This window comes from Lissotriton helveticus, chromosome 6 (assembly GCF_964261635.1).
Source record: "Lissotriton helveticus chromosome 6, aLisHel1.1, whole genome shotgun sequence".
In the NCBI taxonomy this organism is placed as follows: Eukaryota; Metazoa; Chordata; class Amphibia; order Caudata; family Salamandridae; genus Lissotriton; species Lissotriton helveticus.
In genome coordinates this window covers 1926630111-1926702199 of record NC_136067.1, presented here as the reverse complement: position 1 = coordinate 1926702199, position 72089 = coordinate 1926630111, and positions in this window count along the sequence as shown.

Below are 72089 nucleotides of genomic sequence, written 5' to 3'. Positions count from 1 at the left end.
TTTCTCCTCATTTCGCCTGTTTAAGACCAGGTTTTCCCTGTATATAATAAGAGGATGTGGGGGGGGGCTTTTTCCACTCTTATAGGAGTGGGAGGTCCAGCATAAATGGGGGGCCCCAGTTGAAATTTTCTAAAGTAGAATTATGCTGTTCCTCTAGAGTCAGAGTTTGCAGAGTCAGGCAAGACTGAAACCCACCGTGCCCAAAAGGGGGTCAGTGTTGGGAATCCATATGTTGGATTGTAATGCCCTCACACACCCTTGCAGGTGTCATGCTTCATCATCTGGGCTACTCCTCGTTGGGTAGGCGGTGCAATACCCAACGGGCTCCCTATGGTAGGGACACTTTACCGGAGATCTTTTATCCAACAGCCGTATGGTGAAGTGCGGATGTGGGGCCAGAACAGTGTAGATGTAGTGAGGTGATTTAAAATAGGGTTGGGAGTACCTGGAAGGACAGACTTTTATTCAGCTTAGGGTCTACTTAGGGTCTCCTACCCTAAGTAAAAACAAAAAACAAGGCACTCGCCCGAGTATAATGTCTCGCGTAGTGGTGTCTTTGTTAGAAAGTGTGGGTCAACATGTTTCTCGCTTATGGTTAAATATCCTAGCGATTCTTCAGGATCTAAACGATTGAACTATCTACACTTAGAGTTAGTGGTCTATCTTGTTATGCATGGTAATAGTGTCTATTACTTAATGTACCTGTTATAACCTGGATCTACCTGTTGTGGGAGACAAAAAATGTATAGGCATCATTCAGGCTGAAGTTATACAATACAAACATAGACACGGTCTTACGTTGACTCTGACTTCTGTTTTTAACATGTGAGGTGAATGCAATTGCGTTTGAGGACATCTAAAAACAACAGATTTAAAAGCAAGTGGTGAGTCTTCACAGTGAACTATTGTGACTTAATGTCCCTGTGGAAAACAATGATGTAGCAGAAATACATTGGTCTTGACTCGCCCAATTCAGTATAGTCCCCAGGCTTCAACAGTACCCGGTGGATCACGCATAAGGCATTGCTCCTTTGTGTGTTGGACTAAACAGGAAGAAACACAAACAATATAGCATTAAATTCAGCAACTGCTGAATTTAATGCTGATGTAAACCGCGACCCGTGAGAACGTCTTAAAAACAACTTTATAACGCTGCTCTACTAAAGTGCTCACCGAGATTTGGCCAACTGATGTGGTCCGTTTCTCCTAAACTTAAGTTCTGATATCAACATTGTGCCCAACTGTTACTTCAAATGTATAATTAAGTTTGATATCCTGGGGATTCTTTTTGAGTGTGTTACCTTAGTACGACTCACAACTCAGTTTAATCTCTACATGAACAAAATCCCTTGTAGTATACTTTTAGAAAGTTGGCATTTTGTTGCCCTAGCCAATTGGTGCTTGCAGCCTGTCTCTGGGTAAAATGACTGGGTGTGACTGACCGTTGGGATTTGTGTATTCCTTCTAGACAGCCATACACTATGGGGAGCTTAGATGTGACTGAATGGGCCATTTCTGACAGGACGGCAGGGAGGAGCTGGAATGGGCCGGACTAGGCGTAGCGGGCATCAGGCATTTCTACAGGATGCTGGGAGAATGGGGGCTGGTTTTGCAGTGGTGAGGGCCAGTTTTGTTGGGGCTGGTTTTGCAGTGGTGCTGCAATATCGACTCCCCCCCAGTAGCAAAAGGAGCGGGCAATAATTTCCAGCCTCCCTGGGTCAGGCAGTGCTTCCCTAGGGGCTGGTCTGAGAAAATTGCCTGGGCTGGTTGGGTCCCCAGACCAGCCCTGGAGCAGGACCCAGCCCCACCTACACTTGAATAGGCTATGTCTTGTATAAATACAAGGGGCTGCATACCCCCTCTGGTAAGTCTGGAGTCAGGGCCAGGAAGGCAGAGAACCTGTGCACTTCAAAGGCATGCCTCCAGAAGCTTCTCTCCACTTCAGATGCACAACTAGGTATAAATACTGGACCTGAGACACCACCACTTCAGTACACTTCTGGACCCGTGGATATTATGCCAGGAAGGACTGCTGTGCTGCTGAAAGGACTGCCACTCTGCTGGACTGCTGCTCTGAAGGAACTGATATCCTGCTGTGCTGCCCTGCTGCCCTCTTGCCTGGATGAGAAAGATTGGACCTGCATCTCTTGAACCCAGAAACCAGAGTGACTCCCAAGGGCTAGTTGAATGCCCCTTCCTCTGGACTCTGCCATCTGTGAGTCTGTCCAATTAAGAGGTGCCAACCCAGTCCTGGGCCTTTAGAAGTGTGCTTAAGGTGCTCTGCCAGCTTCTTTGAATACAGCTGAACTGACGTATTTTCTATACTGCACGATGCAAACCCGAGCAGGACCAACGCATCACCGCTGCATCAGCGCAAAGACATGCATCGCTGCCACAGTCCATCGGAACCACAACTGCACAGTCCATCCTCAGCACATGCCTTGGCTTCCCTCTTCGATGCCAGGCTCGATGATGAAACCGGACTCTGCATCACAGATCTTCGGAAACGAAGCATCGCTTCGCATGCATGCCGCATCCTCAATGCTAGACTTCGCATTGCAAGCCCCATTGCTGGGTTCCTCGATGATGATGCAGACCCTCGCATCGTAGCCTTTATACATATCAGAACCAATGCATCGCTTCAGCTGCGTGACGCGTCTTCGACAGAGATCCTCACGACTCTCCGCAAGCCAGGATTTAAGGTACTTTGTTCATCGGGCCTATGGGAGTCCCTGTAGCTAGCCTTCGTTTCATCACAATGGCCTGAGCTTGTGACTTTATCCCGGTCCAGGGCATCCAGATATCTACAATTAGTGCTTTGTGATCCCATTTTCTCAAAAATCTTTAAAAAGTCATAACTCCAGTTGTACTGCTTGGATTTTTGTCGTTTAGTCTTTTTTTGGTGGAAAAAAGTTCTATTGTTCTAATCGGTGTGGGGTTCTGTTTGTGTGGTGGTTTCACTTTATTACTGTTGAAGTCTTGCACAAATAACTTATACATTGCTTTTAAGTTAAGCCTGACTGCTCTGTGCCAAGCTACCAGAGGGTTGAGCACAGGTTAATTTAGGGTTGGCTTGTGCCCCACCCTGACAAGGATTGAGGTTGCTGCATGTCCAGGGCTCACACCCTCAGTCAACCACCTGCCCAATTTCCACAGCGAGCTACTACGTCGAAGCACTGCACAACAGGGGACGAGACTCCTCTTGCCGCTCTCTTTCTCTTTGTCCCATTACTCTTGGGTGCCTTCTTCCTGGCTATGTGGAGATCACGGAGAAGGTCTTGGTACAAGGGAGAGGTGGAAGCCAGCTTCTCAGATTTCCGACACACACCTGCAAGACCACACAGATAAGTGCTTGACACATAGAGCAAGGAACGTGAACTTAGCCACAAGGGTTCCCCACAATCGAATTCCTGTGATCACCTTTGGAGAGTCAATGAGCATTACCACTTAAGGCATCTCCATAAGGAGCTGTGCAGGCTATCCCACAGATTATTTAAGGGCTGAATTACCAGTGGTAGATCAATTTCTGTGCCCTCTAAGGATTATGTACAGTATTTTTATTGTTCATGTTTTGACCACACCGCTCCATGTCACCGGGGCACCACTTTTCTATTCCTGGACTTTGCTTTTACGTGTCATTGTTATGAGCTGTGTTGATCCAATAGACTCAATTAAATTGATTCAAGACTACCGTTCCCATAATGCACTGATATGTTAAATCAAAATCCAGAATAGAAAAGTGTGTGTCCCAGTGACCATAAGTTATCTGGTCACCTTAATTGTCTGTTAGTATTAAAGCATTTTTCTTTTCCAAACTAATGTAAAGCTGGCTGGACAGTGATTTAGTAATTGTTATCAGATGGTTATTGAGTGCTGAGTCTCTAGCCCTGCACACCACCTCCCTGTGTAAGACTTGGACAGCCCAACTTCACTCCCCTTAGGGTCATGAGCTACTGAGATGTACTTGATGCTCAGTTTTGTTCCCAACAGTAAGGGCATGTGATAAGACAACAGTGGTAAACTTCTCTGATTCTACTGGTCTTAGCCCAGACATCCCTGTCTGCCCTGGGACTCATGAAGAAGTTCCCACATCTCATTACACAGATTTCACCACACATGTAGTGATTTTTGGCCACCGAAGGCTCTGCCTTTTCTTGACAAGACATCCAATTTCAGGAAAACATCTTGTGTGTGGGTTTAACCAGGCACAGCATGAAGACCTGCCAAATTTCCTAGGTCCATGTGTAACTAGCTGCTCTAGTCCAGATTTTATCTTTGCATTCTGGGACTTGTGGTCCTGATTTTATGATGGGATAAACATGACCGCAAGTTTCAGAACTTGGCGGGGCTGCTGATAGACCTGTGGTGGAGGGTCAAGTTTAAAATTCCCCTATGCAATGTTGTTAAACTTTGTCCTTCTCTGCAATAATCAAAATTACTTGATTTCTAAAAGCTTTGTGGAAAAACAGTACATTTTTGCCCATCTCTAGTCAGGACACTAGGGGCCTCATTTACCAGGTATTGGCGCAGGGCAGCGCCGTAAGGAATTTTGCTGCGCTGCCCTGTGTCAAAAGAAAAGGGCAGGAACGTGCCTTATCTACGAGTTACAGCGTATTCCTGTCCTTTCCCCCTGCCTTGGCGCACCATGGGCTGCCATGTTGCAACGCAGGTACCCTTGCGCCATGGTGCAAGGATGCCTGCATTGCGGGGCTGATCGATTTTGTGCAGGAAGGGAAAGTTTTCTGTACAAAATCAATCAATTGAAGTGATTTCCTCTTTCTATGTGTCCTGCAGAATGCAGCACACATAGAAATAGAAAAAAAAGAGTGGAAATTAAAACATTTCTCCTCGCTGCGCCTCCCTAACTCCACCCCTGAGGTGGCGTTAGACTCTGATGCATTTCCCGGTTTATGATTCCTCGTAAATCTGGAAATGCTTCAGATTCCATGTGTTGTGTGGGAACGCCCAACGCAACACCCATGGAACGCCCCTTTCACATAGTGTTCTGCATGAAAGGTGCACATATTTGCAAGGCCCAGAAAAGTGGCTTTGAAAAATGCTGCAGCACATTGCGCCACCGGGGCGTCAAAAGGTGATGGTTTGGTGGCGCAAAAAGGCCACGAGGGCCTCGGAAACGAGGCCCTAAGTTTACAATCATATGCTTTCATTTAACAATATAACACTGTGGTGTGTGCCGCATACAAACTTCCTGGACACCATAACAGGAAATATAAGAATCTTTATTCTGTTAACAGACTCCCGAGGGCAGTTTACCCGCTGCCAACTGCCATTGTTTCCCTTAAATCTCAACCGCTGCATTGTTTCCGTGTTCCACATTACGAGCGCGACATTGCAGCGCATACATCATCACAAACACATTCTAGGAGCTTTACTCATTGTTCCTATTGTTTCGATTTGAAACAGAAGAACCCAACGATGGAAACTAGGGGGCTTATTTACAACCCCCTTGCGCCGCTTGTTGCGTCACTTTTAACATGGGAAAAAGTGACGCACCAGGACACCATGGCTGGTATTAATGTGGTGCACCGACAGAATCAAACATCTCAATCAGCTGGGGCTGATTTCTTCACCACTTATATGTCGGAGGAGGGAGTTTAACCCTCTGCACTCCCAGCAGTCGTCACACCTTTATTTCTACATCCACTAACAAATGCAGCTGCGAAGCAGGAAGATGAATGTGTTTTAAAGGCAAACACCAGTGCTATAAATCACAAAAACCACAGACCACACATGGTGCAGGTGTAACAAAATACACAAGCAGCCAACCCACCTCTTCAACTCATGACAGGGTAACTGGATGGACGATGAAAGGGGCCCCTGGAATGACTGGCACAGGGAGGTGGAATGGCTGAGGTTAGCTTTCAGTCTCAAGAGTGACTTACTGTAAATAAATGAACCTGGAGTCAGGTCCATTGTTAAGCACAGTGTTTGGCTTGGCAGCCAGCGGTCTGCTCTGCTTTGCCAGGAGTAGGGATTGCACCATCCAGCTGGCACCAAATGTGTATTTAGAAAGGACCTGAAACCGCCCTGAGCAAACAATTATTAAGAATACATAAGAAAAAGTCAAAGAGATGCACATTACCAAACTCGAAGGACACAACAACACTGCCCCCACTCTCCACCTCTCAGGTATTACTGCCTTGCATCGATAGCATTGGGAATTACCAGGACTACAGGTAAGGTTGGGAGTGGACATTCCATTTGTATAGTTCTGGGTGCCGAGCGCAGGTTCAGATGGGCTGGGCCGGGCCCTTGCCAGGTTTTCACAGAAATCATTGACAATGTTAAAGGTATTCACAGAGATACAGTGATATCGTAAAAGTCTGGAAGGAACCCATCCCTCCTAGACCTGTGTTGGACACCACTGGTACAGATGCAGAGTTTTCTTCTCCACTACCAAGCCAAGTGTCTGGGAATTACAGAATTTTCAAGTTTCACAATTCCATGCCTGAGAGGTTTTTTTCCTTTGCCTTCTGGGATTTCTAGTCCTTTTCTTCAACCTAAAAAACTAGGACTACAATTTCCAGAGTGCAAAGAAAAATTATGGGCTGGATGAGCTACTCACACGTGGACCTGGGAAAATTCTCGAGACCCACTGCATGAACCTTACTCCTGCCATTTACCTTATGCAGATGCTGTGAAAACCTAGGCTGGATCTGACGTTCTGAGCCCCATATTGGACCGCGCTGGAGATGAAGATCTTTCTTCTTAAGCGGCCTCCATATCATCAATTCACAAAGGACACAATGCTTAACTCCTTTAGTTTTCGTTTACCAATAGGTATGTTCACTTATGTCAGTTCAATTGGATAAACTGAAGCGAACTAGGACAACTCCCAGAATGCATTAGGTTGTTACAAAAAAGCCCAGGGCTGAATCTCCATCTTATCGGTGGCATGACTACAGCTGGTAACTTTATATTTCTACATCTCCAACTCGAGTTTCTGATGCTTGTCAAAGCCCACAGAAGGACCATCGCACCCACTATATATTTCACCAAATTATAACCTCCTAAACACAGTTTCACCCCAGATTTAGGACGGAAACAGCCACCATTCAGATAATGAAGGCTGCACTAAAAACCTTAGCTGGTGGAGATGTTTACCCAAGGGTTCTGTTAGACCTCTCTGCAACGTTCACTACATTAGACCGCACATCAGGCCTTCAGATCCTAAGCTCTAGAACGGAAATAGAGTGAGCAGTACTGAGCGGCTTTAAATCAATCCTCTCTTCAAGATCTGAATTTGTGAAACTCAACTCCCTCACTCACCCTCACTTCCAGTGAGATATGGTGCACCACAAGGACCTTTGCTTCCAACTCACCTCTTCTACTTACATATAGAGCCTTTAGTACCAGTCCTTCAAGATAATACCATCTTAATTCATCAATATGTTGACATCACCCATCGATATCGTAGTGTCTGAGCTATCCCTTGTAGGAAGGTGGATACCTGACTATGGTTACCCCCAACCTTTTGCCTAGTGTTTAGCTGGTTTTTGACTTAGTTGGCCTGGGATCCTGCTATTTAGGACCCCAGGCTATCTGCTCTCTCTGTAAAATGGACTCCATGTACTGTAGGTACATACCAAATTGGATATTGGTTCACCTTTGTGAGTCCCTGTATAGTGTACCATAGGTACCCAGGGCAGAGGTGCACCCAAGGCCTACCAGGGGCTGCAGCATATATTATTCCACCCCTGGCTGGCCACCTAAATTGACACAACTGGCTGATCACTCAGCTGGGGCAAGGTCGTGTAAACACCCCTTGCTTTTGTATAGTATCCCTATACCTATCTTATATATAGACACCTAGTAACCTATAAGTCACTCCTATGTCAGGCCTTAACAATCCTGGAGGCAGAGTGCTTGGTTATGTGTGAGATGGTGCTCTAGCATGAGCTGAGCCTGTCTGCAGCTTTCGGAACCATGTCCATATAGCTGTTCTATGATATCGCCATACCATATACTCTTAAGTGCATTATAATCCTCGCGGTTAAATGCTAACTTTGGTTTGGCTTTATCCAAACATGTCGTGTAAGGTGTCATACGCTTTGGAATACTACCCCCTCGCCAATTCTGGCGACGGGGGTAGCATTCCACCCTTCTAGAGGGAGAAGACATGTTGAAACTACTGTACCCGTTTAAAGTTAACCAGAGCCCCCAGCATCACAAAATGGATGCTGCTGCCACAGACACAAGTCTGACCTCCTGCTGCTGGGAGTCCTTCCAGTCAGGGAGGTTTGGACAATAGGTTTCCTGCCTGGAGAGGTGCGAGCACCACCCCAGACAGGACTTTGTGTATTGGGAAAGGGAGGGCTAAATAGATTGAGACACTGCCTGAGGCACACTAGGTGCATCATGCATACCCCAGTTCAAACCGGTTGCTGGGGCACTCCAGCCCCAGCTCTGGCACGAAACTGGACAAAGGAGAGGGGGTGTAACCACCCCCCTTCCTGGTCCCACCCATAGGAGGGACCTAAAAAGTAATCCAGCCCCTTTTAGTTGTATAAAGCTAGGAGCTGAGTCCTGAAACTTTAGATTTGATCCTGAACTGAAACTTGACACGAAACTCTGGACCTTCGACGTTCTGCTGAAGCTGAAGACTGAAGAATCTCCCTTGTGGCCAAGGAGTGACCACCCTGGGCAGCCAGGCACCATCCAGCAAATCAATGGCTTGCTTTGTTGACGTTCCCGCCGGAACCCGAGCACAGAGCCTGACAAGACCCAGACTTCCAGACCTCTCTGACCCTCTCTTCACGACTGCAGCATAGCTGAGATCCGTGGAGGCGACGAGACACAGCTCCTGAGGTATCCTCGCAGCTGTGCACTGGGGATTGAGAAGCCCCGAATCCGAGCTCCACCTGCACTGAAGATCAGCCCTCCACACTCCACGAGTTCTGCGTGGGGCCCTTCTGCTTGTGTTCTGCTCGACGTGTTGTCCGGTTGCTGGCCCGTTGGCTAGTAGCCTCTGTGACGACAATCCTTTTGAATCACCTCACTGGTCTGGTTGCTCCAGACTGGCCCTTGCCTCCCTACAAAGGTGAGGCACCTCAGACCTTGCTGGTCTGCACCAGAAGTCTTCTTTGAATCCTACGTGGGCTGCCTTTGCCAAGGCTTGTTGACTCCAATCCGGCAGTCGACCCCTCCATCTGCGAGAACCTTTGTGGGACAGCTCGCCTCCAGCACCTGGTTGTCCTTGACGCCTCCTGGTCCGTGTGGCTGAAGAGACAAGCTTCACGACAGCACCTGATTGCTCCACGACGTCGTCTGGCTCCTTCCTGGTTCCACCGGGTCACTGGCTAGTGACCCAGACTCTGTCCCCTCTGCTTTCAGGTCCTCTTCATCCTTGATCCACCCTCGGATCCACCCAGACATCTTCCTCCTGGTCGCCTGCAGCATCTTTTCTCCAGGTCTCCATAGGCTTCAACGACGACACCCGACACATCTTCACACCTATGCACCCGCCGTCCGTGGGTGAGGTAACGCGAGTACTCCGGTGCTCCCAAGGGTATTGACTATCCAAGTGTCTAGGTTTTTAGTTGTTTCCTCCTAGCTAGACCGGAAGTGTCCTGAATCCTTCTTTTTCTAACTTCTAAGTTCCCATTGACTTAACATTGACTCTCGCGTGTGTGTAAAGACACTGCACACGCCGCCTGTGGGCCTCCTAACCTAAGGTTCAGATAGTGTAGCCCCAGCGATTCTCTAGGCCCTAGGCCTTTCCTTTTCTCGTGACGTGGTACTTATACCACTTACTTAGTATATGGTTTGCTTCGCCCCTAGGACCTAACCGTAACTTGTGCAACTTAATGTATTCTGACTAAGTATCTTGTTATGTGCTTTTGCCTCTGTTCTCATAAAGAGTTCAGAGGAGTGTCTTAGTAAATAAATACATATATATTTTATATATATCCTGTGTGATGTCCTTTCATTTGATATTCAAGGGGTTACATATGGTAAAACAGCTGGCTTCACACGCCCTCAAGAGTCTTTTAGCCTAAGACTGTTCTGTCCACGTTACCACTAGGATAGCTGGTCTATAAGGTTGACTTACAACCATCACCATAAGGGTTGTTTGGACTGGTGCAAGGTGTTCACTAGAATAGTGAACATCATATACCAGGCCAACTTCTCACATCCCTCATGAGAACGCTGAGGTCTTTCCCTTAGCAAGCCGAATGCAATCACTCTTGCTGGAACTGAGCCCTCTGAAGACTGAAGTCCTTCTCCCATTCTCTACTGACAACCCCTCCCCGTCCAGAAATGGCAGTCCACTCCATAAGCTTTAGACACCTGCAGCCTGTCCCATCCCTGATACTAGGTGCAAAGCCGCCCGGCTACATCTTAGACAAGAATGTCACTATAAATGAATACATTGCCCAGCTAATGCCATCAGCATCCTACAAACTCCACCTGCTTATAAATCTAAAACCTACCATTCAAGCGCCTGGATACCCTCTTGGGTGATTAGTGCGCTATACAAATCAACATAACATAACCAATCGTCTTATAAACTCATTTATTTATTATTTATTTCAGGTTGTTTATAGCACAAAGTGACCAAAGGTATGTATGTGGTTTATCGTTAACAGTGATGGAACACAGACATATACAACAGCAACACTTTGTAGTATAAACAGACTTAATAACGGCGCGGTCAGGTGCCCGGACTCACTTCGTACTACACTAACCGAGGCTGCTCTACAGGTTACAGGAGCAAAGAAAACTGGTCATATCTCCCCATCTTAAAGCATCTTCACTGACTGTCACTCCAAGCAAGGGGTGACTCCAATATGGCGTGCATTCCACATAAACCAATCCACGCCATTCTAGCTCCCTGTCTGCACAATATATTCAGACCCATGGTTGTTAACCAAAAGGTAGAAGTTGCCTAGATTTTGAAATCACTAAAACCAAAAACCTTTCCGATTTCAGGAAAGACCACCAGCCTGATTGAACTCATTGATAACTCCTCCAAGTTTCTTTTGTTAAGGTCATAGTTCACTTGCTACTTGTAAAGCGCTCCACTGCTCTGTGGCTAGTTTAACGCTATAATAAAATTAATACTTTATATAGATAAAAAAATAAACTAGACACATTACCTCTTCTTTTGAGTACTACGTTTGGTTTGACACGTATAAAGACCCACTATCCCACTAAAATAAGACTTACAAAATATATATATACACTTTTATTGTTTTTAATACAGATCAAGCCAAAGGCAAAAACTTTGGGTGATAATGACAGTAGTAAGTCATCAACCTTTATCAGCACCCCATACAATACTGCTAAATAGATATAGAAACAGAAACAGCGGAGTCATCATAAGGCATAAGTGTCTCATTTCTCCCAGGGGTGTAACAGAATACATGAGAAGTGGAGGCCCGGATAATGATACAATCATGGTTAATACGAAACATGGCTTTTATCTCGGTTCACTCTAAAATAGGAATTTAAACGTTCTTGAAGATGCTAGGAGCCTTTTCAGACCTGTGTTGGACTGCATCTGAGTTTCATCATATGAAGAAATGATTCTTTAAAAAACTATATATATATTGGTTTTTGATAGCAAGTACAGCATACCATATATGAACTCAGTACATCAACCCTGGCCTCCCATAGGCGCATCTGTATCCAGAACGTGTCACCCCTCCACCCAACATCCTGTAGTACAACACACTAGGCAAATCTACAATTTGTTGATCCAGACATCCTTCTCCCCTTACAGCGCCTACTAGGCGTACCTGTCACCAGTTCCTTCTTAGTCCACCAAATTTCTCTCTGCTTCCCATGAACCCCAGATTTTGTCAAATTTCCCCGGGCATCCCGGTGCTTGGTAAACTGTTCTCTCTATGTGCATACAACAGTCCATTTTGAGGGCCCACTGGTTCTTGCGGGGTAGCGTCCCATTGCTCCACAACTGTCTCACATCCCTCCTGGCCACAATCAACTCTATATAGCAAAATATAAGGGGATATCATGGGATTGTAACTACAAAAAGGAATATCCGGGTCACAAAATAAACAAGTGTGTCCTTGTGAGACGGTGCCCCGGGGCCCCCCTCACGGAAGCCGCCCTCCCGCACACGTACCTCCTTCCTTTCCGCCGGGTCTGACACCCTGCAAACTCTTCCCCTTGTCAGAAACGGGACTTGGAGCAGCAGCCATAACCCACGGACCCCCGCCCTTCTCTCTCCTACAGGAACCAACCAGAGCTCCGGGTCCGGAGGAAGCACATCCCTCTGACCCCGGAAGTCCCGCCCCCGTGGCAGCGTCAGAACAGGTAAAAGCCGAGACCCGAGAGCAGAACGCCGTCCGAGCATCGTGGCAGGACACTCGGACTGGAGCTGACGAAAGGGAGCAGGCGTACGAGGAAGACGTTTGGACTGAAGAGTGGTGGAGTCCTCAGGAGGTGGCTGAAGAGCGGCCGTGACGCACTGGAGAGTTGCGGCGGACCGCGTGAGTACCTGCCTCATTTCCTTATTCCTGCTCACTAGGAGCTCGCTGTAAAGATCCTGTAAATATCCCCCTTCTCGGTAGGCCCACGTACCCTGCACTGTACCATACCTGTATAGCACCTTCACTGAGAACCCAACCGCCCCCCTCACGTCCCGAATCGTCACTCTTTCTATCTACCGACCCTGTGTTCCTCCCTCCCGATACCTCCCTATCCTCACTATCTCTTTTCTTCCCCCCCCCTCACTGCCCGGGTAACGGTGATCGGTATATTGTATCTTGAGGTTCAGGATAGGACTAACGGTCCCTTGTTTCTTCCTTCTCTTACTGCCCTCCGTGGATCCTCCCCTATATCGGAGCCGTCGTGGGACTTCCTGAAGACCTGGACCCGTCCCGACGACCCGGAGTGGACTACCTCACCTGGAGCCTTTCCTTGTTTTGTTGGGACATTTCTTCCTGCCTGTATTGCACAATAAACGAACAGCATAGCCCACTACATACGGCCTCCTTGCCTGCTTTTCCGGCCTGCCGCACACCCACCCTCACAGTCCTGAAACAGGAATGTAGGCAAGACTAAGAGACTAACAGCTAACCAAAATGAGTAGCCAGAGGCTGAGAATTTCTCATCAGACCACCCAATTGGCGGAGTATCATCACATGAGATTAAATGATGGATCCAGACAACACCCAGCCCATCATGTGACGGTTCAGTTGTGGATACCAAATGTTGTCTCCAACCAGAGGTTTTCTCAATTTTGGCTGCTGATGAGGTGTAGTGCGTGAAAGTGAGTGAAATTAAGATTGATTATCAGAACAAAAATTATGTTTAATAGATATTGTTCTGGTATCAAAAGTTAAAACCACGCCTGGTAGTCTGACAATATGGCTACCCAGTGGCGCTGTGCAAGACGGTCGACATGTTTCAGCCAGGAGGAAGTATTATCCAGCTTTCTTCAGGACCAAGTCAGAGTGTATTGCTACTGCACAAATTAATTACTAGTAAGTATTACTTATAGTGCTTACAAAATGAGAGTGCAAGTGTTTTTTTCACAAAGATGAAATCATCCTACCAGGACCTTGGAGCCCCAATGTGCCCTGGGATGTTGAATAGCGATATCCTTACCTAAAAAACATAAGAAAAAGCCACACACACAAAAAATATATTTATATATATAAATCCCTGCATTTGCCAAAACACTGTACAGGACACACATAGAGAAAAACTTTATCTCCGTCACACCCCATAGTGAATAGACTACGGGTTTAATGCAGACCCATTGTTTACATATGGGAAAGAAGGCTCATTTTAAATGTAGTTTATACTCACCCAGCCTTGTATGGGTGGTAGACCTCACCTCACCCGGCACCCGCTCGGGAAAACTGAGGCACCGCTCTGTGTGTAAAGTTGGAATTAAAATTAACGCAATGAGGAAACCATCGTGCCTAGTTCTATTCACAACATACTGGTTTACACAACCTAATTAAAAACCTAGTAGTTACAAAGGAGACCCCCTACTAGCCAAACCAGGTGCTGAGTGTGGAATTAAACTGGCTATTAATAATGAGGGTTCCGTTCAACTCTTGGCTTACATCTTTTTAGAGGTCTCTCATTATACTCAAGACAGTCAGGTTCCAGATCTAGTGGCTGATAGGTCTGTACTGTATTTTTAAAAAAACTATGAGAAAGTTTCCAAAAAGTCCAAGAGTTTGGACTATATCTAGCCCTCTGTTAGGATAGTAAGTGGACAGAGCCCAAAAAACCCACCATGGCTAGAAAGTCAAGCATCTTCAGCATCTAGGTGTCCCTATGGACTAAGGACCCACCTCTCCGTCGGTACCCCTCTCTGACGTCCGAGAGGAAGTGAAGGTAATATCAGCAGGAAATCTCGCGCTATTTATACCTCTTCTGATTGGATAATTAGTTCATTAAGGATCTAGAGATGACTAATTAATGTAGCATGGTAAGCCGTTCTGCGCATGTGTGCTTAGACGATGCTTGCGCCTGGAGACTGCGCATCATGCATTATTGGTAAAGTTTCACTTAATAGGCATACGCACACCCGACCGCCTCTCGCAGCATACACATATGCCTGGAGTTGCGGCCAATGTAATGCGCATGCGCATACAGAGTAGTTCAACCTGCATGTGCTATAGCAAGCTTGTATTCATGCGGGCATGAAGTTCTTCCTTACGGAACCCTCATTATTAATAGCAAGTTAAAAACATATGAAGGTCGTCGGCCTTTTCCTGCTTACACTTTGGGCAACAGGTATTGGACCCTTGGAGAATTTGGCCGATCTGGCCGGAGACCAGTACACTCTATGGAGAGAAAAAAGATGGTTGAGCTTTAAATTGGTAGGTGAGACTGTAACATGTAGTAAATCAAAGGATACGTGCCATATATTCTGAAAGTCGACGTCTGGAACCAGGTCCCTCCAAAGTTGTACAGGGAGACAGAAGTCACCATCCTCTGCTTCTAGCATTGTCCAGTAGAGCAACGATGTTTTTATTCTCCTTGATTTTTTTAATAAAAGTTCCTCCAAAGCCGAATTAGCGCCGGTTTTGCCTACCATAGTCTGGGCCCAGCTTTTAATTTGTAGGTATTAAACTTGGACAAATTGTGATCCGTGAGAATAGACATCTCCTCCCAGCTCAAGAGAACACCGTCTGGCATTAGCTGACCCCAAACTTTCACCTCTGCTGCCCGGAGGGGTATAGACAGTAAGTCTTTTGTCCATCCAGGTGAACCTGGCGAATCCCAGATTGGAGCTCTCGCTGAATAGTATGGGATATTCAGCGACCTTCTTACTCTGGCCCAAACATATGCCATATCCCTAAGAATCTTTAAACGAACCTTCTTAAAAAAACACGAATCACCAAACTTAAACAAAAGACCATGAGCACCTCCCTGGAGCTCAGAAAGCATAACTTGGAAGATAAAGTCTGTTCCAGTGCTAGCTGGAGAATCAAATAGCCTTATTCCCGCCTTGATCAACAAAGTCCAGGCATACAGCTTCAGATCAGGAGCGCACAGTCCACCTTTACCTTTCTTTCTACGAAGCTTCTTCCATGATATTCTTATGCCCTTTGATGCCCAGATAAATGAATTCCATTTAGCTTGGATCTTATTAAGCCGGGCTTCCTTAAAAGCAAGTGGAATATTCTGGAGAATAAAATTTAATTTAGGTAGTAACATCATTTTGATAATGTTAACTCTTCCGATCAGAGTCAGAGGAAGGAGTGACCATCCTTTTAACGCCTCCCCACTTTCCCACTCTATTTTTATGAGATTTTTTTCGGGTATTTGGTGTGTATCCTGCGGAATTTGAACCCCTAGATATCTTATTTCATGTTTGAAAAAAATTGAAATAGGTGTTGAAGTTGTAACATTCCAAATCATGCACTCTGATTTGGCCTGCTTAATCTGATACCCGGACATTTGTCCAAATTGCTCAGCAAAGCTATAAATAAGAGGGATGGCATTAATGGGATCTGCTGTGTATAACATCATATCGTCAGCATATAAAGAAACTTTTTTTTCCCAATTATTATATTTAAATGGTAAAATGTGATCATCTTGTCTAATACTTTCCGCTAGTGATTCAATATATAGATCAAAAAGTAAAGGTGAAAGGGGACATCCCTGTCTTGTGCCTCTATTAATTTTTATTGTTAACGAAAGATTTCCATTTATTAATACTCTGGCACTAGGGGCCTGATAGAATGCAGCTATGGATCTACAGAAGTTCCTGCCCAAATTACACCTTTCTAAGACCTTGGCCAAAAATACCCAATTAACGCGGTCAAATGCCTTAGTGGCATCTAATGTTATGACAGCCAATGGAATTTTATGGACAGTGGCGTGATCAATTGCGCCCACAAGTGCTTGCGTCAGATCTTGTATAGAACGCCCTCTTACGAACCCCTTTTGATCTAAGTGTAGCAACCTACCGGCTACCCCATTCAGCCTCTCAATTTATAATCCGAATTAAGCAGAGAGATGGGTCTGTATGAGTCGCACTGCGATGAAGCCTTCTGTGGTTTAAGAATAAGAACAACCGTAGCGTCATTCCAGGAAGAAGGAATTTTTCCCCCTTCCTCAAAAATAAATGTGAAAAGCTTCTGAAGAACCGGGGTAATTACTGGAGCCAGCACTTTATAAATCTCAGCAGGCAAACCGTCCGGTCCTGAAGCTTTGCCTCTTTTAGCAGAATCTATTTCCGCAGTTATCTCAATCAAACGAATTCCTCTGTTAAGGTTCTCCGATGCCTGATCATCTATCCGTCGGACCGCATATTGATCGAGCCACGTCTGAATTATATCATGACGAGGAACTAAGTCCTCCTTGTATACTGCGCCAAAATGATTAAAAAAGGCCTGCTCGATGTCTGTGCTATTTTCCGAAATCTCAGACGTACTTCCCACCTGAACTCCCTTTATAGTGTTCCTCTTCTGCTCTTTCTTCACCTTCCAAGCCAGCAGCTTACCACTGGCTTCACCGTATTCAAAATGAGCCAGAGAACTAGCCTGCCAATGTTGCCTGAGTCGTTCGTCTAAAATTTGCTCTAGTTGTAACTTAGAAGCTATCAGCTCTTCCTTCATACTTACTGCTGCCACTGAAGTTGGATCTAATAAAACATCTTCTAAAGTCTTAATTCTTGACTCAATCTGCGAGATTTTTGCCCTGTATGCTTTGTGTTTAGAGGATTGAAAAGCTAATAATAACACTCTCAAAAAGGCTTTATATGAATCCCAAACAACTGGAAGCGTGGCTGAATCTAAATTGATTTTAAAGAACTCATCTGATTGAAAAAGTAGCTTCTGTACTATTTCTTCATCCAAGAGAATACTCCTATCTATGGTCCATCTTCTTACATTCTGTGAACCAGATAATTTGAGAACTAAGGAGACGGCCAAATGATCTGAGATATGTGCTCCGAGATGCCTAATCTCTTTAACTAGCTGACAAAGTTGTTGTGAAATTAAAAAGAAATCTAATCTAGATTTATGACGCAACTTCTTATTATGAAAGGTGAATTCTTTCTTCATACCTGAGTTCTTCCTCCATATATCCTTCCAGCCAAACTGATTAATTGCATTTAGTAATAGTGATCTAGTTTTAGGATTATGTGAAGCCTTAAGTTTATAGGATTTATCAAATTTTGGATCCAGAATAAGATTAAAATCACCTGCAAAAATTAAAGGATCCTCAAAATCAAGTAGTTCCACCAGGAGTTCTCTAAGAGGGAGTGTATCATCTAAGTTTGGTCCATAATATCCTGCAACTGTCAGTTTATGTGTAAAATACGTTATCTTAGCTATCACCCATCTCCCTTTTTTATCCGCTTTTGACTCAAGTAAGGTTATTTCAGGATTGGATTTAATCAATATAGCAACTCCTTTATTTGAGGTCTGCTGTGTGCTTGTTATTACATGCTGGATCCACTTCTTATTACTACATATATCTCTTAACTCTTTATCCGTAGAATGCGTCTCTTGTAAAATGAAAACATGTTCAGGCGCATCCTTCAAATATTGGAATATCCTCTCTCTTCTACGTTTAACCCTTATGCCATTTAAATTCCATGACAAAAACTTAATATATGCCGACGAGGACACATTTGTTTTTGTTTTTTTCCCCTGATGCTCCCCACCCAGTGCCCTTCTCCCCCCACCCCCTGCTGTACAAGCCTAGTCCCACCCGTGCTCCCCTGGAGAACCCCCCTCCTTTCTCTTGGCCTACTCCTGGCCATTAAGACTCCACCCCCAGATGTCCGGATGACGTGTAGAATATTAGCTATTAGCTATTATAGAAAGAAAAGAAAATCCGAGAGGGTATTCCATATTTCAATGTTGAAATCAAACTAATTAAATCAATCGGTTATTATGAATAACATTGAAACCTTTTTAATGGCTGGCTGGTTAACACTCGCCCAAACCGCTTTTACAGTCGAGTGTAACTAATTGGAGATAGTCTTCTGCATCGTCTACCCTTTTAAAAACTCTCATTTTGTTTTTATACATCACTTTTAAAGACGCCTGGAATTTTAATTGAGCTGTAGCGCCTAGTTGTTTAAAGGGATCCAGTAATTTACCGAGCTCCCACTGCCTGGATGCTGTAATAGAGGATACATCTGATCTGATTTGAAAGGTGAACCCTTCAGCTGATAAAGGATCAGCTTTGAGAGCCCTATTAGGAATTTCATCTTTTACAGTGTACGTTAGAAAATGAACTAAAATCTTTCTGGGCCTGCTCTTATTAGGATTTTGTCTAAATGGATCCCTATGGACACGTTGAATATCCATCATTAATTCCTCTTCTGAGAGTTCGATCTGCGTTGCTTGTTTAATCAGCTTAACCACAAACTCCTTTATGTTACCCCCTTCTGCACCTTCAGGGACTTTCAGGAGGCGCAAATTATTTCTCCTTTGCGCATTTTCAAGCGACTCCAATTTCTCTTGATACCCCTGTTCGGACTGTGTAAGAGCTTCGATTTTACTAGAATGCTGTGCCGCAAGTGATTTAAGATCTGAAACGGTAGACTCTAGTTCAGTGGTTCTAGCTGCCAGTGCGTCAAATTTTTCTTCCAGCTTCTCATGATAGTGTTTTATTTCTTGCTGATTCTTTTGTGAGGCTAAAAATCCACTTTTAACCTCGTGGCCTAAGGCCTGTAACATTAACAGAACCGACTGGTCAGAATCACCCAAAGAATTATCCAAGGAATTGTCCAAACCCCCTGTAACTGTTGGGGTAGGTGATAAATCCTCCCCGCTGTTAGTTCTTGCAGGACTCCCCAGCCCTTTTAACTCGTTATCCACTATCCCCAAGTTCTCCATCCTAATCAGCTCTGTAGCATCTGCCTGCTCTAAAGCTGAGTCCAGTTCTAAATTTTCCAAGGGGTGATATTTATTAAATGTCTGGATACCGCTTGCAACCTCAAATGAAGAAGCCTCGTCAGAATGTTTAAGTTCCAATACAACAGGCACCGTCTTAAAATACGCTTTCAATGAGGGTGGTGGTTTAGTCTTTGTAACAGGCTTCTATGCCTTGGAGGTATTTTTAGAAGTGTTTTTTTTCCCAGTCCGCTTCTGTAATTTTGCCTTAGATTTGCCTAGTGCCAAGGGTGGTATATCTGTAACTGTCAGTTCCCCCCTTTACTTCTGAGCGTATAACCGGAAGCCTGGCTTCCCTGCAACTCGCTGCCAGACATACGCGATATTGGTAGAATACGCACTATCCTTTCATTAACCGGGTACACCTCATTATCTTGTTCTCTATTAAAAGAGGTTTGCAGGCTGGTGCATTGTGGGTTATGTAGTTTTGAAAATAACACCTGAGTAGTGCCAGAAGCTCTCCAAAAATACGAAGTCCTATATCCTACCCTTCTTCCTCTCCTGACCTCAGAAGCTGCCTTCGCCCAGCGAGTTAAACCCCCTCTAAGAAAGTTATGCTGGCCCCCCTTTAAATTAATACCAGAGGGGTACCTTGTTGCAGCGATAGCAGCACTCGCCGCATCCGATCCTTGTGGCTTCTCCAGGCTTAATGTGTTAACTTTTCCCCCAGGTAACAATGAGCCAGCCAACACGCAGACTGAGAAACAACGCTCTATTGAAGGAGCCTCTGACCGCCGCTACAGCCGCCACAATCTTGAATCAGCCCCGTCTTGCCTTGCACCAGTCCGCTGTGATTCCGGCCGCTTCACTGGGAAATAGTCTAGTAGGCAACACTAAGGTTGATTTCCAATGGTGTAAACGAAATTTTGATCACCTCAGCACCTCAGCGCCGCCTCCACCGGCGCCCTTAGCACAGCTGCTTCAGGCGCGCCGTATGCACAGGATCGCGTTCACCGACAGGATCGCATACACCGGCGTTCACCGGCTTCCCCGGCCTCTCCCAGCCTCTCCCGGCAGGTAAGCCGAGCTGATGCTCAGACCAGCCGTCCGATTGAAGTCCTCCCCGAAAACAAGCAGAAAATAGCTAATTTATGTGCGATATTAGCCACATTAGCCTGCCGGACAACGGAGTCTCTGGAGCCTCCGACTAGCCACGTCCGCTAGCCGCCATGTTCTCCACTGTACTGGAGGCTGTTCTTGCCATCAACTGCCACGGTAAAGCCTCAGGGTCCAAGCTCTCCATCACTCGCAGCAGGCAGCACTCCTAAGTCCCATGGTGGACCCCATCGTTGCCACAACAACCTCGACCTCTGGAGCTCCACATCTCAGCCAACGGCAGCAGGCCCAGGGCCGCACCTCCTCTTTAGTCACCGCTTTGGGTCCCGCTCGCTTTGCTGCCGGTATCAGGCCCCACTGCGGTTCGCTACCTCGGCGGCTCCACGACCTCCCTGGCCAATGTGTCCTCACCTCCCACCTGCTCGACGCCTCTTCCCGGGGTCTGTTTGGGATGAACTTCCTGTGCTGAATCCGCTGCCAGGCACCACGCTCCAGCTATGCTACACGTTGCAGGCAGTGCACCGGCCCGCCTCCTCCTTCGGGCGCCACAGAGGTTCCACAGCCAGCACTACTCATAATCCCACTCCTCCAGTGGGATCATGGCAGGGTCTTTGAGCTTTTTTATTTTCCTCTGCAGGAGCTCTACTTAAATGCACCATCTTAGCTCGGCGTCAGTCCACGCCCCTTCCACGCCATGATTCCTTTAACAGGAAGTCTTAAATCACTAAAAAAGCAGCATGTGAACTTATTGTGGGAGTGAAAAGCACAATACATAGTGCAGGAGAATGAGGGACCTCCAAAGAGGATGCCTGAAAAAAATATAAGTTAAAAGGTACTTTGGAGACTGCAATAGAAGACTCCAAGACTTTTCCAAGACAGAGAATACTGTTCATTGGATAAATTCCTGCATTCATTCAACTTTACAAAATAAAATTATAGTGTAAAAGGCAGAGAATCAAATGCTTTTAAATTCAAATATTAGTATTTCTGTTTTTCTTTGGAAAAGAATGTCAACACAATTAAACGTGCATAGTGAATTGCAGGTTAGGGTGCACAAAGATGTGAAATGACTCATCAGCCTCAAGAAATAATAAAAAGGTGCAAAAATACAAACAACATATGCATGTTGATATATTCATAAGGCAAAGATAGCGCAGACAAATATTTAGATACATTCAGAAATAGGGGTTGGCACAGTTTCAGCGAATGGCTTACCCTGACTTTATCTGGAGACAGAGTGAGTAATCTTCCGTAGGAAGAAGCAAACTTGCCTAGTAATAATAGTCAATAAATGATAAAAATGTGTTAAATAATAAAAATAACTAAATAAACATGAGTCTCAGAAAATATTTTTCTCGCCGAAGCACCCTCCAGTTGACATTTGGACTGCTGTGTGATTGTTACAGTTTAATGTCAGAATTATTCCCTATCCATGCATAATATTTCCCATTAGCATGCTTTCCTTTTCGTATCATTGTGATTCGAATCAATTGCGCAGTTTAGGTTTATTTCATATCATAACTAAACCATCTGTAAAGTCGTTTCAGAGAAGGTCACAGTGACAGCCTGTTTAGCTATTTTATTTCTTCATTATTTAATGGAGAATCAGTGATGTGGAGCAGCCAGCTGTGCCCACTCTGCCCTGGCTCACCACTCATATTCCAAAAATGAGTCTCTGGTGTCAATATCAGGACATCCCACAACATTGATCAGTTCCAGAGTCAGTAGCAGATTGAGGACTCATTTGTGCAACTTCTTTATCACAGCAAATGCTGTGTGGTGCCCAAAGTACATGGGTTGTTTGGACTGCAAATCATAGTGTAAGATGTAGTGACTGCCTACGAAAGACGAGCACGGCTGTGCAAAGGACTTCTGAGCATGTTGTCCCTCATTATGAGTGCAGTGGACTACTGGGCAGTAAAATTGACACATGTGTAACTATTGCTGTGCCTTTTGGTGGAGAAGCGTGGCTCAATGGTTAGAGCGGCAGACCCTGATGCAGAGGTCTGGCCCGGTACAAGGGTTCGATTCCCGCTTCGGCTGCGCTTGGACTCAATCTCCCCGGACCTGATAATTTTCGCCTCGGTGCCTAGTCTAATCATGGGTCCCACTCTGTGACTCTGGGCAATAGTTTGCTTAATCTCCACAACGGCCCCAGCAGCGCTTGGATGCCTGGCTTGGGGGTGCCCAGGAGTGGACATTTCACATGGAAAAGCCAGGAACGGTTCCACAGAGGTATGAGTGCAGCGTTGCGACGCCCTGTCGTGTGGGCAGCCGTGCGCTTTACAAATACAACACATTTACATTTTGGTGAAGCCGTGGGGTTATTCTACCACTACATTCCTAGGTAGTAAATTTAGAGTAGAAAAAATAGTTTTACTGCACCTAAAAGCTAGTCTTTTTCTCCATTACTGACAACTTCCCCCCAAGTGAAATTCCACCAGGTAACATCTGAAGCAATGTATGCGGGGATGTAACAGACATACAGTAAATTCCCTCAATTCAGAATTCAATATCAGGCGCAAACACCTTTTGCAAATGATTACAAATTATCCTGCCAATTGTCACCCGGACTGTTGTGTTATTTACATAGTGCTGTTATCTAGAGCACTTCATATAGAACATTTTATATACAATTCCTATTTCGTAGTCGAAATGTTTGCATATTTTAGCACACGTTAAAGATAGGAGAGTCGCTTGACCTTGACAGTGAACACTCAATTCACTGGGCTATCTTTAACCTAAACGCTTTTTTTGTTGTTGCAAATAGTGGAATTACTTTTTCGCATGGACACATTATTATTTCATTCCCAATATTTTGATTTGTGGTATCAGAGTTTTATTGTTGTTGTAGGTTCCTGTGACAGAAAGAGGAGAGGTCTCTTGAGCTGCCTGTTGGAACCAATCAGGGGTTGTCATATTATGGGAAGTTGGAAGCCAGCAGCCTAGCCCTTTCCTCCCTCAGAGGCAAGTATACCGATGCTCGAATGATAGCCAAGCACAAAGTAACTAGCCCAGCAACTAGGCAAAGAGGGGTAGGTACAAGAGAAACACTGGTCCTGACGCAAGGTCTTTATGCACACCAATACCCCTTCGGCAATCTCAGCATCGAGGTAATAGAAGCGCAAATAATTATTGCCAATTATATGAATTTGCACACTTACAGATAGTTCAGACATGTATGTCCTCATTTACAAGCCCCTTGCGCTGCCGATGCGTCACTTTTTTAGATGCACCGGCCACGCAGTGTGCCTGCCCATATTTACAAAGCAACGTAAAGCCACCTTGAGTGACTTTTCATGGACTTACAAGGCCACAATTCTGCCCTCTGTTTCCTAGTTTGTGTCCGAAGTTATATTTTAGAAAGTTTTGAGGTTGAAAAAAGACTCCTCCAACCGGTAGATTTGACGTGTTTTGGCCCTTTATGATTCTGATCCTCTTCAGGACAGTGGAGGAATGAACAACCTTTAGAAGATAATACATACTTCAACATAGTATTGGGTGCACATTGCTTTTGAAGTGCACCACAAAAAGACAGGGACAGGCCCTGTTAATAAGAGATGTAGAACATACAGAGCTTAAAAGCATATGTACATGAATATAAGGCGGTGAGGGGTAGGAAGCAAAATAGTTATTGTCCAGAAGCCGATTGAATCATACTTTCCAATATGGCATGCAATCTCATGTGAAAGTGACATTATGCTCATGCCTGGGAAAGAGATGAAGACTATATGCATGCTTGTGAAAAAAGGCGGAATAAATTATGTTTTGTATAATTAAATACATCACTAGTGAGTAATTTAAATTATCACAATGTAAATTACATTCGTAAGAATTAATTACTACAATATACTTTTTTTGTTCGTGTACATTGTTCCTTGCCAAGGTAATGTAGGATCATTTGGGCAAACCCCTATATGAGAATACAGGCGCAAGAGAGAAGGGCAGGAATGTGCCCTATCTTGTGGATATGGCGCATTCCTGCCCTTTTATTTGGACGCACAGCAGCACAGAAGGAAGGCTTGCTGCCCTGCATCAAAATATGGTAAATGAGGCCCGAAGTTTAATTGTAATGAGTGCCCTGGAAGCTTTGGGGGGTAAAACGAGGTCTTCAATAAAGTCATTGTTTATTTCGGGACTAAGGGCATAAAACATCCTACAAATAGATCATCAAAATATAATACATTAATGAAACATCATCGATCATATGAACCCACAACACAATTCATATAAAACTCTAATAGTAGATGATAAAAATATAAAACATTGAGTTAGGTAAAAAACAAGGTGTTAATCTGCACTCTCGCGTCTGTAAGTGTCGCCAAACGCCAGAGTAAATCAGGTCTATGAAAATCTCCTTAAACAGGGAGAATGGGAGTGAGAGAGAGAGTTAAACACAATGTTGGATCTGTGCCTTTTTGCAGGGTTATCCCCAAACTCCTCGCCTTCCTCCTTTTTTCTGACCTTTTTTTGGCTGTAGGACTTTGGGCACTTTACCACTGCTGATCAGTGCTAAAGTGCATGGGCTCTCTCCTTTAAACTTGGTATGTTTGGAATGTTTACTTTACCTGTAAGTCCTTTGTACAGTAGTATCCCATATACCCAGGGCCTGTAAAATAAATGCTACTAGTGGGCCTGCAGCACTGTTTGCACCGCCCACAGATCTAGCCTTTCAAACCTGTCTCAGGCCTCTGACACTGCAGGGCCTGCGCGCACAGTTTAATGCCACAGACACATGGCATTTAAAGTAACTTGCCAAGTCTGGAATGACCCTTTTACTATATATAGGTCACACCTTAGATAGGCCCTAGGTAGCCCGGTGCTGGGTAGCCCAGTAGCAGGGTGCTCTGTAGATAAAAGGTGGGACATATGCCTTTGCTGTGTCGAATGTCCTGGTAGAGAAAAACAGCCTATTTGGATTCTCACTGCTGTGAGGTCTGCTCCTCTCATAGGTTTGTGTTGGGAATTCCCATATATGTTTTTCAGTTGTAATTTCTGATCGGAAAGAAGTAGTGTTGCCATGTTTGGTGTGTTTGGAATAGTTGTGATAAATCCTGCTTATTGGTAAAGGTGGATTTTATATTACTATTTAAGAAATGCCATGTTTAGAAAGTAAACATTTCTGTTAGCTTATGACCCTTTGTGCTTTGCAGCCTGACTCCAATCAACGTCTGGTTTAGACTGACAGGGATTGTTTGCACATTCACTCTAGACAGTCAGACAAAGGGAGCTGAGATGTGCTCTGCATACCCTGATGGGTCATCACCAGGTTGATGGGTCTTCCTGAGCTAGAGTGGTGGGAAGAGTTGCCACTGACACCTGAATAGGGATGTGCCTGTCCTCTCACAGTGCTGTTTCAACCCCCTTGTAGTGTGTCTGGAGCCAGGGCTGGAATTGGATGGGGATGTTGTGCACTTCTAAGGTTTGTTTGAAGTTACCTCCACATCAAAGACGTTTTGAGTATAAGTACAGAGGCTCTGACCATATGTTTTTATACACTGTGTGGGACTTGTAACCAGACGCTGCTGGCTCTACATATGGAACCAGATGAGCTGCTGTGCTGCCAGGAAAACCAACACTTGACTTTGCTTTGTTGTGCTGACCTGCGAAAGAACTGCCTTTTTGCCTTCAAGGACCATGTGTTCTGGCCTGCTGCTTACCTTCCTGCGTGTGACCCCACTCAGTTGTTCTCCAGGGACCGTGTAGCTTGCTCTATCCCTGTTTTCACTGTCTGAAATTTACTTCCAGCATGGGTTTAAAATCCTTGGGACCAGTGAGTGCTGAGCGCATTGTGCTCCCCCATTTTTCCAGAAAAGAGCAGCATGTGGGGAGAGAGTTGGTAGGAAAGTGCGTGGGGCGCACTTTCCCTTTCAGATAGAAGTTTCTGGAGCAGCAAGTGTTGAGCGCTTTATTTTCCATGTCATTTTGTGCCAAAGAGCCTGTGAGGAGCACTGCATGTTTAGCTTCCCCAGTGCATGGTGAGCTCTCCGGCCAGGAAGAATCAGTACGCGTTGAGCGCTATTATCACCGCTGCCCTCTGAGCTGTGAGACCGGGTATTTTGTTTTGCCTCGTGCCACAACACTGAAGACCGCCCTCTTGTGGTTTGCTAGGCTTGCTTCCCGAAGCGGTCTTGCTGCACAGCCAGGGCGCCGGCGGGCTCTGCTGAGACTGTCACCACGGAGAACAGCCTCGCACAATAACCACTCCATGCTGTTAGTTTAGCGTAAAAGGCCATTTATTAGGACAGGGTTGACAAACAACTTTAAACATAAACACCAATAAACAGTTAACAATCCCCAACCTCATGTCTTTCATCCATCATCCACTCCCGCACTCCAGTTACTCACTCCCAATTCACCCCACGACCTCTTCACTTATACCATTCGCTTCCTCACTTTTCTTTCAATCTCCTCCAGCATCTCTAGCCATCGCACTCCTGCTTGCCGCACCCCCATCCTGTACCTGTATCCCCCTCCCCGGAAAGGTAAGTATGCCCATCATGGACTCCCCCCCCTCCCAAGTACTGCAAACACCCCCTTCAACCCGTCCTAAACTGGCACGCTTCTGCAAAACAAACACCCTTTCCTCACTCCTCAAACCTGTAGGGGGGGAGGGTGGTCAAAACTTCTCCTGGCCTATTCCCTGAGACGCTGGGGAGAGGAAGAGGAAGAACTTCCTCCCCTGCCCCCTTTTAACATTCAGCCTAAAATCCCACCCCCCCAAGCCCACCCCCTACACTTCCTAACACCCTGTCCCTCTCGTGCGAACTCCCCAGGGGAAGACAGGTCTGCCGACCTCACTTCCCCTGGGGGTGGCATCGCGCAATAACCACTTCACGCTGTTAGTTTAGCGTAAAAGGCCATTTATTAGGACAGGGTTGACAAACAACTTTAAACATAAACACCAATAAACAGTTAACAATCCCCAACCTCATGTCTTTCATCCATCATCCACTCCCGCACTCCAGTTACTCACTCCCAATTCACCCCACGACCTCTTCACTTATACCATTCGCTTCCTCACTTTTCTTTCAATCTCCTCCAGCATCTCTAGCCATCGCACTCCTGCTTGCCGCACCCCCATCCTGTACCTGTATTCCCCTCCCCGGAAAGGTAAGTATGTCCATCATGGACTCCCCACCCCTCCCAAGTACTGCCAGCAAGGAAACCCCCGGAGGGCGGTTACCTGTCCCACCCAGTTCCAGTGCACCTTTCGTCCTCAAACCCGTCGGCACCAGATGGACTTGTTCCACAACTTACTGATAGCATCCCTCATCTCCATCAAATAGTATGCATTCCCCATGTACGAAAGGTGCACTCCATCATCGCGAAAGAGAAGGGGCTCTTCGAGACGCAGCCTCACGTGAGCAATTACTTTGATCCCATAGTCACCACAAAAAATTCTCATAACCTGATTCAACTTTGGCCTACCCCTTTCAATTGCTGCAGGCTTCAGCGCTCCCTTCCAAATTCGCCATGGCACAAACTCAGTCTAAACAATACAGGTGCCAGCCAGATTGCTCCTCATGGCCTCCAAGTCCCGTTGCATCAGATGTAGTAAGGACACTCCCGACTGCTTGACCAAGTCATTTTCCCCCAAGTGGGTAACAATCATGTCCAGGCAGCCCTACTAAGCCACCTTTTTTGTCAGCCAGGGCAACAAAGACCCCAGCGCATCCCGCTCTTACCCCACCAATGGATCTCATGGTGGCTGCTTCGCAGGCCCAGGCTATGGCCGTACACCTGTCTGTCTGCATATTTTGAGGCCCAGTGAACAAAAGAGTGTTCGACAATCCAGGTAACCGTCTTGGCTCCCGGACCCCTAAATGCAACCTATGTAAGAAAAAGAGATTAGCACAGCTGACAAAAACTGCCACCGCTCCAGCAGCCCTACCGCCTACCCAACACATCGTCCCAGCCTTCATTTGCGCACATAGCGTTTGCAGCAGCGAGATCTCCAATGCCCAATTCTCCTGATCTCATCCCACGACCACCCCAACCTGGCTGCCTCCGTCGCCGCACCTATCCTAAATGAATGTGTCCCATACCTAGCAGGGTCCCTGCCCCCGCACCGCAGCTCCAGCTTCAAAACTGCAAGCAACTGAGAAGCTGTCACCCGCTTCTGAGAGGCATCACAAAATATTTCCCCCACTGTCGTTCGTGCCTTGAGACAAAATTCTCTCCACTCTCATACCGGGCACATCCCCGCACAGCCACACTCACCTAACCACACCCATTTGCCCCTTCCCACCTGGTCTGTTTTAGAACGACCCAACCAGATACCCAGACGCGTTTCATCCAAACACACATCTTCAAACACTCTACTGGGTTTTCCCTTCGTCCCCACCAACTTTGACACCCGGAAAGCCCCAAAAAACATCCAAATCATGCACAAACGGAACAATGCCACCTCATGGCCATCGTAACAGCAATGCGGCAATTCGGCCAACAAGCACTGCAACAAGTCAAACGTAATCGCCTCTCTAAGTGCTTCCCCCCACCCTCCCCCTCTCCCGACCCCAACCTTTCAACATTCTGCTCAGCAAGTCACTCCCAGCTGGATCAAAACCTAAGTACAACATGCTATAAAAGGAGATCCCTGCCAGCTGTCCTGAGATCGTCGTCTGCAACAGACCCCTATCCATGCAATCCAGAACATATCGAACAACTCCCTGCTCACAGTTGTGCCTGGGCATACGCCATGTCTGACTGTTCCAGCCCAGAAAGACACCGACCGAATTCAGACCACGCCAACCTGTGGGAGAGCCTTGTTGAGTCTGCTATAGATTTTTCCACCAGGCACTCTACTCTCACTCCCCCCAGGCCCAGATACCCTCCAGCACATTGGTCTTGTAAGCTTCCGCTCCCGGCGCCAGCCTTCTGCAACGCTGACGCTGCAAACGAGACAATGCATCCGCAATGTCATTGCTTGCACCTGGGACATGTTTCGCGCAAAACAGCACATTAAATCGCAAACATAGCAGCATAAAACTTCGCAGTATGCGCAGCACTCGCAGGTCCCTCGCTTTCTGATTGTTCACCAAATCCACCACCGTCCTGTTGTCCATGTGAAACAAAACCGACCTGTTCTGAAACTCCGGACCCCACACCTTCAGCGCGACAAGCAGCAGTAAAAATTTCAGAAAAGCAATGCTCCTGCCCTGCCTCAGTAAATGGGCTGGCCACTGTTCCGGGCACCACCTTCCGTCCCAGAAAATCCCAAAACCAGCCGCGCCAGTGGCATCAGAATAGAGTTGCAACTGCCAAACCATCTTATCATGCACAAAATCCAGTGACACAACGTTGAAGTCAGACAAGAAACTTTGTCACACCCGCAGATCCGACTGGACTCCCATCGTAACCCTGACTCTGTGATGAGGGAGCACCGCCCATGATATGGCCATGCCGAGGCATCTGCAAAAAGTCCTTCCAGCCTGCACAACCCGGCAAGCAAAGTTCAGCAACCCCAGGAGACGCTGCACCACCCTCAGATCAATCTTCCTCTCCCCAATCACGTGCAGCAGAAAAGCCTGCGTCTCAGTCACCTTCTGGTCCGGCAAACGTGCCAACCATGCAATGGAATCCAATTCAATACCCAAAAACATCAAACAACAATTGGGCCCAGCTGTCTTTTCAGGCGCCACAGGAACTCCAAAATCCTGGGCCAAACTCTGGAACTGCGCAAGGGCCACCTCACAGTCCCCCGTCAGCCTTCTCCCGACAAACAAAAAATCATCTAGATAGTGAGACACCAGCCTATGCCCACTCCTGTCCATAAAGGCCCACTGTAGATATGAACTGAACGTCTGAAACAAAGCACAGGAAATCACACAACCCATAGGCAAGACCGTGTCAACAAAAATGGCCCATCAAATATGCACCCCCAGTAGGGAGAAATCAGCAGGATGAATGGGAAGGAGGCAAAACGCAGATTTGATGTCACATTTCGCCAATTCCGCCCCCCTACCACACACCCGAACCAGACTGATCGTCAACTGAAGCATACAACACCCTGGAATCTTCTTCCGCAATGAAATCATTCACTGAACTCCCCTCCGGCCAGGACAAGTGAGGAATCAGCCGCAGCTCCCCCTGCTCTTTCTTGGGCACCACCCCCAAAGGTGAGATAATGAGGTCTGGGACCGGCCAAATTTCAAACGGGCCCACAATTCTGCCTTCCAAAACTTCATTCCGCAATTTCGCTGCCAGCACCCCCGGCAATTCCTTCGCTGACCTCAAGTTCTCCGCCCATCTCTGCTCCCGAGGACCCTGATAACCAACCCGAATTCCCTCCGTAAACCCCCAGTGAATCTTCAAAGCGCCTCTCTGTCAGGGTACCTAGAGAGCCATGGACTCATGGCCCCCACGGCAACCGGTGTAGGGGCCCTTTGGCCCCAGCCTGCCCACGTCCTTTGGTAATCCGCCACTGCTCGGAGAGCGTGGCCAGAGTGAAACATTGCGTGACAGGGTGGCGTCTGCCACACTTGGAACACTCATGCTTGAATTTGCAAGGGTGTCGCGTGCAGAAACCCTTATTAAAGTTCCAACAGGCCCCTGTGGTACCTCCTGAGTGCTTGGGTGGCTGACCTGTCACCCCAGTCTAAGTGGTCTGACTTCCCGATCCAGCGGAAACTCCCTGCCCTCCCACCCCTGGCTGGGCGGGACGCGACTGAAACGGCCGGTATGAGACCGGGAGGCCACTGGCCATATGCGTAGATGCCGCTGACTGCGTGGAGGACATCCACTGCACCCAGAGTTCTTGATCCGACTCCCCCCAAGGCTTATCCGGGTTAACGCTAATCCTAGCCCTGAACTCATCATCATAACTGAGCCACGCAAACCCGCCGAAATGCATCTGGGCTTTTTTGATAATGTCCATATACTTAAGCAGAGCTATCGCCCTATCCAGATGCTTCTCGCAATAGATGCTTGCGTAAATCAAAATCGCCGATGCCCAATTCTCCATATTTACAGGCACCCTCGGCCGCCTCGTCAACTCCCATTCCTCCTCCTTAGAACCCTCCTTGGCCTGTATCTCCCTGTGCAACAGTTTAAACACGTCCACATACTCATGCTTCCATATCCTAGACCTTGTCTTCTCTGATAAATGAGACCCAAGCGGCATAGCCAGACCCATGTATGGCAACTTTTTACGATGCTTGTCCCCTGCTTCGTCCTTCCCACCTTGATCCCCTGTCTTGTCAGTCTGAACACTTGCCCCCACCACTTGCTTCCCTCCCGTTGTCACCACCGCCAACTCAGTCATCGCCCCCACGTCCCAAACTGACCCATCCCCCACACCCACCGACTGGCTGGCCTTCTTATGACCCCTTTGGGGCTGTCATACCAAGTATCTCACCAGGCACCCTCACCTGATAGTTTCACTGGCACCTCCCGGTCCTTTCCTCTGGCGTCCGCCGTCTTCTGACACACATTTTTGGTCCCACCGGTGCTGGCCTGTGGCGCCTGTAAAACACCAAACGTCCCTGTTGCCGCCTTGTTCCTCTCTCAACTCCCCTCCTCAAGCACTTCGCCCTCTTCCAACTCCTCAATGTCCTCATCATAGTCCAATTGTTCCTCATCCACCACCTCCACAGGCGCCCTCTGCACTTCACTCACCACTCTATTCGTACTTTTCCCTTTCATACCAAGCACAAACTCGCACTCTAGTATTGCTGTTGCCCGCTCCCTCCTTGGCGGGCAGGCAACCGCGGACCCCCTGCTGCTTTGTCCCGGCATTTGGAGGCCGTCTTGCGCCCCACCGGCCCACCCTTGCCTCTGCCATCCTCCACTGCTGGGTTGCTCTCCCCCCCAGGCTGTCTACACCTGAGGGGGCCCCAGGGCCATCAGGCCTCAGCTACGTCAAGGCAGTCCCTGCCCCCTCTGCCCACACCCACACCCACTCGCCTCTTGACCCTTAGGTCCCTGTGACCTGTCCACTCCCTAGCCCTGTGTCATGAGAATGCGCTGGGGGCCCAACCCCCCCGGCGCACTCCCCCAGCCTACCTCCCTGGCAGCACACAGCACCTGCCATCTAATTTCTGTTTTCTCGATAATGCGACACTGGTCTGGTATCCCCTCCTCAAGGGACATGCTGTCCCACCTGTCTGACCATAACCCCTGGCCTGACAAACCTGGGGTCTGCCCCCGTACCTGGGAAGGGGTAGAGGCACTCCCACCTGGAATCACCCGAGGAACCTGTGGTCTGGAGACCTTCAAAGGCTCTTTCCCCTTACCACCTTGTGGCCTGCTCACCCCCTTTCTCCTGCAGGATAGGTCTACTGGCTGCTCCCCCCAGCCCCCCTCCTCCTCCTCAACCGACTCGCCACCTGACAGTGCTAAAACAAACTCCTCCCCAGCAGGCTCTTCGGTAGTGCTCTCCCCCTCCCTCTCCCCTCCACTTGCCTCACTCAATTGACTGGAGATGCCCCCGGCCCCTCTCCCACCGTTAACTGGCCCTGCAGCTCCCCGAGCACTGCGCCAGCAGCCTCGTTCCCAGGCGCGCTTAAATCATTGAGGGCAGCCCCACTTCCCCCTCCCACACCCTCCGGCCTCTTAAGCGAGGACGGGACATTCTGAAGCAGCGCGGGGAGGCTCTGATGCCTGCCCCCGCGCCTGCTACAGTCTGCCTGTTTCTTGCCACGCCCCCTCCCCACCGTACCTGCTTTGGGCGGTGTTGGCTCTTCTTGGCACGCCACCACCGATGCGGTCACACCAGCAGACGAGGACCTAGGCATGCTGGCCATCCCAACCCATGCCTGGTCCAACACGCCGGGCCGCAGGAGATCCGTTCTCTCTATCCGGCCCAGCATTATTAACGCGGCGCACACAGCCGAAGCATCGGGATCCCCCATAAGACTTCCTCTGCAGGGGCACACCATCCAATGGCCAAATTCCGCCGCCAAGGTCCCTTCACCTTAGGCCGACAACACCCTCCGCCGAACTGCTCACCGGGGTACCAGTGGCTCACTCCCCCGCCCAGTCGACCAACTGTGAGCTACCGCTACTTTTCCCCACTCTCCACGTTGCCACAAAACTTCTCCTGGCCTATTCCCTGAGATGCTGGGGACAGGAAGAGGAAGAACTTGCGCTTCCTCACTTCTCTTTCAATCTCCTCCAGCATCTCCAGCCATCGCACTCTTGCTTGCCGCACCCCCATCCTGTACCTGTATCCCCCTCCCCGGAAAGGTGAGTATGCCCATCATTCCCCCCCCCAAGTACTGCAAACACCCCCTTCAGCCCGTCCTAAACTGGCACGCTTCTGCAAAACAAACACCCTTTCCTCACTCCTCAAACCTGTAGGGTGGGAGGGTGGTCAAAACTTCTCCTGGCCTATTCCCTGAGACGCTGGGGAGGGGAAGAGGAAGAACTTCCTCCCATGCCCCTTTTAACAACTAGCCTAAAATCCCACCCCCAAGCCCACCCCCTACACTTTCTAACACACTGTCCCTCTTGTGCGAACTCCCCAGGGGAAGACTGGTCTGCCGACCTCACTTCCCCTGGGGGCTGCATTGTGGTGGTGACCGCCCCCACATTTGCGTCTGGTGTGAGCAACCAGGTGAGGCAGGGCATTAAGGAAGTGGGCCCCGATGCCCGCTTGTATTCCTGCTGGAGTCTCCCCTCCTTCTTGGTGTCAAGACAGCACCATATGTCTGCGACAGCTCAGCGTGCTGGGCTGAGTCTTGACGCTGCAGCATGAGACCAGAAGAGGTCTCCCTGCAGAATTCTGTAAGGTGTTCCCCCCTCAGTGTGACCTACCCTGGTGGGGGGATCAGTTGTTTGTAGGTGACACTACGGTGGGAAGTCCTTGATGGAGACTTCCTTACTTGGTTTTTCAGTGTGTGCCTCCTCCACCCCTGTTTGACAGATAACATGGAGGCACTTGTTCTTCGTTAGGGTAATTCCGGGGAGAGTCCTCCACAGTGGCCCCCATTTCATTGAGGGAATTACCCTATTCACCATCGCAGGTGGGCAGGTGGCCTGGTAGCCTATGTGTAGTGAACTGAAGTACCGTATACCATGTATTAGGAAGGCAGGTTGCTGCTCCTTGTATGTTTATGGCATGGCATTGTGATTTCTGTGCTAAAGGAGACATATGGCGATTTATGTGTTTTCATTCTAACCAAACTGCTTCATATTCATGCCCTGATGTTATAATATGTGTTGTTTTATGCCTTGCAGTGACAGGATAATGAGTATTTTTTCAGTATCTGCATAATATATACAGTGATGGTGTTTTCATTACGTGTGCAACATGTTAGTCTTTATTTTGTTGTACTGTGATGTTTTGACAATTGCCTAGTGCGTAAAGTGATTATTGGTTGACGCAGTCTATGTGTTATAAACGATATATTACATATTTTTATATAATACTAGCTTACCCGTTGCGCGTTGCTGTGATCTCCGAAGAAAGGAAATTCAAGGAAACTCGTTATGATAACATTCAATTTACATTGTGTCATTTTTATTGAAACATATTCATTTTAATATGGAAAACATTTCAAAGTGTTGTTTTAATTCTATTTATTTATTCGAGTGCTTGTGGATACACGATTTTTTGTTTTTCCGTCTGGTGCGTACATCAGTATTCGAAAGATTATGAGGGCCCTGGGGGGGCCAATATTTTAAAAACATTTATGCCAGAAACATTCACGGGAGTGTACTTAACAACTTCCCAAAGTTTCCTGGCGATCGGATGAATGCTGTTTTAATTCTATTTATTTATTCGAGTGCTTGTGGATACACGATTTTTTGTTTTTCCGTCTTGTACGTACATCAGTATTCGAAAGATTATGGGGGCCCTGGGGGGGCTGATATTTTAAAAAATGTATTGCCAGAAACCTTCGCGGGAGTGTACTCAAAAACTACCCAAAGTTACCTGGCGATCGGATGAATGCTGTTTTAATTCTATTTATTTATTCGAGTGCTTGTGGATACACGTTTTTTTGCTTTTCCGTCTTGTGCTTACATCAGTATTCGAAAGATTATGAGGGCCCTGGGGGGACGATATTTTAAAACATTTATGCCAGAAACCTTCGCGGGAGTGTACTCAACAACTTCCCAAAGTTTCATGGCGATCGGATGAATGGTGTTTTAGTTCTATTTATTTATTCCAGTGCTTGTGGATACACGATTTGTTGCTTTTCCGTCTTGTGCATACATCAGTATGTCGTGCCCTGGGGGTGGCACTAGGACCCTGCAAGGCAAGGGTCGGGGACAAGGGACACCGGACACCACATCCGGTCAGGGGAGGGATCAGGGGGACACTTTGGGTCAGGACCTCGGGGCGAGAGGTCGCAGGATAAGGGGCACTGTATGACCTACGATAATATCTACAAATAAAGGTATCTGTATATCACCACGACGTCTGGCGTGTGTTCTGTGGGTTCGGGAACACGACATCTGGCGACGAAGGAGGGATCGAGGTCCGGCGTGCAGAAATCGCGATTTAAAACCAGGAGCCCACCCTGGATCGCGTCATGGTCAAGAAGAGAAAGAAGAGTGAAGCGCCATCTGAACTGCAGCGACGTGGGAGCCCACCCCGATCGCCGCGAGCAAAGAAACAACTGATCCGGTAAGCGGCAGCAAGAAAAAGAGCGCGAAGGTTAGAAGAACTGAAAAGCCAGCGCAAGCTCTCGCGAGAGTCTCGGCAGCCATATTGGGGCCAGGCACTAGAACCAATAAGAAAGAAGAGTCAGCGTGGCGGCCATTTTGAAGTCAGGCTGCACTGTGATTGGCCGCGAAGTCCCGCGAGAACACGGCGGCCATCTTAGAGACAGGCATTTGAGCCAATAGGAGCCCAGAATGAGCGCGGCGGCCATTTTGAAGCCAGGCACAGCGCGAAGAGGAAAAAAAGTTGCCTAAAAGTGAATAAAAGCACTGGCAAACACAAATAAAAAGTGTAAAAGACTGGGCTAACAGAAAATAAAAGAACAAAGAGCAAATAAAGATCACCAAAGAGATAAAGAAGGGTGAAGGAATAGAGACAACAAAACACAAGGAAAAGTAAACAAGAGGAGACAAAGAACAAAGGAAGCAGTGCAAATGGCAGACCCAAAACCAAGTGCTCAATATAGGAGGCCACTGCCATTTAGCTTATCTGAACCACAGACTGGGATCCGATGGGAAAAGTGGGTTAGACGTTTTGAAAACTACGTCGACGCAACTGATGTCACAGCGGCCAAGAAGCGAGGGCTGTTCCTAAACCTAGTTGGAGACGAGATTGAGGACTTGCTAGTGACACTGCCAAAGGGAGAAATTGCCACATATGACAAGCTAATTAAGTGTCTAACGGCCAAATTTGACCCGCAAAGGAATGTGGACTTCGAGAGGTATAGTTTCATGATTGCGTTCCAACAAGCGGAGGAGTCCCTGGATGATTTCGCAACAAGGCTGCAGAAGCTGGTCACCCATTGCGAATTCGACAAATTCGACAATGAGCAGGCAATAAGACTGCGCATTATTGAAGGATGCCGTGACACAGAGTTTAGAGCAAGGGTACTAAAAGAACCAATTTTCCTAGAGAAAATCCTAGCACTAGGAAGGGCGGAAGCAAGAGCGACTTCTCACGCAAAAGAGATCAAAAGAGGCAAAGTAAGAGGAGGAGAACAGATACAACGGATGACAACTAACAATCGTTTAGGAAGCTGGAGGAAAGACAGAGGAGACCAGGCAGTGAAGAAACAACAGGAGGGGACTTGTTACAAATGCAGACTGGAGTTTCCGCACAGAGGTCAGTGCCCAGCATTCGGCCAAACATGCCGAAAATGCAATGGGCGGAATCACTACGCCAGCGTGTGCCAAGGGACACAATTTAGAAACGACCGGGGAAGACCTGGAAGAGCACGGGATGGCGGCAGTGGTGAATCCATTGGTCAACTCCATCCTCAATGCCTCCCTGAGGGAGGGAAGGGTCCCCAGCTCTTGGAAAAGAGCGATGGTGATCCCCCTCCTAAAAAAAACGGGTCTTGACACCGAGGCTTTGGCGAATTACAGGCCAATTTCGCTTCTACCAGCGCTAGCGAAGATAACGGAAAAACATGCCCAGGGCGTCCTGTCGAGCTTTCTGGAAGCTAATAATCTGCTCCATCCATCTCAATCAGGTTTCCGTCCTAATTTTAGTACGGAAACGGCTCTGCTGGAGGTCACTGAGATCATCAGGGAGACCCTGGATGTCGGCGGTAGGGCCATGCTGGTCATGTTAGATCTTTCGGCGGCTTTCGACACCGTCCCCCATAAGGCGCTCTTAGCCAGGCTGTATGACATCGGCCTTAGGGGGACGGTGCTCAGGTGGTTTACTTCTTTCCTTGAAGGCCGCCGTCAGACGGTCTGGGTCTCCCAGAGCTCCGCCGAGATGCCGCCATTGGGAGTTGGGGTTCCACAGGGTTCTGTGTTGAGCCCCACGTTATTTAACATCTTTATGTTCCCTCTGGCGGCCTTGGTGGAGGCTTACGGGGCCCAGATCGTCTCCTATGCCGACGACACGCAACTCCTCTTCACATGCGGGAAAGATCAAGAGTTTGATGGAGAGAGAATCCGGGACTGCCTGGCGATGGTCTTCGACTGGTTCCAGCGGAACAGTCTGAGGGCCAACTCGGGCAAGTCGGAGATTTTATTTTTTGGTTGCGTTGCCGATCCGGCGTGGCAGCATTGGTGGCCGACCGACATGAACCCTCCAGCACAGTCCTCCCTGGTGGCCAAAAATCTGGGCGTTAAGCTAGACAACCAGCTGTCACTACGAACTCATATTCTTGGCCTGGCCGGCACCTGCTACGGAATCCTAAAAATGCTCCGCAAATTTTTGCCTCTGTTGTCGGAGGAGCATAGGAGGATTACTGTGCAGGCTCTTGTCGGATCAAGGCTAGACTATGTCAATGCCCTCTTTCTTGGCCTCCCTGATTATCTGGTCCAGCGCCTTCAGGTGGTGCAGAACTCTGCGGCCCGGGCGATTTTTGGCCTAGGCAGACGAGCTCGAGCTTCCGGGTTGCTTCAGACGCTCCACTGGCTCCCGATCAGGAAGCGGATCCAGTTCAAATCCTTGACCCTGATGCATAAAGCTTTGCATGGATCAGGAGCTGGATATCTGCAGCGGAGACTGACATTCTACCGTCCAGTCCGTTCCCTCCGTTCGGAATCCCTTTTTAAAGCTGTGGTCCCGCGGGTGAGGAAGGCCCGCGTGGGAGGACGGTCTTTTAGTTGCAGAGCTCCCCAGCTTTGGAATCTGCTTCCACTTCCACTCCGCAGCACTGTCAACTTGCTCCAGTTTAGGAAGGGCCTGAAGACCTGGCTTTTTAACTCTTAGTTTGTTGTACTGCTTACTGTTTTTATTTATTTTCTCTGATGTCTTCTGTTTTTAGCTGTGTTGTGTTATTTTACTCTGATCTTGGTGGAAAGCGTCGGGACACTCTAACCGAGTAGCCGTACGCTATATAAAAGCTATATAACATAACATAACATAACACGGATGCCAACAAGCAGACACATCAGGCATGTGGAAGCGGGAGTGAGAAGCTCGTCTGCAGAGTCAGGAGAGGAAGGTGAGGAAGAAAAAACAGAACGGCTGTACCTCATGACAGATGTCACCGCAGAATCAGACGAAGAGGAAGAGGAAAGTGAAGAAAGAATATGTCTGGTGGACAAAAATAAAATAAAAAAGACTGAATCGGTGACCATCAAGGTAGGACCACACGAAACAAAGTTCGTCCTGGACAGCGGGGCGACGTGCAACATCATGTGCGTCTCCGAGTACGAAAAAATGAAGGTGCAACCAACCCTGAAGCCATCGAGAGTACAAGTATTCACTTGGGGGGCAAAGAGACCAGTGATCAACTTGGGAAAATTTAAAGAAGAACTACAATACAAGAATCAAAGACTGAGAGAAGAAATACACGTGTTAAAAGGGGACATCCCGCGCCATGCCTCTTGAGCAACGTCACGGCCCAGGTAATGGGGCTGATAGAGATGACGTACAACATGTCTGACAAGAAGAGCATTCTGAGAAAATACCCCAAACTGCTAAAAGGACTGGGAAAACTAAAGGGACGGCAGATAGCCTTGCACATTGATGAGACGGTCAGGCCAGTTGCACAACACCACAGGAGAGTGCCCATACATCTGCAGCCACAAGTGGCAGAAGAACTGGGAGAGCTACTAAGACAGGACATAATAGAGCCCGCAGATGGTCCGACACCATGGGTATCACCAATAGTGGCAGTCCCAAAGAAAGACAAATCAAAGATAAGAATCTGTGTGGACATGAGGATCCCAAATAAAGCAATCGAGCGAGAACGACATCCTGGACCACACCTGGACGACATGATTAGCTGTCTCACAGGCACGATGAGGTTCTCAAAACTGGATCTATGCAAAGGGTATCACCAACTGGAACTAGACCCTCAGTCGCGATACATCACGACATTCTCCACTCATCTAGGCCTGTTCAGGTACAAGCGCCTGAGCTTCGGGATCTCATCCGCAGCAGAAATCTTTCAAGAGACAATACGACAAATAATAAGACCGGTCAAGAACAGCTTAAACTATAGCGACGATATTCTGGTGTTCAGAAAGTCAGATGAAGAGCACGACCAAGCACTCAGAGAAATGTGCTTGCAACTAGAGAATGAGGGTCTGACACTGAACGAAGAAAAATGCGAACTAGGGCAAAGCGAACTAGTATTCTTCGGCCACATCGTCTCCAAGAGAGGAATGAGGCCGGATCACAGCAAGGTGGAGACCCTAGAAAAGGCGAAGAAGCCCACAGACGTGGCAGAAGTAAGGTCTTTCCTAGGGCTAGCAAACTACTGCACGCGCTACATCAAAGACTTTGCCACTGTAAGTGCACCACTACGAGAGCTGACAAAACAAGGGCAGAACTTCGTGTGGACAAACGAGTGTGACAAAGGGTTCGAAGACATAAGAAGAGCTGTGACGGCGGTGGATCACCTAGCCTACTTCGACCCCAAGCTGTGCACAGAGCTAACTGTGGACGCGAGTCCCGTCGGACTAGGAGCGATCTTGGCACAGCATCAACCCGGAAAAGACTCCCCAAGAAACATAGTGGCATATGGGAGCAATAGTCTGTCAGACATTGAGAAGGGATATTCCCAACCAGAGAAGGAGAGTTTGGCAGTGGTATGGGCCTGCGAACATTACCACATGTTCATATATATGGGAAGCCTTTCACAAAGTATTCAAGGTTCCCCATAGTGAGACCTGTATCATCAACCTCAGCAAGCGCGACACTACCAGTGCTAGACGACGTTCTGGCTGCATGGGGCTCACCCCAAACACTTAAGACAGATAATGGTCCACCATTCTCAGGGGAAGAGTTCAAGAAATGTATGGCATACCTGGGAATAAACCACAGGCGAATAACACCACTGTGGCCGCAAGCAAACGGAATGGCGGAGCGGTTCATGGGGACCATCAAAAAGGCAGTACAAAGGGCAAAATTGACACAGATATCGATTGGCCAAGCCCTATGTCAAGTACTAAGGGACTATCGAAATACCCCTCACAGCTCCACGGGAAGGTGCCCCGCTGAGCTGATGCTAGGGTGAGCAAGCAGAACAAGACTGCCGCAAATCAAAGAAGGAGAGAAGGCAGAACATAAAGACATTGCCAGAAGAGACCAGGAACAGAAAGAAAAGATGAAGAGATACCCCGACCAAAGAAGGCACGCGGTAACTGGCAAAATAGAGGAAGGAGACATGGTGCTCGTGAGGCAGCGGCAAGCAAGGAAGTCAGACTGCGCCTTCTCCAAAGACCTGCTGAAGGTAACAAAAATAAATGGACCAATGATCACCGCATCAGCAGGTCAGCGCCATGTTACGAGAAACAGTTCTCACTTCAAAGAACTGAGAACAAAAGAAGAAGACGGGCCGAAACAAGAGCAGGCAGGAGACGCGACACAGGCGGAGCAACCAACAGACGCCGGAGACCAGCGACCAAGAAGGGAATGTAAAAAGACAAAAAGACTGATTGAAGAGATGTAAGGAGGCGGAGATGCAGGAACAGACGTGCGAGAGATCTCTCTCTCTCTCCCCCTCTCTCTCTCTCTCTCTCTCTCTCTCGCTCCGTCACGAGACACGGAGCTAAGGACGAGCAAAGTTGTTTACAAGAAAGGGGGAGATGTCGTGCCCTGGAGGTGGCACTAGGACCCTGCAAGGCAAGGGTCGAGGACAAGGGACACCGGACACCACATCCGGTCAGGGGAGGGATCAGGGGGACACTTTGGGTCAGGACCTCGGGGCGAGAGGTCGCAGGATATGGGGCACTGTATGACCTACGATAATATCTACAAATAAAGGTACCTGTATATCACCACGACGTCTGGCGTGTGTTCTGTGGTTTCGGGAACACGACACAGTATTTGAAAGATTAAGAGGGCTCTGCGGGGCGATATTTCAAAAAATTGCCAGAAACCTTCGCGGGAGTGTACTCAACAACTTTCCAAAGTTTCATGGCGATCGGATGAATGGTGTAGTAATGCATAAAGGACAAACAGACAGACAGACAGACAGACAGACATACATTCGTTTTTATATATATAGATTTTGTGGAGGCTCTTTTGTGGTGTATTTATTGTGTCACTGGTGTGTGTGTGTGTGTGTGTGTGTGTGTGTGTGTGTTTGTTTCAAAAACGTTTTACACATTGCTTCTGGGATATGCCTGACTGTGCAAAGTTACGCTGACCATTTTAATAATGGAGAGCTGCTGGTCTTGCATCTTATTATACCATCACTGCCAGTCTAGACCGGAAGTTCCTTTCTTGCAGTTAGGGACCATCTTGGGGAGGAAACAAAGCATTCATGCCCATTGATAACACTGCCATCTTGGGTTGGGATAAATGCTGAAACGATTACCATTGCATCAGACTTCGAACAGTGTACAGAGCCTGCGTGTGTGATATCTCCGTTGGTGTTGTGGCGACCATAAAAACAAACTCTGCCGCCTTCTTAGGACGTGCCAACCTTCCTATGGAGTTTAATATTTTGCGCTATACTCTGAAGCCTGGCCAGGATGTGCCACCTTTTCAATTCAGTGTAATATTTTGTCCTGCTCTTTAGTAAGAAGCTAGCTGACTTAAGTTCCTGACAGTACATAAACAAAGGCGTTACAAAAGAAGATCTTTATATGGCTGCCCTCGTTTGAACAGCGGTAGGTGATGGCCTCTCCTCAGTCCCTGCAGGAGAGGTCATAAGGTGGGTGTCACACAAAAGGCAGAGACATCAATCCACCAAAATGGCAGGGTGACCTCTCCTGACCCCCGATGACATCACAGGGTTGATCTCCCAACTTGAGTGCGCCTCGCATCCTTCAGGTTTGTGCTGAGGGATTGGAAGAGGTACAAGGGGTGGAAGCTACAAAAAGTAAACAATCGTCCTGGAGTACATGTTACTTTGTGTTTCCTGTTACTGCCTTCAGGTCTCCTGACACCAGGAGTGGCTGCACCAGAGGCACCAAAGAGCCGGCAGCCAATGGCAGCAGCCGCCGCCCCTGGAGGTTCCATGAGACAAGGCGAACATGGAATGTTTTAGTATGAATATAACATTAATAAAAGAAGAGAATAGAGCAGCTAATGCAGCCTGGGCTAAATACTAAAGTGCCCATGCTGCAAACAGTGTATGGAAATAAGTAACAGTATTTCCAATGTGAAGGAGTTGTGGGTGAATCCAACTTTTGTAGGCACCACCAATTTGCTTGAAAAATAGGCCAGGGATACAGAGAGGAAACCTAAGAGTGGAGATGCTATTCCTGGCTACTTTTAGCTGGCATCCAAGTCATCCCGTGCCTTGATTCACAGAATCAGTCCGGATTTGTGAAATATTCCGACGTGTGTTTGCAAATAAAGACAGTCTGCCTCTCTGAAAGAATGTACGCATTATCAAATGTAGAAGCACTTATGAAAGTTGACGAGCCAGCACAAACGTGTACAATTGTGCATTTATAGCATCAATTTGCAGGTAGTTAATTCACCCTGAAAATTAACACAAATGTGTTCCAGCCACGGGTCATGGATAAGTGCATTAGCCTTGTGTAACTGGGGAGGGGTCGGGGGGTTTGTTGTTGTAGCAGGTGATGTTTCTGTTTTACAAATAGAGAACCGCGGAACTGGGTGGGACCGACTGGATGTTCCAGTCAACTTGCCTCAGTGTGGATTGTTTGCTAAATAAGTATTCTGATTATTTTGAACTAGTTTAGTGCTAGAAAGAACCTTCGGGAACTGCCCAAGCTCTTTACCATTGGCTTGGATGGTGAGTGTTCTCATTCTGCAAATGGAAAAGTTAATAGATAGCGCCCCCTACCGCGGGCGCAGGGTATGATACCTTCCCAGCTCCCTCTTACAACTGCAGCCTCAGAGCTGCTGGAATCTGCTGAGACAAATGAAATGTAGCGCTATGGATTGGGTCGCTGTAAGATATCTCCGCCTTACATTTCACTGTAAGATTCAAGCGCCTTGGAACACATGAGACAAGATGACGAGATTACCGTGCCTTTGAACTGACTATTAATTAAAAAAAAAACCCTGCCCTCTCTTGTTAGTGCTTTTACAGCTATGGGTTGTCCTAGTTGAAGACTTTCAAATGGTCTTGTTATTCTCCTAAACCAATAGAATCTATGAACATTCAGGGGCAGATTTACTAAAATCTCACGCAACACAGCAGGCGAAAAAGTTGTGCTGCGTTGCGCGAGAAGAAGAGAGCAGGAGAGCACTATATTTACAGAAAAATGGCACTCCCCCCTCTCAATAGCACCGGTGCTCAAATTAGCTGGTGTGGTGACACACACACCTTTGCACCATAGTGAAAGAGTGTCTCTATGAGTCTAGCATAGGTTTTGTACTGGAAGGGTACCCTTCCCCCACAAAAATACTCCACTCAGACTAACCTTAAACCTTTCCCCACTTTGTGTGTGTGCTGTACAGTGCAACACACATACAAATTCAGACAAGCATTTGCAATGCAATAGGTCTCGCATTAGGAAAGTTTGAGGTATTGGTATTGTAAATGACAAATATTTTATTTATGTGTTGGCTTTGAAAATAGCGAAATTAATAGCTTTGTCATTTACAATGCCAATAGTTTTAACTTTCGCAAACGTGACACCTATAGCATTTCTAATGCAATATCTGTTGTATTTACATGACTTAGATGTATTAATATTACAAATAACAATGGCTTTTATTTTTGTTAATAATTAATACTTAAATAAAAGTTATTGTAATTTATAATGGCAATAGCTTAAACTTTTCTAAATAACTTTTGGGAAGATTATGTTCAGTGTATTTTGTGATGAAAACCCAAGAACAGAAGTGAAATATTAACATCTTTTTGTGACATTTCTAATAAATCGTGAAACATTGAGAGAACATATTAGAACCAGTTGTTGTTGAATGGTTGCACAGAGTGATGCTGTGGCGTTCAGGGGTGCTGAGTGATGCTGTGGCGTTCAGTGGTGCTGAGTGATGCTGTGGCGTTCAGTGGTGCTGTGGCATTGAGTGATGCTGTGGCGTTGAGGGATGCTGTGGCGTTGAGGGATGCTGTGCGCTGAGTGGTGCTGTGACATTGAGTGGTGCAGTGGCATTGAGTGGTGCTGTGGCATTGAGTGGTGCTGTGGCATTGTGGGGTGCTGTGGCATTCAGTGGTGCTGAGTGATTCTGTGACACTGAGTGATTCTGTGGCGCCAAGTGGTGCTGTGGCGTTGAGTGGTGCTGTGGCGTTGAGTGGTGCTGTGGTGTTGAGTGGTGCTGTGGCATTGAGTGGTGCTGTGGCATTGAGTGGTGCTGTGGTGTTGAGTGGTGCTGTGGCGTTGAGTGGTGCTGTGGCGTTGAGTGATGCTGTGGCATTGAGTGGTGCTGTGGCGTTGAGTGGTGCTGTGGCGTTGAGTGGTGCTGTGGTGTTGAGTGGTGCTGTGGCACTGAGTGATGCTGTGGCGTTGAGTGATGCTGTGTATGATAGCGCATTTATTCTGAGGTCTAATACCTAAATACCTGGCACTCACGGTATGATAACATTGTTTAGCATTACAGTTTCATTTACATAGAGTGTATTACCTCTGACCGGGCTTTGAAGCAAGTGCTGCTTTTAGGGTTGTTTTGTGGTCTAACATTTCTGTACATCATTTTCAGAATTTTCCCCTGGGCTATTTTTATAATGGAAGAGAGAGAGACACACACACACAATGTGTGTGTGTTTGGCTGGATGAGAGAATGAGTCCACTTCTGGAGGTAGGTACTGTTAGGGTGTATACACAGTGGTGGCTGTGATGTTTAAATGTGAAATGAGGTGGGGCCTAAATACATACCTTGAACTGGACAAAGTGAATGAGCGAGCCCAACTCTTTCAAAGGGGGGTTGGATGGCTCTCCCCGAATACATTTTGAAAACATAGTGTACAAATGAGTACATTTAACAGTACATTTTGCACAAGGGAAGCCACCAGGAACTTGGCGGCCATAGATTGATGCACTATAACTAGTCACAGGCCATTTGCTGGAGCCAACTTTTAGCAGCGCCTGCCTGTTTAGACATCTCACCTAGAGCACATTTTATCAACTCAACTTTGGTGAAGTCTGCGGTAAACACGGTCAGATCCCCATTGGGGGTCGCTCTGCCCCCACACATATCCTTCAAAGCGGCCTGTGTCACTGCAAGCAGTGTGTTTGCAGGACATTGCAATTTAGTGTTTATTCAGCAAAACTAATTGGAACCTAAAATCCCTTTGCTAAAGGTTAAACATTCAAATATGTATTGCAGACCATGACTGACTTCATGCACTTAATAGATTAAAGTCTTAAGAATATATTAGGAAAATGAAAATGGCGAACTTTCTTGAAAGTAGAGATGCATGAAGGGTTGCACACATGACTGAGCGCAGGCATCTTTAATACTCATTTATTTCTTCACATGTGTTACACTTTTCAGTTTTGTCCTCACAAAATAAATCCAGCTCACAGTGTAAATCTTGCGGCCAAACTACACTGTAAAATACTTTCTACCTGTCTTGCCCAACAAAATGGGATGTTTTCATTAAATTGCCTTGGCCTTAATGCTAAATATGGAAACACGAGCCCCCTCAAGATGGGCATCATAACATTCAAATGAGATGTGGAGTGGTGTGGCTCACTGGTTAGAGGCGGCAGACCCGGGAGCAGAGGACGGCCCGGGACCAGGGTTCAATTCCCAACGTGGCAGGCTCTTGGACCAGGGTCAACGGACTCGATAATTCTCACCTTGGTGCCTACTCTAACCAGGGAACACACTCGGTAACTCTGGGCATTAGCTTGCCTCATCTCCACAACGGCCCGCCACAGACGCCGGGGATGCCTGGTTTCACCTTGGAGATACCCAGTAGGGACCATCTCACAGGGAAAGCCAGGACGGGTTCCCCAGCGGTCTACAGCGCAGAGATACTCCTTCGGGAGTCGATTCTAGCGCTTTACAAAACCCACAATCAATGTTCGACTTGTGAGGGCGAGCCTTTGATTCTTACTGTAGGCGTTTTAATTTTATCCAAATGACTGGTGAGGGTGAGGCAAGCAAAACTTGGGAACAGCTAAAATGTGCCGACGCTTAATCCCTTATTACTAAATTCTACTCACTGCATGCACAGACAGCTATCCTCCTAGCACATCAGACTGTAATAATAATAAATCACTTCCGAAATGAAAATTATTTCATTCAAAGAAATTGTTTTTTTTGCCTTAGACTTGCCCTTGACCGAGGTAATCGGAAGAAAAGAGGTGCATGGGCTTATTTACCTTTTACGGAGACTTGTGTTTGTCGCTTTGAATGAAGGCAGTACATGCAATAGCAATGACTCCTCTCCATAGTGAGTTCCACAAGTGGCTGGAATCACTTGGTCAACACACACACTGTCATTAGCATGCATTGACAAAGTCCCTGTAATGTACCGTTTGCAACCTTTTGTATTTGTTCGCTCACAATTGTCACTTTTGCCTCATGTCACTTAAAGTTTGCTTTTGTAATTGCTTCTCTTGTAATTTTCTCCTCAAGTATCAGTTTTGTTCCTATTGTGAAGCACTCTGACGCCTTCGGGTAAAGTCGGCGCTACAGAAAAACACATTAAATAAATAAATAAATAAAAAAATTACCTGTTCTTGGGCTCGGGTCGTGCGCAGCTGATATTAGACCCGGGTCCTTGTCCGTACTCTCTTTCCGCGGCGGGCGGGCACGCGCGTGCTTGCTCAGTGCGTAGAAGGAACGCACTGGTCCTTGCTCTTTCGCTTTCACAGCTGTATAGGAGGCCGAGAGGGGGCACGCGCCGGCAGTTAGTCAGACAAAAGAACGGACCGAGCGCTATGGAGCCGCCGCTGCTGCTCACCGCTTGCCTCCTGCTGCTCGGCGGGGCCCGCGCTGACCTCTCCGGTGAGTGCGAGGAAAGAGGGGGGGACATCTCACCCCTGGGGGGGTGGGGTTGGCGGCGGCGGTGGCTGCGGGGTGTCTCTGTATGTGTGCGTGTGTCAGTGTGTGTGTGTGCGTGTATGTGCGCTCGTGTGTCTGTGTGTGTTCGTGTGTGTGCGTGCGTGTGTGTCTGTGTGTGTGTGCTCGTGTGTGTGTGTGTGCGTGCTTGTGCAAAAAGCAGGGGCTGTGGCTGTGTGTGTGAATGCGAGAAGTGCATGAGGCTTCCAAGGAGAGAAAAAGGAGACAGGAGATGGTGAACGCCCGCGCGACCTGATCCGAATCCGGCTGCACGTGCCCATCTCCTGTTTCCTTTTCTCTCCTTGGAAGCAGAAACGCCGACAATAGGCTCGCTCTGCTACATGGCTTCGCCATGTGTCGCAGGTGCGAGACCTAAAGAAAGGAGACATGAAAACATTTGAAAGGGGCGCTATTTTTTCACGCTAAATCCTGTCTACTTTTTTAAGTAAATAGGGTTTCGCGTCAGAAACCTGGGGTGGTTACATGGGAATGCCCATGCACCACCTATGGAACGACCCCTTGCCGCTAAGTAACGCAGTGCAGCACATGCTTTGCACTACTTTCGAGTGTTTTCCAGCTGGAATGTAATTTAGGAAAAAAAGATTTCACATCGTTTGCATCACTTTTGTGATGCAAACACAGCGTTAAATCTTACGGGGAGGAAAATAACTCACATCTTTACAATAAAATTTTGTATTTTGCTCACAACAAACCTTCTCTGTCCTTTCTCCTGTTAGTTGTGCTTGGTTCTTAATGTGGGCTTAATCGCTGCTGGAATCCAGCTCAACCAAAACACACCAGAATACACCATGTCTCTGAACTAAACTGACTCTGGATTACTGCAGCTATTTGTCTGTATAACTAGTTAGAGAATTCAAGTCAAACTTACTCAAGGGCAATGACTCAAAGGCCATCAAGTGCCCACAGGGGTTTAGGTTATGCTTTGCCTTAGGAAGTAGAGTTACATGTAGTGAATGGTTTACATGCATGCAACTGATTTTCACTATTTTTTCTTTAGGATTTCTGCGTGACGGTATGCCTGGTGTTGGGTGGGAGCCTTCTGAAGACCTTCCTGAGCATACGGAGGGTGAGGAAGCAAGTGGAGGAGATGCACTGACCTGCTTCTACATGGAAAGCTGGCTGTTGATGATGATGCCGAGATTGTGGGCATGTTTGGGGGGTTTGGGGGGTGGACCAGCTCAGATGGCCACCATTCGTTGTTCCAGAGGGTGTCCTTGCCTTTTCCAAAGATGATAACGTATGTCTTGTCTGTGTTGAGTTTGAGACAGTTGTTTATCCAGACGGCCACGTCCATTATGCATCTTTGGAACTTGTATTTGATGGTTGTTGGGTCGTTTGTCAGGGAGATGACGAGTTGGGTGTCGTCTGTATAGGAGATGATTTTGAGTCTGTGGCTCCTGATGATGTTGGCCAGGGGTGTCATGTACATGATGAAGAGGGTTTGGCTGAGGCATGAGCCTTGGGGTACGCCGCAGGTGATGTTCTTAGGAAGCGAGAAGTAGGAAGGGAGGATGGTCTTCTGCGTTCTTCCTGTGAGGTAGGATGCGATCCACTTGCGGGCAGCTCCTTTGATTCCAATCTGTTGGAGTCTGTTGATCAGAGTGCGGTGGGATAAGGTGTTGAAGGCTGCTGAGAGATCGAGAAGGATGAGGGCAGCGGTTTCTTCACGGTCTAGCAGCATTCTAATGTTTTCTGTGGCTGCAACTAGAGCTGTCTCTGTGCTGTGGTTTGCTGAAGCCAGAATAGGAGGAGTCAGGAAGGTTGTGGTTCTCTCGATGTCTTATTAGCTGGATTTTGATAGCTTTCTCAATTACCTTGGCTGGGAAGGGAAGCATGGAGAAGGGTCAGTAGATCTTTGGTTCTCCTGGGTCAGCGGATGGTTTCTTCAGCAGTGGATTCACATCAGCATGTTTACTTTCTGGGGGAAGTGGGCTGTGGTGATCAAAGAGTTGTAGTAGAAACAGGAGGAAGAAGGGTTGACAAAGGCGATATAGAAGAGCTGGGGAGTAGAGGTGAAGAGCCACTTTTATCCTTTCAGAGATTGTTCTGAGAACTCCTTGGTAACAAATGGCCAGTCCCCTTCAAATACACTTTATGAGTCTTACCATGTTATGTTAGGTTATCTAGCACTGTATAGTTTACCATTGGTGTGGCATCCTATAGTGATTGCTTTATGGGAAGAGTGTGGTATGGACCTGAGGAGGAAGCCTGGCTCACTTCATGGCTCTGTGGATTTCTCACTGTGCCTAAGCATGTTCATAAGACAGCAGGTTTTCTAGGCTTATGGGTTCATGCACTCGATAAGTGGCTAGAGAAGTGTGTAAGTGAAGCGGCCAAGGAAAGTTGAATGTGATGGAACGAGGGCCAAAGATGTGTTAAAGTACGCCTATCAATGCAGCTAAGCATGCCATGTTGTAGAAAGGATTAGATAAAATAGGTTCAAATTTCCTTACATTCTCTGGTCCTGGGAAGCATGGTTGAGTTTTCAAGACATCATTTACAGACCATAGCTTGACTGTGTTGATGGTCCCATGTTTAATTGTTCAGAGGGCGACCAAGGTTTTTAAGAGCTCTCAGAACACTTTTTGCAGTGTCTAGTGCAATATAGAGTGAATCATGAATTGTGGTTGTTCTTCTTTATCCTTTGTATGGTGCTAGGCTGCCAATGGTGTTGCGTTATAGAATTGTTGCCTTGTTTGATGTTTGCCTGTCTTATTTTGCATGTATGTCTGGAAGATGCATTGTTGTAGTGTGTCAACGGAATGAGTCGGATGTTGTGCATGAAGGCAGAGGTGTGTTGCAGTTGTGTCAAGGTGGACTTGTACGAGAGTTAAGTGTGCAGGTTTCAGAGAATATTGTTCTATGTTAATATGTACCTAAGTGGACGCGTGGGATCGGCTGGCACCCCATATCCCTTGTCAGGTAAATACTTGGAATCCAAAGATTGCTCAGAAGGTGCAGAGTTAACATCCTTCCTAGCTCCATCAGAGTGCAGGGGGCAGGCAAATCTTCTTAGATCCCAAGCAATTGCTATGCAAAGGAGAAGAAATATTCAAGGGCATCTAAGAGCACCGAGAACCTGCCTGCTTCTCTAGATGGTCTTAGATATTCAGGGGTATTTAAGAGTACTGAGAACCTGCCTGCTTCTCTAGATGGTCTTAGATATTCAGGGGTATTTAAGAGTACTGAGAACCTGCCTGCTTCTCAAGATCGTATCAAGATCTGGATCAAGGACATAAGCTTACCTTTCTGTGCCCTTCTAATGAAGAAGCTTACTCCTCTGAACTCTGGGTCTTGCATTTAATTATGGTGGTGCACGTCGAGTGCTGGTGCAGCTTGGCTAATGGCTTCACGTCTCTGGAGGACGTACTATACAAAGGCAGTTGACCTCACAATCAGAAACTAAATTTCCCAGAACTCTCAGAGCATTATAAACAGCAGTAAACATCCTGAAGACATTGAGTATAAATTCTGTGTGGCCTAGCGCGCCCTTGCAAGTCAAGTAAGATACTTTGTTGGTGCTGTCACGACCCTGTTATCAGACACATGTTTAAATCTTTGGAGAACTTTTGTTTCCTTAAATGCATGAAAGGAAGCTGAAGGTGAACTCAGAGAAATGTTCCCCCCAAAAAAACATACATTCACCTAACATCTCACCTAAATGTTGACTTCCATCAAAGGCATTACACAAAAATGATGTGACCCACCTGCAGAATGTGACGCTGGACCGAGAGTCTCCCATACCTCACATATTCATTAACCTTGGGATGAATGGGGGCCCCTTGAGGGTTTGGATGGCCCCAAGTGCCGCAGGGACTCCAGGGGCCTGCATTATACCCGTGTCTGACATATGTTCAGTCAAAGTTGTTTATTCCTACATTTTTGGCCAATTGAAGTGACCTTACAACAAAATGTGAAAAACGTCCTTTTTTTTTTTTTTTTTTTAAGACCTTTATTAGTCAACATGTACGTTACACAGCTTTCAGCTTACAACCCAACTGGGCCAGCCGCGTATAATTTGAACTGTATCATGAATGAACACAGCCTCAAGGCCGACAACCCTGGGGTTCGGCGGCGCATAACGATCTGTTACAGTACTGCACAATCATACAAACATTCGGTAATGCAAAGGTATGGGTCTGTGGGGTTTTCTCTTTTCGTATGCGAACTCGTAGTTACAGAGCTATGCTAGCACTCATCAACGTCTTCAGGCGAGTTAAGGCCCACTGTGACACTTGTGGATCGCATGGAAGAGTGTCGGTTGAGTTCGCCCTCCAAGAGGGCGTGGGGCAGTACTGTTGAGGGATGAGGCTGCTTAGCATCTCAAGTGTGTCGGTGAGCGAGTATCTATGCAGCTTATCTATCTTGATGAGAGTGTCTGATGTTTGTATTGGCGTTTAGGTAGGATCACCTCGGCCATGGCTGCTATTCCTTAAGGCCCCATGGTGTAGTGTGTACAATAGTCAACTTTAAAAGGCTTGGTCCAAAGGGAGGTGGACCAGTATGTCAATAAACTTCAAAACAGTAACATGGGAAATACAAGGTGAAGGGAGGGGGAATGGGGGTAGAGATAGCCATGCGTTCAGGGAGGGAAGTGCGGTGCCAATGTATCGGTAGCAGTCCAGTGGGCGGGTAGGCAGGAGATTACAGAGGGCGGCTCGCCTGTAACTCAAGTACACAAGGGGGGATTACCACCATAAGGGCGCGTCGGTTGCGGCGATATGGGAGGGGCAATACATCCGCCATCGCGGAACAGTCAGATATGTAGCACGCGTTCATCAAGACATGGGAGTCGTGCAGGCAGCGATCAGTGTAATATATATGATGGTGCAGTGATGCGTGGGCGTTGGGGAGGGGGGAGAAGGAAAAATATGGGAGTAGGGGAGTCTGCTGGGTGCGGATGTTCCTCGTAGTGTTCATTGCAGGGAGGGGAAGGGGGGCAGCATACATCTCATCACGTGATCCCCTGTTCCACACATTTCTGCTGAAAGGATTGGAGGATGTCATCCCAGTGTTGTGCAATTGGAAATTTCCTAAGGCCCGCTGTCTCTTCTCGCCGCAGGACAGTGCTCTCCGCTCGCGCCCAGTTTACAAGCGACAGGCTCCAGTGTCGGATGTGCGGGGGTGTGTCGGCTTTCCACCGCTTGGTAAGCAGTCTCTTGGCCGTGATCAGCCCGAGATCCCAGTACCGGGCCTGGACCTTATTCAGCCGTGTGCGTTTGTATAGTCCCAATATGCAGGCCTCCCAAGTTCTCGGCACTTGTTCTTCAGTGCAATGCGTAAGCAGTGTAGTCACCCCATCCCCGTAATGTTGAAGGGCAGGACAGAGCCAGAGCATGTGGAGGAGGTCTGCTCCTATTAAGGAGCAGCGGCTGCAGGCAGTATCCGTGACTAAAAAATATCTGTTTATCTTATCCGGGGTGAGGTATGCACGGTGTAGTATGTAGAGCTATAATGTGAAAAACGTCCATAATTTGGGGATCAACATTTTTTTGTCCTCATGTGCCACACATTTATACTGGCGCTTTCCACCCTAAGCTCCCGACAAACATTATCCCTTACTGAGGAGAAACCCAATAATGCAATCAGTTGTACCCTAGATTTTGGTGAAGCTGGATTATGCTTAATAACATATTATTTGGCATTTATGTTTAGTTGATGCACATGCCCTTTCAGCTGGAGAATGCAGCTGCAAGGCTACTAGCAAGGATTCCAATGCCGAAGCATGCTTGTCCAATCTGAGAGAACTGAGCTGGCTTCTCTCTGCTGAAGGACAACATGACATTTCAGTCCCTTACTGATGTCCACTGCGTCCACCACAGATGTTTCCTCACTGTCCTGAAAGTATGATTGGTCTGTATGAAACAGAATGTTCCCGGTGATGACTTTCAGCAAAATTGGCATGGTGCCTCACTTCCATTGGGGCCGTGTGATTGGTTGGTCTGTTTCCCTTCTACCGACAACTCTCTGGAACGCCCTACCAAACTACCTGTGACATCTTGAGGAACGTTTTCTCTTTCAGAAAAACCTGACAACTTACCTGTGTTCTCTCTAACTGGCAGTTTACTATATGCTTTTAAAGTGTTGTGCTAATTTAGAGCCAAGAAGCCATGTTTGGTGTGTATTTATGTTTTTAAGCAAACAAAAAGCAAAACAGAGAACCTAAACTTTGGAATAATCTGCCTCTAACATTAAGAGTAGGACTCCCAGTTTCCCGTTTGTACTGGTTTTTACAGATAAATACAGACAGAAACCTAGTTATTTTCCTGTCTGTATTTATTTTTAAATACAGAAAAATACCGAAAATAGGCCTTCTCTGGATATATTTTTTACTGTCAATGATGAGTGTCAGGTCAGTAGGTGTACAGATTGAGAGGTAGGGGAGACGAAAAAAGACAATAGATTTCTTAGTGAAGTGCAGCGCTACAGTTATTTATGCTATTCCATAAGGCAAGTGTTTTCCGATAATGCTTTTGTACTGTATACTGCCGAAACCTTTTGAACATTCAAATGCGAGTATACGTTTATCAGTCAAATACATGTGGAAAAATACCCATGGCAGCTTCATTTATACAGAAAACACAAAATAAAAATGGATAAATACAGAAGAAATTAGCTAAAAATAAATATGGATAAATACAGACGGAAATGAAAAAATAAATACCAAAAAACCGGGAGCCCTAATTAAGAGAGTGATGTTCGCTCTCTGTGTTTCGCACATTTTCTTAAAATGTGACTGTTTCAACCCCTGGAACTTTCCTAAATCAGCTTCTTCTTGGACAGCACTCTGGTGCCACCTTTAATCCGCAATCAGCTTAGAGCTGGAAAACCTTTTTAGGTAGCCATGTGCCGTATAAACCACGCACAATAATAATAAGAGGAAGACATGAGGCTGCGACTTGACTACCGGCATATTTCAGCCACACTTAGGTGATGTGATTTTCCTGCTTAGGAATTTGGTGCAAGCAGCTGCTGTATGGTGTAGTGACAACTGGCTACTAGTACCCCTCAGATTAAAACACATAGGGTCTGATTTAGAGTTTGTTGGAGGGTTACTGCATCACAAATGTGACGCATGTCACATCCGCCTTATTACAAGTGCCATAGGATAGGTTTGTGACGGTGCAACCTATACACTAAACTCTAGATTTATTAGCTGATTTATGTTTAATTCTTGGGCTAAAGAGCAAGATAGGCCCAACTATGAAGTCGGCTAGTAAATGCGGAATCAGAAGCTGGAAGATAACACGGCTGCAACTGCCCCTAACACGAGTAAGGGATACTCCCCTACACCCATGCAACTTTTCCTCCATACCATACAACTTTTCACTCTCATCCACTCCCTTTATATCTTTTACTTGCCTCAAGCCTTTTCGATTCTCCCCGATTGTGATATTATGTTCGATATCCTCTCTCCCTTTTGTCCGGCATCTCTATTATCGATTTTAATCTGCTCACGTATCTCATCACTTTTCCTGGTCTTCCCTATTCTTCCTTTATCAATATAGCCTTCTGTGTATGTCTCCACTCTACTACCCCCTTGCTCTTGCATCCTCCTACCGTCCTCTTTATACTCCTCTCCCCCATTCTCATCATCTCTCTTCTTGCCCCTCCCCCTTCTCCTTTCTACACTGCTGTTTCCATTCCGGACTGGGCATAGCCTTTCTCAACACTTTCCTTTCTCCTGCATCACTCTCGTCCCCTTTTATTCCCATTCCTTCTCTCCTCTCTCTCTTACATTCGCCATTCCCCCTGTACCTCTGCATCCATGTTTATCTGGCTACTATAAACATTTCAGTCTCCCTCATTTTCACATCTACTCTAGGATCGTGGTTCCTTCTTACAGTTCTCCGCATTTGTCTACACCATTTCTCATAAGTCTCCACTCTTCACTCTACTACTTCTATATCGTGCTACTTTTTACCTTTCACCCTCTGTCCACTGCCCTTGCATCTTTACACTGTTCTTCTCCTCTTATATTATCTCTTATTTTTTTCACTCCCAGCTCCTCCATCCCCATTTTATCCTATATTGCTGTTTCTTTTGTGTTGTCACTCCCCTCTCCATCTATTCCCTGCATTTTTCCATTCCACATTGGATCTCTAAATCCACTCCTTTTCCTTAATATGTGAACTTCTTTACCCTTAAATGTTCTCTCCCCTCAATCTTTCCTTTCTCGTCTGTCTCTCCCTCCCGCAGTATTTCTATATTATCTCCCATGTATCACTCCACTCTTCCTGGCCCCGTAACCCTCTTACAGAAAACACATAGCAGGCTTAAGCGTTCAGAAAAAAACTCAATTTGCTCTGATGGCCTGTTAAGTAAACTACAGTTGATGCAGGGATATCTAGGTTCCCTGCACCTCCGGGCCCCGGTGTCACTGAACCAGCCATCCCACTGATAGCTCAACCAGTAGTACCATGGACAGCAGCTATTTCTACTATATTCATTGTCATGTAGTTTCCACTAATCAGTAGGTACTGCACATTTGCGGACGACATAAACGTAGGATGGTGCCAGACTGATTCTGGGCACCCCTGCAGGATATGTTGTTCCATGGACCAGCTAGCTCGCAGTGCCACTGTTAGCCCCCCTAAACCTAGAAAGGGAGTGATCAGTTCTGGCATCCACTGAACATGACAACCCTGTTCTGTCAGGAACCATGGTTACTGCCTAGAACGTTTCGCTCAGTCACTTGTGCTCTCTTTTGCATAAAGAAATATACAAAGAATACACAAAGGGACGTTTTCCAATATTTATTGAACCGTAGTGATTAATAGACAGAAGAAGACAAAAATTATAATGAGTGTCAAAACAATGAAAAAAACGAAGAGTTCCGCCATCTTGCTGAGACACCTTATCTATGCATACATATACAATATTATAACAACCTAATGTACTCATACAATGCAAACCCTAACCTACGTGTCTAGAGTGTGTGTGTATGGTCTGCATCTGTTGTCAATTATTATGATTATATATTAGCCTAGTAATCTGGGTAATAACCTCATCATCAGTGATTAACAGATGTGCTCGGCCCCACAAAATCTGTGAGACGTCCATTCATATCGAAGACGTTTGTAAATGGTGTTCAGTGGGTACCCCACTGCAAGACATTTTCTTAACTCAGGACCATTTCCACCATCAGTTAATGGAGGGGGACAGTCTGAATTATCATATTTGCTTCCTTTCTAATCTTTCATCTCAGCCCTTTCAGCTGTCTAGAAACGCTTCACCTAGAACCAATTTGCCCGCTTTGTGATCCCAAACAAGGGCTTGCCCAAACTTATACATAAGATCACATAATCTTTCAAAAACATCCCCACCAACATGCTGAACAAGCCCTCATCAATCTTCTATCCACCAGATCAACCACTAACATTACACGTCTAACGGCGCTCAACACTACATTTAACTCCATTGCAACTTTGCTAGCTTTCCCATGTCAAAACTCAAATTGTTGGCACTGTGGTGCTCAAGAGAACCAGCAAAAGACACATCAACATGTTTGAAAAGATGTGAAAATCATAGTCACCTATGGCAGCCCATAGAACATACATACCAATTATCATTAAAGATAAATCCAACGGGGGGGACGTGGCTTGGACGCCGGGGAAGATGGCCGCTTGAGCCTTTCTCTCCTCCGTGGCGATTACACCATCGACATTATTGCAGCCTTACCACAGGTACTGGAGGCACCAAATTAGCTGATGTGGTGTTGGAACATATCGGGACCAAAACGATATGCCCAGGAACGCCTGAAAAAAGAGTGAACGGCAGAAAACTGACCGACTCCCGAGACCGGCCGGTCTCCATTACGGGACTCCGCCCAGTCCACAGCGAAGACGACTACACTCACTCAGAAAATAGCAATACAGAGGCACACCAACCGGGATCTGGAAGGCTGTGACGGAACAGGAGCCTGATCTTCACTACGGCGTGCAAAACGATGTTTTGAGCCGGAAAAACGATCCTAAGGTACCGCGCTCCTCTCATTTAAAATGGCGGCTGCCGCGCGCTATCCCAGCCCGACACAGTGAATCCCCACAGAAGGCTGCCGACACTCGATCACCCTAGCGCGGCTCAATGAAAGGATTCAAGCGCTCAAGCGATATGTGGCATGATCTGTGGTTCTGGCATAGCGCTCCTGTGCGTATGCTGTGTATGGGATACCCCTACTAAATGGAAATATCGGCGGAACACTATCGCTTTAAATACGACCCCATCTTCTGAGAGGATCTGCTTCTATGTGTGCTTCTATGTGTGCAAATACGTTCGGCAACAGTGTTGTGATACAGAAAAGGGCGCTTAAGGCTTGCTGCAGAATATACAGAGCTGGCAGGCTGTTTCTCATTTAACTTGCCTGACCTCAAAATGGCCGACAATCGTGACGCTTCCTATTAGTGATGCAAACCGGAAGCTGAATGCTGACTCTGAGACCCTGACCAAGCGCATGGTGTACCCCTGGGGGTCCACCTGACTAAGCAAAGCTGTGCTGGGGAAATTAGCTGTGCCTATCAGAATCTGGTTCGGAATGGGTGACCATCACAACGCCTGACCCATAATGGCCGACAAATTGAACATCCTGCTCAATGAAACACCAGCTTGAGGGGTGAAGAAATATACATGCGCCCAGGGCCATCGCCCGCTTGTCCAACACCTGTTCATGCGGAAGCTGCTGTCTGAAGGCCACTAGGATCAACGTTAGCCAAGACATTCCTAGTCAGCATTGGTGATTTAAATAATTGCTCGAGTTCTAGTGACTGATCATTCATATCTAGACGTCAAGGTCACCTGGTATAACAACAACAACCGTGTGTTTGAATTAACTCGGGCAAAACCATGGGCGAGAAGGAGGCAAAGACTCTTAAAAGACTGAAGGCCGAGCCACCGACTCCAATCTCACCAACCAAAGGAGCACAGGATATTAACGCGACGCTAGACACAATACTTCTGAAATTAGCTGAAGTCCACAAGATCACGAAATCCACACATGAGGAAATTGCGGCAGTGAGACAAGATATCAAAAACACTAATGTAAGGCTGTCTGAAGCCGAATGCTGGATTGGCCAACTTGAAGACTCGGATGAAAAGGTGAATAAAACCCTTGAGGAACTCTCCATTTCTACATCGTCTATGTCGCGGCGCCTAGCGGAGTTGGAAGACAGAAACCGGAGAGGGAACCTCCGCATTTTTGGGATTCCGGAAGGAGCAGAGGATAAAGATGGTTCTTGTGTAGCATTCTTAGGGCCATATGTATCATTGAAATTCGCATTCGCAAAGGCCGAAAATCGCAGAATTTCGGCCTTTGCGAATGCGAATTCTCAATATGGTATGTATTATGCAAATGTGGTTCACAATAAGGAATCGCACAATTTGCGATTGCGATTGCATTTAAGGAATCGCAAAAATTGCGATTCCTTAAATGCAATGTATGAAGCAAAAGAATATTGTTAATTGACCCTAAGGATTCGCAAATTACCACCAACTTCAAGTTGGTGGTAAGTTGCGAATTCCTTTGAAAAAGCATTTTATTTAAAAACAAAAGGTACCATGTGACGCTCATACATGCCCTTAGGGCATGTATGTGCGTCTTATGCGCACACATGTCATTTTCAGGGGTGCAGCTGGGTGTCCTTTGGACACCCTTGCACCCTTGAAAATATTCCCAATTTGCGATTAGCTAATTGCTAATCGCACATTATCCTATTCATTCCTAAGGGCCTTCTGGCCCATAGAAATGAATGGGAAATTATTCCTTAATTGCGATTAGCAATTTGCTAATCGCAATTAAGGAATTGTAAGAAATTGCTAAAAAGAAGCTGATTTCTACATACATACCATTTTGCGATTTCTAAATAGCGATTCTTTAAAAATCGCTATTTAGAAATCGCAAATGGTGATGATGATACATATGGCCCCATGTTCCCCAGAGCAGCGAACCTTACTTTCAGCAACCCTCTGAAATTCGACCGTGCACATAGGGTTCCAGGTCGTATTACACACCAGCAAAGAGGTCCCAGGCCAATAGTTTGCAAACCGCTGAGGTACCAACATGTGGAACAAATCTTGGCATTCATACGCAAACACAACCATATCCTCTGGAAAACCAACAAAATTTTTATTTCCCAAGATTACTGTAAAGAGACGATAAATCTCAGAAAAGGCTTCCTTGCTCTTCGGCCACGCCTTCGTTCTCTTGAATATCAACATGGGTTTGTAGGCCCTGCACGTTTTCGATTAATAATCCCGGGAGTACCACAAATATTCTGTGAAGCTGAAGAAATTTCTTGACGGTCCAGAAGAGTCAAAAATGGATACTGCGACAGCGACGAATTACCAAGCTGAGGTGCCATGAACAGTCCTGATCAACGATGCCTAACATGGGTATGATGCTACTCAGTAACTAGCATCCGTCGAGATGGTAGGCGTTTTCTATCACAATATGTGAAGAGTCTGCATCCCATTGTGGTATCTCTGCATTGTCCTTTTAGAAGGTATATCCGGGATGAAACACAGGGGGCATGGCAGAATGATGAGACATTGACTATGGCCATAATAATTGATGAGAAAATTAGACGCCAACCCTATTGAACCCATACTGGTTCTATCTCATATTGCAGTCATGAACGGAGGTATAACAAGAAGGTGCCCGACTACTGTTCAAGACTTCTGGGGCCCATGATGTTACCCAACAGTGTCCACTATGAAATGGACTGGATTGGCTAGACTGTCACTAGTTAGGCATGGTGTACATTTAGTTCACAGTCTGGCATCAGAGTTTATTGTTTATCTTTTGCATCACTCATGAGTTCTTAAGGGGCAGAGCGAACATGTCCTTTCTAGGATGATATTAATATTTGGTTAAAGTTGTTTACCAGTTTGATAAAAGTTCTGCAATGTTTCTGTTATCTGTATGGTCCTAATACCGATAGTAAAAGAACCTAAGTTACCAGTGTATGGCCACGTTCGAATCACCTTAACGTCCTGGGTAAGCAAGGTACTATGCAATTGCCACGGAGAGGTGGAACTGGTTTGGTTACTTCCCCTTGGTCGCCATGACCCTACTGTACTTTGGTAGTGGGGAGGGTGGGTTTGGGATGGGGTTGGGGTGGGGAGGGCTCTTCATGGTATTGGTTTGTTTGATCTTTCTTGTGTATTTTGATTTATGTTTGCTTCCAATCCCCCTGTTATTTCTGTGTCCTGGCAACAACACACGTCAATGTCAAAGGGCAGATGGTGCTCATGGTGTCTTTGAAGGGTGCAAATGCAAACTCATGTCCGCAGTGTAGGATCCCGTCAATATCTTTGTTACGAATGTCATAGATGACTGTCTTCACCTATCGTCTATAATGAGATCTCCTATAATAAGACCTGACACATCATCCACACACATTTAATATGGCGACAAGTAAGCAAGCGATTAAGATAGTTTCACTTAATGTAAAGGGGATCAACCACCCTATCGAGAAGAGGAAAATACTTGACTACCTTTACAAACAGAAGGGCGATATAATATTATTACAAGAGACTAAAATTGACTCACCCCAATTTAATTCAATGAAAAATAAGTACTCTAGCGAAGCGATTGGGTCTGACGCCTTGGGAAAGAAGAACGGGGTTCTTACACTCATTGCCAAGAGAGCAAACATTGATGTACTACAAAGTACTGCCGACAACAAAGGTAGATGGGTCTCAACTAAATTAGCAAAAGATGGGAAAGAGTTCTATGTCACTAATGTATATGCTCCCAACAGGGATGATCAAGATTTTTGGAAGGAACTCAGTAATCACATTGATAAGATACCGGACTCTGTGACACACATACTAGGAGGAGACTTGAATCTTCTGATGGATCCTCTTTTTGACAGAGATTCACGATGTCCCTTCCGATCATCCAATTCACACAAAGCTCTTCTTAACCTATGTAAGCGTTTCAACCTGGTGGATTCATGGAGACTGATGAACCCAACAGGCAGAGACTATACATTTTACTCCCCACCACATGGCTCATACTCACGAATAGACTACTTACTTACTTCGGCCCACTCCGTTGGTGACATTGAGGTCACCTCCATTGAACCACGTGTAGTATCCGATCACTCATGCATAACGATGTCTCTAACCATCCATAACGGGGTAAAGAGAACTACTCTGTGGAGATTTAACAATGCAGTACTAAAAAAGGAGGAACATAGGGAGACAATAGAAACAGCCATAAAGGACTATCTTATTCATGACAAAAAAGGAGAGACCGCAGATCTAACGAGATGGGAAGCCCTAAAGTTCACAATCAGGGGGGTAATAATTAAGATACGTGCTGCCATGAATAGAGATGCTATCTCGGCCATCTCGAAGCTAGAAAGAGATATTGCTGCATTAGAACAACGACATATACTCCTGAAAGACGCGGAGACCCTTAATGAAATGATGAATAAAAAGTTTGAATACAATAAACTTTTTAGCGAAAGGGCAGGAATTTGGCTCCAACACCAAAAAAACTTCAGATTATGTCACACTAACAAAGCAGGTAAGAGTCTTGCGTCTTACTTGAAATTTAAACTTCAGCAAACCTCCATAAAAAGTATCATTGACAAGCTAGGAGCACCGCATTCAGATCCCATCAAAATCGCGGAGATCTTTAAAGATTTCTATAGTGAATTATACAGTAAGAAGGACATTGTCGGGTCAAAACTGGGACAATACTTTGATAAATGCAAAGTTCCCTCCCTCTCTCCCACTGACCGTATTGAACTAAACCGACCTATATCACAAGAAGACATTACCCAAGCCATTAAGTCCCTCAAAACTGGTAAGGCACCGGGACCGGACGTATTTAGTGCCATGTTTTATCAAAAAAATTAAAACGCTCTAACAGAACCGCTTAAGGATCTGTATGACCAGTTCGCCACAAGTGGTCAAATTCACGGCACACCTGCAGAGGCAATTATTGCGGTACTCCCTAAAGAAGGGAAGGACCCACGTATCCAAAAAACTATAGGCCAATAAGCCTGATCAATCTTGACTGCAAGATATATGCCATGATTTTAGCAAAAAGAATACAGAAAGTGCTACCCCAACTGATACACCCTTCGCAAGTAGGGTTCCTTAAGAATAGATTATCGAGCGATAACACAAGAACTCTGACGCATATAATAGAAAAGGCTAAATTAACTAATTCCTCCACGGTAGCAGTAACATTAGATGCTGAAAAGGCTTTTGATAAGGTTGATTGGGCTTATCTGGAAGCGACTCTGAGTACATTCGAACTGGGATCAGATTTCATACGCATGGTGATGGCCCTGTACGCTAACCCCTCAGCTAGAGTGAGGGCGGGAGGGTGCCTATCAACCTCATTTGAATTCCAACAAGGCACAAGGCAAGGATGTTCACTCTCCCCCTCGTTGTTCCTCTTGGCAATTGAACCTTTCTTATACTCCTTGAGACACAACAACCTCATCAGCGGGATAGGGTTTGGTGATGTCACAGTTAAAATTTCGGCCTACGCAGATGATGTGCTAGTAGTATCTGAAAACGCGGACTCAGTAATCCCGGCTCTAATGTCTTCAATTGCGGAATTTGCTGAAGTATCCGGATATAAACTAAATAGAGACAAAACGGAGGTTAAGCTACTTAATAACATAGGCGATAAGGGTATCCTGGGTGACTCTGGACTATGCTGGCAACCAAAAAGCTTTAAATATCTTGGCATAGAATTCAAAAAACATTTAATTAGCACTCTTAAAATCAACGAACTTGTCCTATATAAAAAGATCTCCTCCTTATTGTAAGGCTGGTCCCCAAAATTCTTCTCCTGGTGGGGCAGAGTGGAAACTCTGAAGATGATGATTACACCACTTGTCAATTATTTAATAAGCATGCTACCTATGTTATTATCTGATGACTTTCTCACCAAACTACAAAAAATCTTTAACGCCTTTCTGTGGCAAAATAAGAAACCGAGAATTTCGCTACGGAAACTGCAAATATCAAAAGATAAGGGTGGGGTAGGTCTACCAAACTTTAGATGTTATCAGACGGCATATCTATGCAAACAAGGAGCTAACTGGTTCCACAAATACCAAGACTATACCCCTGTATGGACCCAAGTTGAAAAATCTATCATTAACAATCTTCCACTCCCGGCCATAATGACCTTGGACGCTTCCGCCTTCCCACATTCTAAATGTCAGGCTCTGCTTTCTGGCTTCTTCGGAGCTGTGCTGAATTACCTATAACCTCCCCTATGAACTGCCTCAGAGTCCGAAGTATATAACACAGACCACTAAGTAAGTCCAACCGGGGAGGGAAAGGAAGGGGACAGCGGGGAGGGAGATCTGCAATGACAAATGACAGGTATTTAGAAACACCCCCGTACCTTCCACTGCTATCCCACTCGCCTGTCCCCCTTAAAGCCAATACTTCAAACAAGCCCCCCACATACCTGAAAAGGAAAATACAATTGACTATTCCATAGGAGACTAGAAGGCACCAGAGATTCTACCCAGCTGTAGGAGAGGAACAGAAAGGCATACAATGAAATCATGCAATCCAATGAGAGCTATGTTATAATCAATGAGGTCCACCACACATACCAAAGTCATGAACGAATGCACTTCAATGGGTTAGATTTAATCTCTTTGAATAGCCCCTCATGTGTCTCCTGTTTTGAGATATAAAAGATAAACAACGATGGGTAAGGAAATCCAAAGAACAAATGAGCAGACTGGGTAACAGGATCGTCAACACTGTCTGCTGGTGCGGATGTGCGTTATTGTACGAGTGTTCTAAACACACCCATAGTCTTTAGCACATTTAATCGCTAACCAAGAAATACGCCTGCGTATGTGATCGTTAGGATGCAAGCGCTGTTGTTCCCCGGCAACACCAAAGTTAACGTCACTTTGGTAAACGGGGTAAAGTTTTGCAAGAACAAACCATCCGGTCCGCTGTTAAGCTAGGTCACTCTCAGCCGAGAGGAGAATTGTCTGATCAGAGCACCACACAGGAAATGTGGCCCGAGCTCCGATAACAAGAAAGTTACCAACTAAATACCAACAAGGTGTCAAGGCTCCAAGGGGGTAAGACCCTCTATCTTACCACATCTTCAGGCATACCAACCGACTGCAAGGTACTTGGAACGAATAATCGGCACCGCTGATTCCGTGTCAGGCACTTTTACTTCCTGGGATGTGCGCGCAACGCGCGTCACCTGCGTGACGTGCCGCCTAGCAGGATGGATAATGTAGTTCTGTGCCTTTCCGATGCCCTTTACTGCGCACTATCCGTATCGACGCACTATACTCGTGCGCGTCTTGACAGTACATCCCCCTTCACAAAGAGTGAGGACCGGCAGCAGGTTTGGCTGGAAACAAATGATGGAACTTGGTAACCAGCCCGGGAGCATGCACAGCCCTAGCAGGCTCCCAGGAATTTTCTTCCGCCCCATATCCCTTCCAGGAAATCAGGTAATGCAAACGACCCCTCACCCATTTGGAATCAAGAATGCTCTGCACTTCATACTCCTGGTCATGCTGCACCCAAATAGGCAGGGGTACACGGCGAACCGGGCACCGAGAGGGTTTAAGGAGAGACACATGGAAAACTGGGTGTATCCTGAAGTGTGCCGAAAGGTGCAGCTGAACAGCCACAGGGTTTATATGCCTCACAACCCTATAGGGCCCAATAAACCGGGAATTGAACACGCTATACCTCTTGAATTTGATGTGTTTGGTGGATAACCACACCAAATCCCCCTTCTTGTACACAGGGTTGGGCCTACGGTGTCTATCACCCTGCACCTCGTAACGGGCCTTGGCTCGCAGCAGGTTCTTGCATGTAGCAAGGAGCACCTTGCGGACACGCAACAATCTCTCCCTGATGTCTGGCAGCTTGGTATTCGTGTTTGGCAACAACATAGGGTTAAACCGGGGATGATGCCCATATGTACTGAAGAAAGGTGTGTGCATAGTGGATGAATGTTGAGTACTGTTGTAGGCAATTTCCGCTACCCACAACCAATCCACCCAAGAATCGGAGTTATTCTGAACGTAACAACGAAGATATTGTTTCAGGGTCTGGTTCAGCCTCTCTGTCTGACCATCTGTTTGTGGGTGGAAACTGGTTGACAAGGAAGTTGCAATCTGAAGTTCTGAACACCAAGTTTTCCAAAATCCAGCGGTGAATTGGGCCCCCCTATCTGACACTATATCCCTCGGGAGCCCGTGCAACCTAACAATGGTCACAAGAAGAAGGTGAGCCAGAGTGCCTGCAGTGGGAACCTGATTACAAGCTATGAAGTGCCCCATTTTAGTTAAGTAATCGACCACTACCACTATAGCTGTTTTCCCCTGGTCTTTTGGGAGGCCAACAATGAATTCCACCGAGAACCTTTCCCATGGGAGATCTGGTGTGGGCAAGGGTTGTAACAACCCTGAGATTGTTGTCGATCGCTTTTCATTTGATTGTACTTCGTGCATTTCTTCACCCATTTCTGGATATCCAGTCTGATGGAAGGCCACCAGAATTGTCTCACTGCCTTCTCTAGAGTTTTCACGTATCCCATGTGCCCTGCGCAGGGAACGTCGTGATACCAGGAAAACACAGTTTTGCGCAAAACGTACTTAGGGACGAGGACTTGCGTTCCTCTCTATGGTATTCCCTGTTTTACAATCCATTCAGGGTGATGCCTAATCCAGGTCCTCCATACACAGGATTGTACTCCATTCCTCACACCCATCAGGAAATCTTGGGTTCTGGTAACACAGATGACCTTAGAAGGGTCTAGAATGGCCCTAACCGGCATTGTGGTGTGTAGGGTTGGGTTTTCTTGTCTTGTTAGGGCGTCCGCTTTCCTGTTATGAGTACCGGGTCTGAAGGTAACAATAAACCGGAACTCCTCAAAAAACAACATCCAGCGTAGTTGTCTTGGGGTAAGTTGTCGTGCGGCCCGCATGAACTGTAGATTTCTATGGTCAGACTATACTGTGACCTGGTGTTTCGCTCCCAACAACCAATGCTTCCACTCCAAGAAAGAGTCTCGAATGGCTAGCAGCTCCTTCTCTGCGATGGTATAGTTGTACTCGGCTGGACTGTGTTTCCTGGACATATATGCGATGGGATGTAACAGGCCAGACGTTTCTTCTCTCTGTGATAATACCGCCCCCAGTGCAGCTTCGGACGCATCTGCCTCCACAACGAAAGGGAGTTCAGGATTTGCGTGGATCAATACTGGTGCTGTGGAAAAATAGGCTTTCAACCGGTCAAAAGCTTCCTGTGCTTCCCTGTCCCATACAAAAGGTTCGTTTTTTCTCGTGAGTCTGGTCAGAGGGGTCACCATACCAGAAAATCCATGAATGAAGCGCCTGTAAAAGTTGGCGAACCCCAACAGGCTCTGGATATCCTTGACGTTACAGGGACGTGGCCACTCTTTTATCGCCTGGACCTTGCATTCCGCCATCACTTGTCCTGAGGAGGTGAGCATCACTCCGAGGAACTCCACCGTTGTTACATGGAATTCGCACTTGGTAATTTTACAGTATAGGTGGTGCTTCAGTAATGCACATAGCACCGAACTCACGTGTTTCACATGTTCTTCAGTTGAGTTAAAATAGACAAGAATATCGTCAATATAGACGACCACATGGTGATCCAGAAACTCCCTCAATACTTCGTTTAAGAAGAATTGAAATGCAGCCGGGGCATTACATAAGCCGAAGGGCATCACCAAGTACTCGTAAAGCCCGTACTGCGTCTTGAATGCTCTCTTCCATTCATCACCTTGACGTATACGTACAAGGTGATATGCGCCTCGTAGGGCCAGCTTGGTATACACTTTAGCCGCTCGTACCTGTTCTAAAAGAACAGGGATCAAAGGTAAAGGGTATTTATTCTTTACTGTGATCGTATTCAACGCCCTGTAATCGATGCAGCATCTTTTCTCTCCGTTAGCTTTCGGGATGAAAAACAATAGTGATGCCGCGGGAGACCTAGAGGGACGTATATATCCAATGGCGAGGTACTTGTCTAAATAGGCTCGTAAGGTTTCATTCTCGGGTAACGTGAGAGCGTAAATCCAACCGTTGGGTATCTCTGCCCCCGGCAGTAGGTCTATTCGGCAATCATATGCCCTGTGAGGAGGGAGTACCTCTGCTTCCTCATTGCTGAACACCGCTTCAAATGCTTTATAACACGAAGAAAGAGACACCTCTTTTTCTGCGGCCATGGCAATCTTCTGTATTAAGGCTATGTCTGTGAAGGGTTAGGCAACCCAAAGAGGCAATGTTCTAAGCAATAGGGTGATTGGAACTGCACCGTCTTGGTAGACCATTGAATAAAGAGATCGTGCTTTTGCAACCAAGGGAGCCCCAAAATAATCCCATATTGGGGTGCTTGGATTATGTAGAACACCATTTGCTCATGATGGGTTCCGTTGTAGGAGAAGTCGTATTCCGGAGTGTGATACCTAATGGGCCCAGCCTCCAGCTCCTTCCCGTCGACTGCATATACGGTTTCTGGTGGTTTTTGGCAACCAGACGCACTCCCAGCCATTGGGCTTCTGCGTAGTCCATGAAACAGCCGGTAGCCACCGAATCCACCATGGCACAAATACTTTTGTCCTCGGAATCAATCACCAGCGTCATACCAAGAAACAGATGATTCCCTTCCTGGTCAGTGCCTGGCGTTATGGAAGGGATGATGTTCTTGCTTGATGGTTCCCCTTCGTTCACCTTCAAGCTTTGGAGTTTTCCGACTCTTTACCGGCAACTCCTGCTGCGGTTTGTCCTACCTTAAACCTGCCGGGTTTGGGTTTCACCGGGCATTCCCTTAGGAAGTGCCCCTTCTTGCCGCAGTACAAGCATAATCCTTGTTTACGGCGGTAGTCCCTTTCGCTCGCTGTCAAAGAAGCCCGTACGGCGCCTATCTCCATTGGTTCGGGCACTGCGGAGGATTTTTCCCCAAGGCTCGTTTGTTCGTAGGGTTCAACCAAACGGTCTTTCTTCTTGTGGTCACCCGTCCGTTCCTTCATCCTGTGATCTAAGCGTAAAGAGAGTTCGATAAGCGCAGTACAAGTGCGGGCTGGGGGTCGATTTGCGCCAACACGTCTTTCATCTCTTCGTTTAGCCCTTTATAGAATAAAGCCGTTTGTTTGGCTTCTGGCCAATCCGTTTCCGCCACCAACCGACGAAAACTGTTCAGATAAGTTACCAAATCCGAGTCACCCTGTTTGAGCTTCAGCAATTCCCTGTCTGCAGTAAATGTTTCAGACCTTCTGTTGAAGGTCTTCTCGAATTCCGCGCGGAAATCATCCCACGCATAAATGAGAGGGTCATCTCTTCTAACCACAGGAACAGCCCATTGTGCGGCTTCGCCCCCCAGGTATGAAATGAGGAAGGCTACCCTGGCTTGATTGGTGCCAAACATTTTTGGTTAACACATGAAGTGCAACAGTACTTGCGTCATGAATACCTGTACTTTTTTGTTGTCCCCATAAAATCGTTCCGGAGGGGCCAATGGTATCTGTGAGGGCATTTCTACCACTACTGAGGTAGAGGGAGCATGACTACCACCCACCGTAGCTAGTACCCCAGGCAACCCGTCCATTCGGACTTTCAGTTGAGCAGTTTCAACTCGAGAGGCTGCCACTTCTCTGTTAGATACTGCTAGCTCAACCTGAACCTGAGCTAATGCCGCCAGTGCGTCGTCTAAGGTAGCCATTGCAGAGGTCAGCACAGACAAGAAGTGGATAAAATTCTTGGGCCGATTATTCTGTCAGGCTCTGCTTTCTGGCCTCTTCGGAGCTGTGCTGAATTACCTATAACCTCCCCTATGAACCGCCTCAGAGTCCGAAGTATATAACACAGACTACAAAGTAAGTCCAACCGGGGAGGGAAAGGAAGGGGACAGCGGGGAGGGAGATCTGCAATGACAAATGACAGGTATTTAGAAACACGCCCCCGTACCTTCTACTGCTATCCCACTCGCCTGTCCCCCTTAAAGCCAATACTTCAAACAAGCCCCCCACATACCTGAAAATGAAAATACAATTGACTATTCCATAGGAGACTAGAAGGCACCAGAGATTCTACCCAGCTGTAGGAGAGGAACAGAAAGGCATACAATGAAATCATGCAATCCAATGAGAGCTATGTTATAATCAATGAGGTCCACCACACATACCAAAGTCATGAACGAATGCACTTCAATGGGTTAGATTTAATCTCTTTGAATAGCCCCTCATGTGTCTCCTGTTTTGGGATATAAAAGATAAACAACGATGGGTAAGGAAATCCAAAGAACAAATGAGCAGACTGGGTAACAGGATCGTCAACACTGTCTGCTGGTGCGGATGTGCGTTATTGTACGAGTGTTCTAAACACACCCATAGCCTTTAGCACATTTAATCGCTGACCAAGAAATACGTCTGCGTATGTGATCGTTAGGATGCAAGCGCTGTTGTTCCCCGGCAACACCAAAGTTAACGTCACTTTGGTAAACGGGGTAAAGTTTTGCAAGAACAAACCATCCAGTCCGCTGTTAAGCTAGGTCACTCTCAGCCGAGAGGAGAATTGTCTGATCAGAGCACCATACAGGAAATGTGGCCCGAGCTCCGATAACAAGAAAGTTACCAACTAAATAACAACAAGGTGTCAAGTCTCCGAGGGAGTAAGACCCTCTATCTTACCGCATCTTCAGGCATACCAACCGACTGCAAGGTACTTGGAACGAATAACCGGCACCGCGTAAGGCTCTTTTACTTCCTGGGATGTGTGCGCAACGCGTGTCACCTGCGTGACGTGCCGCCTAGCAGGATGGGTAATGTAGTTCTGTGCCTTTCCGATGCCCTTTACTGCGCACTATCCGTATCGACGCACTATACTCGTGCGAGTCTTGCAACTAAATATATATTCCTCAACACTAAAAGAGCTCTCCTAAACTTAGAGAGGCACTCTAAAGCGAAAATAAAGTTCTCCAAATCTAACTTAACTTCGTTATGGCTTAATCCGTCTTTAAAGGATGATGGTCATCTCATTTTCTGGGAAGAATGGTCCAAGAAGGGATTAAACCTATTGCAGGATATGTACGAGGGATCCACACCTTTGTCCTATGCCACCTTACAATCACGTTTTGCTCTCCAACCACTTGACTTTTATAGATTTCTATGCCTTAAAGCACTAATAACGACTAAAGACATCACGCCACAGAACCCTACTCTGTGCACTAAATTAATGCAGCTTACATCTCTGGGCCATGTGGTCTCACGGGTATACAAGCCCCTATGCCTCAGAAAGCGCACAGGAAATGCGAACGGGATTGGGAAAAATAACAGAACACCTCCAATATGACTTTGGAATGGGACAGAATTCATCTCACCCCATTCTACTATAAAATTTCACCGATAATGTCACAGACTAAATTTATGCTGATAAACCGGACTTATTGGACACCAGAGAAACTCTTCAAATTAAAACTTGCGGATAGTCCTCTCTGCTGGAATTGCAAATCAGACGTGGGTAACCTAGCACACATGCTTTTCCACTGCCCACTTTTGCAACATTACTGGGACGAGATATATAATTATACTCAACGCATTTTTCACTATAGACCCCCTAGGGAGTTTAGTTATGTTCTCCTAGGAGCAATTGATTCGAATATACCAAAAGAGCAAGACAGACACCTCTTAGACCTTAAGATCACTCTTGAGTGCAAAGTAGTACTCAGCAAATGGAAGAATGCTTCCGACGTATCTTTCAAAATCTGGCAGGAGTGGCTGGCATCACTGAGGGGTGCTGATAATGACGTCCTTTACTCATCTCCTTGGCAAAAACCCCACACTAAACTATGGAGTCTGCTTGACTCATTGGAGCTTAGCTATGATCCACTTTAGACCAGATAACTCGCACATTGTCTTTATGTCGGTGAGATATGTATTCCCTCCTGCGCCATGAAGCTACTGCTCTACCTTGTGCTAAACATTTATTGGCACACCGTTGCTGCCTACACTCTCTCTCCCCCCCTTCCTTCCCTCTCCCTTCCTTACCTTTCTTACCTCCTCTCTTTATTTATTATTATTGATATCATCAGTCACAATCCGTTATGTTTGGAAGACAGGAAACGTGAGGAGTGCCATCTGTGACTCAAGGTACCATGTCATGTATACTCTGTGTTTTATGTATATTGGCATATTAATGATTCAATTTTAG